A 68,897-nucleotide genomic window follows, 5' to 3' on the forward strand; every position below is an offset into this window, starting at 1 on the left:
TAGGCGACGGGACGGAGACGGCGGATGGGCCCTTCGTCGCGGCCGAGGCCGAGGCTAGTGCAGACGCCATGTGGCAGGCTTTCGAGAGGTGGTTTTTACGGACCCAGACCTCAAGTACCTCCCAATGGGAAAATGAATGGACGTGTGTCCACACAACTTCCGAAGGGTATGATGACCGTATGGACGGCACGCGCGGTCGCCGTGCGGATCGAGGAAAATACGCCTGGCAGCCGCTGACATCGCGCGATCGACGGGAGATTCGCCTGGCGGTTGCGCCGAACGAGGCGACGCTTTGCCGAGCGAACCGTTTGGGCGGTAGTTTTTGAACTTTCGAGATATAAAAGGGGGATACGATCGGTCCATCCCCCTCTTTACGCTTTCTTGCTCTTGCGCTCTTGCCTTCTGTGTGCTCCGAAGCCCTTAGGAAATTCTCAGGCGACCGGAGCACTCTTCCTTCTCTCTCTTTCCACCGCCAAAACACCTTTCATTCTTGTCGAGATGACGAGGGTTGGAGGAGGACGCCGGGACAAGGCTTCGGACAGCATCTTGCCGGAGTCTCGTCTGAGGAACGAGGAGGCGGCGGACAAGATCAGGAAACTGCTGGTGCCGGAGGGGCAAGAAGGTGCTGTGGTGGTGACGCCGGCGACGACCGTCCCAGGGCAGATCGTCCTCTTCACCTCCTTTGTGGCGGCGGGGTTGGTGCCGCCGTTCTCTACCTTCTTCCTGCAAGTGCTGGAGACATACGGCATTCAACTGGTGCACCTAAGCCCCAACTCCGTGGTGGTGTTGGCGGTCTTCGCGCATCTCTGCGAAATGTTCGTGGGGGTGGCGCCGTCGGCGTCGCTGCTTCGCCATTTCTTCGTCCTTCGGTCGGTGGGGAAGAAGAGGGGGCACTCCACGGCGGACGTCGCGGGGTGCTGCAACCTTCAGCTCCGGGACGGCCTGGGGGATCATTACATTCCCCAGGTGCTGCGCAGCAAGTGGGAGGAGTGGCGACGGGACTGGTTCTTCGTCGACGTCGACCCCCACGAGCGCCTCGAGCTGCCAGAGGCGGCGGTGGAACCTCGGCGATCAACGTGGGAGGCGCCGCCGCCAGAAGACGCGAGGCTGAAGCCGGTGTTGGAGCGCATCCTGGAGCTGCGCGAGTCCCGGCTGACCTCCGTCATGGTGGTTGTGGACTTCCTGCGCCGTCGGCTGGCGCCTCTGCGAGAGCGGGCCCGGCCGAGCTGGTTCTATACCGGGCCGGAGGACATCACCAGGACCCAGATCGGCGCGAGCTGGGATCTGGGGCCGGCGGAACTGCGGGGGATGACAAGGGTGATTACCGGAACGGAGGACATGGGCCGGACGGAGCTCCCGTGGCCGGAGATGGCGGAAGAGCGGGCCCGGCCGAGCCCCCAGCGGAAGAGGCGGCGGGAGGAGTCCGGACCGACGGCGCCGGACCCGGACATCAGACTCCCAGTGGCCAAATGGCAGTATCAGTGAGTCTCCTCTCTTGCTTTTTCCTGGGCATTGCTGGCCCGAACTAAGCTTTGACATTTTTCATCTGTCTCCCGTAGGCCGGTCGCAGGCGCCACTGCGACGGAGAAGGCGCGGGCACCGCGGCCAGAGCCGAGCCCGCCGGCTACGCCGACGGAGGCGGGCACAAGAACGGCGGAGGCGCCAATTGTCGTGGCGACCACTGGGAGAGAGGCGGAGGCGGCGGCCGAGAGGAGGACGGAGCAATCGTCCGGATCCTTGGCGCCGGCGGAACCTACCCCGGGCGCGGAGAGCCCGGGGCGGATGACGGTGGAGGTGGATGCTTTGCCGGGGCCGGCGGACAGGGCGGCCGATGCGGGAATGCGGCCGCCGTCCGAGTCTTCGGTGCCGGCGGAGCCTACCCCGGGCAGGCAGAGCCCGGGGCGGATGGCGGTGCAGGGCCCTGCAGAGAGCTCGGACCCCCTGGAGGCACTCTGCGGAGAGGCCTAGGCCCCACCGGCGCCCGGCCAGCATGCTGACCCCTTCCTGGTCGCCATTGAAGGCGTCCAGGTAGCGGTCGGGCGGCTGGGCGCAGCGGTGAACGCCAAGGAGGGGGAGCTCGAGGCCGAGCGCGCCCGCCTGGCATTGGAGAAGGCGCAGTTGGCGGGCGCCCAGGAGGAGGCCTGTGCGGCGGCCGCGCGGGAGCAGAAGCTCTTAGAAGACATCCGCGCGGAAACCGCGCGGGAACAAGAAATTTTGAAGACCTTGCGGGCAGAAGCCGCGCGGGAACGAGAAGACGCCGCCCGCCTGGCTGAGGCGTCGAAGCAGCAAGCTGCCGAGGCCCTTGCCAGCATGGGGCAGGCGCAGGAGAGGGAGGTAGCAGTCGCAGCTCGGGAGCAGGCGGCGGAGGAGCGACAAGCCGAGCTGACCCGCCGGGAGGGCGCGGCCGAGAAGACGCGCGCCGACCTCCAGCGCTGGGAAGACGACCTCCGGAAGATTAGGGAAGAGATCCACCGCTGGGAGGAGGACGTCTCCCTTCGGGAGGTGGACAATGAATTATCGGCGTCGGAGCTCGGTGTTCGGGAGGATTCGGTGGCCCAGCAGGAGGATGTGCTGGCCCGGCGGGAGGGCGAGCTGAGTCGCCGAGAAGACGAGGCTGCTGCGGTGGCAGCGGCCACGGCTACCAGGGCGGAGAAGAACGCGAAGCACGAGGCGGAACTGACCGCCCGTGAATGCGCCTTATCCGAGATGATGGCCAAGACGAAGCAGGCCGGGGACCAGGGACTCGAGGCGCAGCTACGGGCTGCCAAGGAGAAGCTCGAGATCGCTTTTGTCTCGCGGGTCAACCTGCAGCATATGCTGAAAGACATACTCCGGCGGATGCGGCGGGCCGTAGAGAAGGGTGGTCTTGGGCGGCTCGTTGAAGATCAGAAGAGCGACAGCCCCGCACGACAAGTGTTAGGGCTTCAGCAGGTCTGCGAGCGCCTTGAGGCCCTGCCTTGGGCGGTTCAGGAACTTGCCGCCCGGGAGGGACGTGGCTTGGCACATGCAGTGGCCGAGCACGTCCTGGCCTGCTACCGAAGCAGGGACCCGAACTTCCCGCTGGAGCCGGCGCGGGAGGGAGTGGTCGAGGCTGAGGGAGAGGCCGCCCAGGTAGCGGTCCGGAGTACCGCCGCCGTGGTGGCGGCCGGCTTCAGGCGAGAGGTGCCGCCGCCACCAGCCCCGGGGATGACTCAGAGGATTCAGCCGACGCCTCCGCCGCCGACTAGATCTTTTGTAGCTTTTTTCTTTCTTTTGTCGTCTTGATGAATGTAAATATAGGAGTGAACCCTTGAAAAAATGCCTTCTATATGTCTTGTGAATATAGCGGCAGCTTTTTCTTGGGCTCGCAACTCCAATGTCTTTGAGTGTTTGATGCTTCTTCTGATGTTTTGCCTGGAAGTCCCGGGGAGTACTCAGTCGGGCCGTTCCCGACCTTCCCGTCCCCGAGAACGAAGTTGTCCTGATCGTTGTTGCCAGCGTAGTCGGCCTTCGAGCTCTCGCGAGTCCGCATTGCCTAAGTTAAGAAACAAAGACACAGACTTCCTTGCCCGGGAGATAGATCGATCCCGCTCGGAACACGCCGTGCCTAGTGAACACTTTTTCACTTTGCGACCACTCAGTTAGTAGAAGGGAGACGCGTGCGGGCGAGAATGTGACCAAGATTCCTCGTGGTCCGGTGGTGCCCGGGCTTAAAACGGGCCGGACCGAGCACTGATAGCCCGCCCCCGAGGCCTGAGCTCCGGACTACTCGAGCAGCTCGAGCGATAGGATTACCCAGGGCACCCGAGGACTCGGTAGTGCTCGGGGTCCTTAAAAGCGGACCGAACACCACGACCACCACGAAGGGCTTCGGTCAGACATTACCGCACGCGCGGTACTCCTTTCTACAAACCGCTCTGTCGTTCTGGGAAAAAGTAGACACGCGGCAAGGTTTTTGCGTGCGAGGAAACCACCTCGCCGAACAGATTAAAGCGCGAGAGCCCCCGAGAATGACTCGGGAACATAAATTTACTGAAAGCAGACTTTGTCTGAATATAACCACTCACCGGACAGCTGTCGGCCTTCCGGCCAACCGATCCAGGAGGGGTGTGCTTCCGAGCTCGGGTGCCCGGGGACTTGATTCTTTCAACGGAGCGCCCGAGTGCCCAGAGGCATACGAGGCTCCTGGGGTCGGGTGATCTCGACCACCCAGGCCTAAGTGGTAGGACCACCCGAGGACCCTTGGGGCCGACCAGAGACCGGGGCATTGAAGCCCTCGCGGCCGAACTACTCGTGATTGCCAGCCTGTGACTTAAGAGAGAATATAGAATTTCTTTGTCTGGTGCGCTCTGTTAGTGCGGTACTTGCTATAGACTGCTATCATTTTCGACCCGAGACCTCTCGAATACCCGAACCGGCGGACAAGAGCGGACAGAGGCATAACCCAGAGGTCCTATGGTTCGGTGGCGCCCGGGTATGACAGACCAGACCGAGCACCGACAGCCCGCTCCGGGGGCCCGAGCTCCGGACTACTCGAGCAGCTCGAGCGATAGGATTACCCAGAGCACCCCAAAACTTGGTAGTGCCCGGGAGCCTGTCACGACACCGAACACCACAGCCTACCATGCTGGACGTAAGTCAGCGGCGACTGCTCGCATGCATACCGATTGGGATTCTTTTATCAGCGGGGAAAAAGAGAGAGCGAACTTTTTCTCGCACAACCGAGCACCTCACCAGACAGATTAAACACACGGAATCCAGAAAAAATATTTCGACATAGCGATTGCTTATTGAAATACTGAATGTACAACATTTACAAGGTGGGGTGACAGTGACTTACCCAAGGGGCAGAGCCCTCGGACTGCTTGGGCGGGGAGAAGCCCCCGGCCTTGCTGACCTGAGCCGCGAGCACGACCATCTACGGGTAGAAGCGTCGGAGATGCTCGATGTTCCACGGATTCGGGAGTGGCTGTCCTTCCTCCGTCGCCAACCTGAAAGAACCTGCCCACGGGACCGCGATCACGGTGAAGGGACCTTCCCACACAGGGGACAGCTTATTCATTCCTTCGCGCGACTGGACGCGTCGGAGAACTAGGTCCCCCACCTCGAGAGACCGGGCCCGGACATGGCGCAGATGATAACGCCGCAGACTCTGCTGGTATCGAGCCGCCCGGACGGCGGCACGTCGCCGGCGCTCTTCCAGGTAGTCCACGTCGTCGCGCCTTTGTTGCTCCTGCTCACCCTCAGAATACGCATGCACTCGAGGGGAGCCCAGAGTGAGCTCGGAGGGGAGGACTGCCTCGGCGCCATAGACGAGGAAGAACGGAGTCTCCCCGGTGGCGCGGCTTGGCGTAGTCCGATTAGCCCACAGCACGGCTGGCAGCTCGTCTACCCATCCCTTCCCGTGCCTAGCGAGCACGTTATAGGTCCCGGTTTTGAGGCCCTTCAGTATCTCCGCGTTGGCGCGCTCGACCTGCCCGTTACTCCGAGGATGAGCGACGGAAGCGAAGCAAAGCTTGATGCCGAGGTCTTCGCAATAGTCCCTGAATAAGGCACTTGTGAACTGGGTGCCGTTGTCGGTGATGATCCGGTTCGGGACGCCAAAGCGGCTGGTGATGCCGCGGATAAACTGGAGCACCGTGTTTTTGGTCACCTTGATGACTGGGACCGCCTCCGGCCACTTGGTAAACTTGTCGATGGCGACATATAGGTATGCATAGCCCCCGGTTGCTCGGGGGAATGGACCCAGAATGTCCAAACCCCAGACCGCGAAAGGCCATGACAGGGGAATGGTATGAAGAACCTGAGCTGGCTGGTGAATCTGCTTTGCATGGAACTGGCACGCCCTGCAGCGCCGAACCAGCTCGGAAGCATCCTGGAGAGCTGTAGGCCAGTAGAAACCTTGCCGGAAGGCCTTCCCGACCAGCGTGCGGAACGATGAATGGCCACCGCACTCGACCTCGTGGACCTCAGCGAGAAGACCGCCGCCTTCCGCCCGCGAGATGCATTTCAGGAGTACACCTCCTGCGCTACGCCGGTAGAGATCCCCATCTACTATGGCATAGCGTCTGGACTGCCGAGCAACTCTTTCGGCAGATGCCTCATCCCCGGGTAGGAACTTTTCTTTCAAGTACCCTCGGATGTCAGACATCCACGAGGCATCTTGAGAACATTCGGCGAGCACAGCGTACTCGCCGGACGGCGGTGCCCTGACGGGGCTTCCCACTGAGGGCACCGCCGGGGTCCCCTGAATTGAGTTCGAGGTTTCCCCTTCATCCTGTTCGGCAAGTAGGACGGAAGGCCGTGCGAGTCTTTCTTCAAAGGCTCCGGCAGGGACGCGCGCACGTGAGGAGGCCAGGCGGGAGAGCTCGTCGGCCAGAGTGTTGTCGCGGTGAGGAATGTGCCGCAACTCCAGGCCATCGAAGCGCCTCTTGAGCTTCCTGACCGCAGCCACGTACGCCGCCATTTGAGGATCCGTGCACTGGTACTCCTTAGACACCTGGTTGACGACCAGTTGGGAGTCATCTTTGACCAGGAGGCGACGAATCCTGAGCCCCACCGCAGCCCGGAGACCGGCGATGAGATCTTCATACTCCGCCATGTTGTTGGATGCGCGGAACTGCAACTGCACGACGTACCAGAGCTCTTCACTTGTTGGGGAGGTGAGAACCACTCCGGCCCCTGCGCCTTTCAGCGAGAGGGAGCCGTCGAAGTGCATGACCCAGTACCCGGGCGCGTCGTGCCCGGGATAGGCAGAGATCTCTTCTGGGACGATGCAGGGGACGGGCGTCCACTCTGCCAAGAAGTCGGAGAGCGCCTGGCTTTTGATTGCCTGGCGACTGACGAAGTATAGGTCGAACTCTGCCAGCTCTACTGCCCATTTAACAACGCGCCCGGTGCCCTCCCGGTTCCGGAGAATGGGCCCCCAGTGGATAAGTGGTAACCACCGAGACCTTGTGCGCCTGGAAGTAGTGGCGCAGCTTCCGGGAAGCGACGAGCACGGCATAGAGTAGCTTCTGCGCCTGGGGATATCTTGTCTTGGCTTCCCGGAGGACTTCGCTGACGAAGTACACCGGTCGCTGCACCCGGCGAGCCTGGACGGCGGCTCCACCCGGGGGGCTGCCGCAGCCCCCAGGCTTAGCGGCACGGTCGGGGCTGGCCGGGCACTCGGGCTCGACTCCCTGGTTGGGAGGAGTCGCGAGGATAGGTGAGTGATCGGGGGCCTCTGGGAGCTGGGATCCAGCATCCGGCCCTGAACACTCGTCGCGCTCCACCACCAGCACTACGCTCACGACCTGAGGTGTGGCCGAAACGTAGAGCAGTAGGGGCTCACCTTGAGAGGGAGCCACCAGCACGGGTGGTGAAGTGAGGTACTTCTTTAGATCGCGGAAGGCCTGCTCGGCCTCCGGCATCCAGTCGAAACGACCGGATTTCTTCAGAAGCTTGAAGAGGGGGAGCCCTCGCTCCCCGAGCTTGGAGATAAAGCGCCCGAGGGCTGCCATGCAGCCGGCGAGACGCTGGACCTCCTTGAGTCGAGCCGGGGGTCGCATCTGCTCGATGGCCCGGATCTTCTCTGGATTGACCTCGATTCCTCGGCCAGAAACCAAGAAACCAAGGAGCTTGCCCGCCGGCACCCCGAAGACACACTTCTCCGGGTTGAGCTTGAGGCGGGTAGAGCGGAGACTGTTAAAAGTCTCGGCAAGGTCCTCGAGCAGGGTGGCGCGGTCTCGGGTTTTGACCACGAGATCGTCGATGTAAGCTTCGACGTTGCGGCCAACCTGCGAGTCAAGAGTAATACGAATAGCGCGCTGGAAGGAGGATCCAGCGTTACGCAGGCCGAAAGGCATTGACATGTAGCAATAAGTCCCCACCGGAGTGGTAAAAGTAGTTTTTTCCTCGTCCCCTACGGCCATGCGAATCTGGTGATACCCAGAGTTTGCATCTAAAAAGCATAAAAGATCGCATCCCGCAGTTGAATCTATAATTTGATCAATGTGAGGTAAGGGGAAGGGATCTTTAGGGCAAGCCTTATTTAGGTCGTTGTAGTCCACGCACATGCGGAGCTTGCCGTTGGCCTTCGGGATGATGACTGGGTTTGCTAGCCAGTCGGGGTGGAGGACTTCTCGGATAAATCCGGCGTCGAGGAGCTTGCTGACCTGCTCGCGGATAAACTCCTGGCGCTCAGGCGCCTGCCGCCGGACCTTCTGCTTCACCGGGCGGGCGTCCGGACGCACCGCCAAGTGATGCTCAATCACCTCCCTAGGGATCCCGGGCATGTCGGACGGTTGTCAGGCAAACACGTCCTATTTGCTGCCCAGGTCACCGCCGATCCGGACGACCTGGGTAGCGCCTTCGCCCACCACGACCTCCTTCGTCGGAACAGAGGCGTCGGCGGCGAGTCGGGGTTTGGATGAAGAGGGTCCCGGGCCCCCTGGAGAGCCATCGACCTCGGCCTGCGCTGAGACCAGAGCCATGTATGACTGCTCAGCGTAGGAGACGGCGCCGCCGGAGTCAGCAATCACGGAGATGGGGCCCGCGGGGCCCGGCATCTTCACCGTGAGGTATGCGTAGTGCACGGCCATCATAAACTTGGCGAGCGCCGGACGCCCAAGGATGGCGTTGTAGGGGAGAGGGAGCTCCGCGACGTCGAAGAGGACACACTCCGTGCGGAAGTTGTCCCGGCTCCCGAATTTTACAGGCAACTCGACCTGCCCGAGGGGCAGGGAGTGCCCGGGGGTCACTCCACAGAAGGGGAGCGACGGCTTTAGGCGCCTGGAGGACACCTGCAGCTTCTCAAAAGCCTCCTTGGAGAGGAGGTTGAGGCCGGCACCACCGTCGATCAGCACTCTGCCGACCTTAACATTGCAGACAGTGGGGGACACTACTAGAGGTAGTCGCCCCACGGCTGCAGTACTGGCGGGGTGATCGGTCACGTTGAACGTGATCGGAGCATCCGACCACCTCAGGGGCCTCGCGGCCTCCTCACTCGGGGTTGCCGAGCACACCTCGCGTCGCATGACCTTGATGCCACGGCGCGAGGAAGGCGTGTACGCGCCTCCGTCGATGAAGGCGACGGTGTGCTCGGGCTCCTGGAAACCGAGCTCGGCGTTGTCGGGGGCGACCTCAGCATCGCCTCCTCCGCGGGACTCGTCGCGCTCCCTTTGGCGCTGCTCCACGAGTCCTTTGACCGTACGACACTCTGTGAGGTCGTGCCATCTAGTCTGGTGTATGGGACACCATTTACCTGGCTCGGGCCCCGCGGGAGCGGGGGCCCTTACTGGAGCGGGAGCTCGGCCAGGGGCCGGGGCTCTTGCGGGAGCCGGTGCCCTAGCTGGTACCGGGGTCCTTGTGGGCACGGAGGCCCGAGGAGGAGCCCTATCAGGGGTCCTTGCGGGGCGTCGGTCGACGCCCGGCCGGCGCTCTTGCCGGCGGTCGGACGCTTGTGGCGCCATATGGGTGGAGCCTTGGGTCGGCTCGATGGGAGCGGCCTCGCGCTTCCTTCTTCTCTTCTTTTCCCGCTTGTCGGAGCGGGAAGAACTTGGCTGGTCGGAGGCGGGGCGAGGAGCATGCCACGCCCTGGCCTCCGCAGCCTTAGCGCACTTATCGGCCAATGCGAAGAGCTCCGCAGTGGTCTCGATCTCGTGCGTACCTAGCTTTTCGAGCATCCGCTCGTCGCGGACGCCCTGCCGGAAAGCGACAATAACAGCATGGGGGGCCACTCGCGGAATAGTGTTGCGGACCTGGCTGAAGCGCTGTATAAAGCGCCGTAGCGTCTCCCCTTCCTGCTGTTGGATGGCGTGGAGGTCGCACTCCAAACCGGGGCGCGTAAACGTGCCCTGAAAGTTGGCCTCAAACTGGTGGCACATGTCATCCCAGGAGCTAATAGACCCTGGGGGTAAGTTCATAAGCCAAGAGCGGGCGGAGCCCCTCAAGGCAACATGAAAATAGTTTGCCATCACCTTTTCGCTGCCTCCGGCCGCTTGGACGGCCGTCGTGTAGATCTGGAGGAACTCTACGGGGTCGATGGACCCGTCGTACTTCTCCGGCAGCTCGGGGCGGAACTTGGAAGGCCACCTGACCCGGCGGAGCTCGGCGGTGAAGGCACGGCAGCCGGTGCCGTACCCCGTAGCGCGAGCGGGGGTCCTCGGTGGCGAGTGGCGGCGAGCCGGGGATTCCCGGTGGCCTTGGGCCGGGAGAGAGGAAGCCTGGTCCTCTGCCCCGACCCCCTGCCGGGTCTCCCGCTGGCGCTCGAGAGTAACTCGGGCGTCCTCGTGGCCCCTCCGCTCGTCAAGGCGCAAGCGGAGGTCCTGGGCTTCGGACACGGCCAGGGGGACGACACTCCGCCTGGAGGCCCCTCGGCCCGTGCGGGCGTTGCCCGTTGAGGAGCCGGCTCTGGTGGCACCACGCTGAGAGGTGGTGCGAGGACTCCCAGCCTGCACCTGGCGACGGGCAGTGCCAACCAAAGCGACGACATCTTGGATCCACCGGCCTTCCGGAGTGTTCGGCGTGGCCTGAACGGGCGGGTGCCTGAGAAGAGCATGTGCTGCAAGCAGCGCGCTCCCCGGGCCGGCCTCGCTGAACGCGAGCCTGCGCCGGGATGGCACCCGACGTGGTCCAGAGGCGGACCTGGCGACTGGGGTCCCGACCTCTCGCTGGGGGTCGGAAAGTGCATCAGCAGTGGCGGCGGCGGCCCTGCTGGGCCCAGCGCCTTGATCCCCTTGAGCGGGAAAAACCGCGCACGTGGATAGCGGCTGCTGATGGAACGCAGCAGCGACTGGGCTCTCCCGAGCGTCGGGCAGCACTCCGTCACTGGAAGTGGAGCCGGAACGCTGGAGACGGTGCCCACCAGCCATCTTTTCCTGTGGAAAAAAGCGAAACAAACAAATCCAGGGATATTCCCCCCTACCTGGCGCGCCAGCTGTCGGAGGATGAACTCCTGTCGCAGGGATCCCGAGAGACCCCTTTTTAGAGATTCGGCCGGGGGGATGATCCTGAACGAGCTTGTCGGGGAAATAAATGGGAACGGAAATAAATGCAGTGGCTGGTGGTGGGAGATGATCGATCTAGTGCAAGAAAGATGGGTGCACCGGAGTTTAGACAGGTTCGGGCCGCACGGGGGCGTAACACCCTACTCCTGTGTGAGTGTTATATCTCTTCTTGAAGGGAATTCTTCAAGGATGTATCTGGTTACAGGGGTGAGCTGCCTACAAAGAGCTTGAGGCTCTCGTGTTCTAGCTTGGCTTGAGCTTGTTTGTGATGTTCTTCGCCTTTTGATCTGGGCTTCCTTGCCTTGTTCACCTTGTTTTCCCGTCTGTCTACCGAGAGCTTCTCTATCCTTTTCTTTTATAGGCGCGCCGACCTCGACTTATCCAGAATGGGAAAGAGGGGGCGCAAATACCAAGGCGCCACGGAGAAAGGCGTCATCATTCCGTCTTGGCGAAGTGACAGGGGCGGTGGAAAATTGCGGCGTGCATCCGACCACCCGCCACTGCGGAGGTCCTCCGGCGCCATTAAGAGGGCCCACCGGGCAGCCGCAGAGGTGCCCGGTGCGCCCACCCTGTCTTGTCCTTCTGCCGGGGCAGGGTGGCAGGCGGAGCGCTTCGATTCTGGCAATGTTATCCCGAGGCACCCGGGTGAAACCGGACGGGACCCGTGCATTTAATGGACCCACGCCCCCCTGCCAGAGCATGGCAGGGTCTGACACTAGGGCGTGGGCAGCTGAGATTGTCAAGATGTCAGGCCGCGCGTGCCTATTAAATGCGGCATTGGGCCTTTGACTGGCTGACACCCCGACGACGGGACCCTTCGGGTCGTCGGACGATCTTGCGCGAACCTTCGGGGAACTGAGTCCTCGGGGGCTGCCACGTGCAGCCCCGAGCACTCTCTCCCGAGCACTGGGGGAAACCTTCGGGGAACCGAGTCCTCGGGGGCTGCCACGTGCAGCCCCGAGCACTCTCTCCCGAGCACTGGGGGAAACCTTCGGGGAACCGAGTCCTCGGGGGCTGCCACGTGCAGCCCCGAGCACTCTCTCCCGAGCACTGGGGGAAACCTTCGGGGAACCGAGTCCTCGGGGGCTGCCACGTGCAGCCCCGAGCACTCTCTACCGAGCACTTCCTTCCCGGTACTTGGACTCCGCGGATCATCGGGGAACTGGGGTGCTCGGGAACCAAAGGCGGCGGCCCCGAGCACCTTCTCCCGGGACTTAGCTTCTTTTTATCTCGCAGGGCGGACCTCGCAGGATGGTGACGCGTGACGGATGGCCGGCCCGGTCTCGGGACTCAGGGACCCCTGGTTCCTGATACACCGACAGCCGCCCTTCTAATCATTAGATTTTGAAAGAATTTTGATTTCTTTTCTAATTCTAAAAAGAAAAAAAATGTTTTACTTAAAACATTTTTCTTTAGTGAGATTGAATATTTCTATGCAAGAAGTGCTTTAAAAAACACCTCTTTTCTTGCATTTCCAAATTATTACAAATATCAATTAATTGAGCGTTTGGATTCTTGGAGTTATCGTGTCATTAGTCTAGGGACTCTTTGTAACACACAGGCAATTAACTAGTTATAATAAAAGACAAATATGGTCTAAGGGGTCCGGTGAGTGCAACTGTGCCACGTGGCGGAATGAGAAATCAGATATATCTGCTGTGCCGGTCGATCTTATGGTTAACCAACAAAAATGGCAATGTGCCTATAGTGTGATTAACCCCTCCATGTGAGAGACATCGAGATGATTAGCTAAAGATTAGGATGTAATTAAACTAGTGATTAAGCAATAACAAATTAAGTGGCAGTGTGTCCTCTTGTGCTTAGGAAACTGCCATGGCCATCTCTTTCCATGTTCTCTATATCCTTTGGAGCAAAACTAGCTAGGGTGACAGCCACTTCCATGACAAATAGACAATGATTATAAAAAATATATAATAAGTGACAGTTTGATGATAATTAAGCAAGAGACGGTACAAATAGGTGTAGAAATCTCTGGTCGGCGCATGGTACCGTACCTGCCGCTCGGCGAAGAACTCCATGCCAGTGACAACGGCTAAAGACATGTACTGGATCACGACGGTTGATAATGTCTATTCATCCAGTTTGAGAAAAACGGTGACGAGCATAAGAGACCAATTACAACATTCTCATTGGGCTAAGTCATTGCTAAATCTCATCTGAGTGTTTTGGTGCACAGATTTTGTCAAAAATTGTGTTTTAGGGATAGTGAGTATATGAGGTAAGAAAAAATCATGTGTCTTAAGGCCTCCTAACATCTAAATTTTTATTTATACCTCAGTTACAGTTAGTTTATATTAGAATTATAGTTACTTTATATAGGGGTTACGATTATTTTTTGTGTAATTTTTAAGTAATGTTGATGTAATAAAATTTTGGATGTTAGAACTCCCAATAACACCCAATCTGAGCTGCAGATCTTAAAAATTGATGGCTGAAAAACCAGGTGCTGGGAGCCCTAAAACACCCAAGTGTTGTATAGACGCTTTCTTTTTTTTAAAAAGGCAGATGACTTGTATAGAAAAACTACAAAAGTTGGGTAAAACTCTCACCAACTTACATAAGAACGCCACACGGCCGTACTTTGAGACAGGTCAAGATATGCCACTGAGGGTCTTAGGTCACTCCTAATACTAGTTTTTTAATATTAATTAGGTATTCATTTAAATAAAAAATGATGTGTCAAGTAATTTAAAGATTTAAAAAAATGATATTGTTTCTTAGAGAAAAAACAAATTTTTTGAGCAATTCTAGGTGGTTGTGAGACAATAAATAATTTTTGAGACTTTAAAAAACTAGCAAGACGCATACATCCATTAAAAATTTATTTTTTAACATTAACTTCTTACTCTCTTCTCTTAAACATCGCTAAAAAACAAAGCACTTACTTACATTTGGCCCTTGGGACCCACATGTGCCACCTAATTGGATGGCAGAATATAAACTAGCCAGCGAGGGACGATGGGTAGCCTAGGAGGATCATAGAGCAGGAAGAGTAACAAGATCCCAAAGATCTTATTCAGATCGAGGGCTTGTTTAGATGCATGAGGCTTAGGCTCACTCATTTTTATGCAGCGGAAAACAAACCAATTTACTTGCAAATTCGAGGAGATCAGGTCGGAATATCTGTTTTCAATTTATACCTTTGATAATTATTCTTATTAGAAGATATTATCAAAATCCAATTAATTCATAATATTATCAAAATATGTTTCGAGATAAATTTAATCTATGCATAGGATTTTTAATGTTTCTAAACTAAATATTTTAAATGTTACCGATAGTCAAATTTTTCAAAAGTTTGACTCGAACATCTTCGATAAACGATAACGTCCGCTTTGATCTAAACTGTATCGCCAGGCTTCGATGCCATTATTTTAACCATTCTTACAGTTGCAGTGATCAGTGCCTGTAAGTTCATGTACAATTGTGTTGCACTATCTGCATTAGCAGCCGGTTGCTTATTTTAGCGTTGTCTGCACACTTCACGCAAACAACGCATGTGTGATTTATCGTCAACCAAGTCTCGAGATCTCTATGTCCTAGTCAAGTATATACGTTGGAGTAAACAATTCTATTTTCTACGCATTGTTTCTTGACCAGCTGACAGCGGCGGATCTTCAGATGTAGGAGGGGCTCAAGCCCCCTCTATAACCCTCCCCTAAGCCTCCTTTTATTTTTTTACAAGAGAAGAACAAGATGGAGAAGAATGAGAAAGAAGATCTCTCTTTCATAATTTTGTTAGGGTCGCTACTATAGCTTTTTTTACTGTGCCTTTCCTACACTGCACGGTCTTCGGAAGACCAAGAGGTGCCGGACAGGGTCTCGAGCCCCTGCCGGCTTGACTCCTTGGTGCACATCTGCGGCCGCCACTACAGTTGGCACATACTACCTCCGTTTTTTACTTATCATCAGTTTTTAACTGTAGCAATTTTGACTTTATATTTTTTTTATGAAAGATTTATGAATAACTAAAACTTTTATATCATTAGATTCGTCGTAAAATGTACTTTATTAGTATCAGATACTTTTAAGTATTCGTAAATTTTTCATAAGAAAAAACGTAAAATCACAGGTGCTACAGTAAAAAAATTGATGACAAATAAAAACAGAGGTAGTATATAAACTTATTGCTTAATTATATAGTAGTATATGTATAGTCGAGTCAGAGACAACCATACAGCAAGCGTTTGCATTTCTTTTCTTCAAACGACGCCAACTCCTTGTTTGATGATGTGCACGGTACCAATTTCGTAAACAGACGTGCATTTCTTCAAGCGCATGAAATCCTCTGTAATTCACCTTTCAACTCGAATCAAACAACTCCTAACTCATATTAAAAACTTCCAATTAGAAATTTCAACTTTTCAAATCAAATTGAAAAACTTTTGACACAAAACTCCAGCGTTTTACTCAAAATTACGAAAACTCTCAGTTCTTCTTTGTTGCTTTTCTCCCTCTCTCTAGCTTAACGGGCTGGAAGAGCTCCTGCCTTTGTTTTCGAAAAAGAAAAATTACAAACTCTCAACTAGAACGCTTCAAAAAATTCAGCTCGAATTTGGAACTTTAATCCCAAAACATAAGTTTAAGATTACTGACAATGGTGTCCGTAATGGGACGACTACGATGACAACGGCAAGGTAAAGTAAAGTTTGGGAGTAGCGGGTGCAGAAATTGACAACCAGATTTCACGTATACTATTGTACACATACTAATAGTATGAAACACTGTAAAAGATACCCGTAGTCAAGATGGATCTAGAACTTAAATGATAGTAGTGTCAAATACATATTCAAAATAATATTGTCGTTAAAGCTCAATTTATCTTGGTGCACTTGTGATCAAAATAAGACAATTACTATTACAATTTTGATTTACCCTACCAGCTTCACCCCTCACTATCCTAGAACAAGCATTTACAGATAGATTTTAAACACTATTACAGGCGGTTATATGTTATATCTTTATAAAACTATCTATGATATCGAACTTGTTACAAGCTATTTTAGAACTGTCTGTAATACAATTACACTAGACAAATTTTCTATATAATCGTCTGTATGGAGTAAGAGTTGTAAATAATGTTTGTTTAAAAACATCTGTAGGTATTAAGAGTTACAAATGGGTTCAAACAAGTGTTAATTGTCATAGACTATTTTTTAAAAACTATATGTCTCCAATTCCCCAAATTTGCTTATAGGGGGAAAGAGTCACATAGATACATACTTTATGATTCTCAATAAACATATTAACATATTGTTCAAAACATTGATCACATGATATTCATAACATCGATCACACATTGTTTAGAATACAAAACACAACGTTTAGAATACAAAACACAACTATTTACATATCACAAAGGTTAAAAACATCATACAGATGCAAATAACACATTATTCAGAACACATAAACATAGCTAGTTATACATTATTGGTCGATCGACACCGTATTCCAAAAGGATGAAATGATTGACATCATGGCGACACTGTCTTCCAAAAAGATGAAAAATTATCGATAAACTTAGGTCGATCGATGCCATATTTTAAAAAGATGAAATGATAGATATAATCTCAATCTCTTGTGTTTTAGCGCAATGTCAACCCAAACAACATCTTCAATTAGCAGCTCGCAGTCATCCAGATTTGGTTGCACCGTAACTATCTCACGCGTAACTAGAACCAGACCGTGTTGCTACCAAATCGTCAGCTATGGTTCAACAAGAAATGTGTATTTAAATATATCTTGCAGTTGATGAAAATATCTTTATTCTGACGAATAACAATAGAGAAATTTTCATCCGGTAGAACAGAATAGAGAATGCGATCGACGTCGTACACATGGTTGACGAAGGGGGACTTCATAGCAGGGAAGAAGATGAAGTCCACCAGACCAAGTCGAAGTCAAGCATTCGCGCCGTCGAAGTCGCCATAGGGACAACCTATCCTACCACCTCCTGATTGTGTGTGGGAAGCTAAAAAAGTCAGAGGAGATGAGCAGTCAAATTTGAAAACGTTTATAAATATTTAAATACAGATGAGTATTTATAAAATACGTATATATTCACCGAATAGATACGGATGGATTTTACAAGAAACTGTATGTGACGATATCACAAACAAATTTTTTTAAAAGCCATCTATGTCTATATTATAAAAATAGATGGATTTATAAAAAATATCTATAAGTTCATTCACACATATGCATCTGTCTTGTTACAGTCATACCTATCTTAATACTCGTCTAAAAATATTTTATCTATGACGGATCTTAAAAAACTGTATATGACATACTGTCATGTTTTCAATGACTGTCCGTAGTTAAATACCCGAGACAATAATATATCGAAGGAGCACCTTGCTAATGGATCACACAAAATGGATTTACGGCACACTCATCTCAAGCTCTAAGATTCAACCAAGAGCACTCCGGCTATTTTGGTCCCGGATAAGCATCCAGCGCGCGTGCTTGACTTCACTGAGGATGGTGCACGTCAATAGCAAAAGAGATCTCGTTTTTAAAAAACGTGCGTGTCAATGCCAAAAGAGATTTCCCTGATCGACCAAACCCTCTAAAAAGTTGACCAAAGTGCTGGAAAGTGAAAAGCCATATATGCATGCATATTTTGATCTCTCTTGAGTGCAAGTCATATGTTTATGTTTCTTTGAAGAGAAGAAGTCATATGTTTATTCTAACAAGTTGTGAACATCGTAGGCAGCTTAGAATGTACGCACATATCTACTCAGATCTTTATCTACATGACCACTTTTTGGTTGGATATATAGTTGGGAAATGCGCATTCCTGGGATATTATTTATTTTTCAAACTTTGTCCTGCCAGAAAATACGATGCATGACACTATCTAGGAGAAAAATTAGAGAGAGATCCGGTGCTTAACGGACACTGACAGGCCGGTCCCAATGCACTAGTTTCTCAAGGGAAAAAACACAGGAAAATTACCTTAACCCCAACTCTCAAAGTGAACATGTGTTTGATGCCTTTGTCCCATCTATTTGTCCTCATCCAATCACACAGATTCTGATCAATTCGAGCGGCGAGAGACCAAAAATCTAAGTTTTGGAGCCTAGCGGTTGGTTTTCATGGCGCACGGAGAAGTTGGGTCAGAACCCATCTTCTCTCCCATGATTATTTTCCCTATTATTTCCTGCGAGGAGCAAAGACATATATATCTCAATCTTTCTTCTTGTTTTTTTGCAGCAGTATTAGAAACAAATTTCTTATTTTTTTGCAGCATTTTCTTTATGATAGAGAGGAGTGTATTGGCAGCTAGCCAAGCTCTACACAACTATATGTTGGAGGAAAAGTGTAGCCGAGATGGCCGTGCAGAAGAGAAGAGCGAGAGATCCGAAAAGCAATTGCCACCAAAAATATATACATCTAGAATTCGGCGTATCTAAAGGCTGTTCAATTTGTTCTTTTTTAGGCATGAGATGGACAGACATGCATATCCGTTTCACTAAAACGTGGAGCCAATTCACTGTAACTTTCGGCTATCCACATTTTCCTCTTGGCAGCATCATGGAGTAGCTTTTCTTCCTCTTCTTTTGTTTGGTGTATAGCACATGCAACACATGCTATGGTTTTTCTTCAGTTCTTCTACTCATACATTACCATTTCTTATATTATTAATTTTTACAATTTGATGATACCATGGCTTGTGAGTTACGAGCAAGTAAAACACATGTAATAGTGGTAGCTAAATTAGATTTCTACAAGGCCCTGTCACTGCTATAGTTTCAGGAAATGAGCCGGATTGCGCTTCCTGTGTTCTTTGATAAAGTGAATTTGTGACGATAATAATTATAAAGAGGAGCCACAATTTTCAGGATGAAGTAGGAAGGTTTCTATAGCCAGCTGCCTCGCATTTGAGCTGAAAATTTTCAGAGCACGAATAAGGAGGCATGCCAAACAGCACAGGATGAAGATGGGCTTCCCCAAGCGTGAGAACAGAAAGATGCATCAAACGTGAGAACAGCAAGAACACGAGGGGACGAAAGAAAAGAAGATCCCTCCTCCATTTGTGCGTGAAAAGTACTGAAACCTTCCCACTGAAATCGCCCTTTTTACCTTCCACTCCAAATCCTGTATGATCATGACCACATTCTAGGAGAACAGCGACGCCTAATTGCAGACCTAAAAGATCAGATGAGATCAGGCACATCGGCTGAAGTGAAGCACCCTCTGACAGAATAGATGGATCAAGGATCTCTCTTCGTCCATTTGTCCACGCAACAAGGGAAGACGAAGACGAGTGTTTCAGTAGCCGAAAATGCTGTGGCCGCAGTAGGATCTCATGTCGAAAACATAGCCGATAATTGGGATCCAAGAAGTGGGAATCAGAGGTGAGAAGGATGGAGCCCAGAAGTCTGGGCTCACTGGTTGAACAATCTAAAAAGTTCCTTCTGGGATTCCCTTTTAGAAGGGAATTTATAAAATTCAAATTGATCGATGGAAAGCAAATATGCTGCACAGCAGCACAAACTTGTTCCGTTTTCACGTTGCAGTGCGTCAGATCTCAGAAAAGGCAGCAGTAACAATCTGCATGGCTTCCAAGCACGCACGCTCCTCCTCGGCCCTGTCCACACACAGCCAAGGACTTGAGATAGGCGACGACCTGATAGGTCTAACCAATTACCAGAATCGCAGTACCTGTCAGAGCAGGTCTCTGTCTCGGAAGACTCGTTCGAACAACCGGTGAGCAGCAACTGGGCTCGCTTGCTGTGACCTTCCAGAAAACGTTCACACTTCTTACAGTACCAGATGATGACCTCAAGGTGATGAGCCGACAACGTCAGGATGTCAGTTGTCCCCACACACACAGAAAACAAAACAAAACAAAATTCAGGCCGGACAATGTGCTCCACAGAAACAACAAACGAGTCTCACATCACATTCTTGTTGATCTCTTCACGGTGGAAGCTGGAAGCAGAGGGTAATGTGTTTTTTCTTTTTCACTTATTGAGAGTTCACCATGAATAAGGCAAGATGCGAATCAGTTCAGGTACAAAACTCCGTAGCGATGCAATGTAACAGTTCAGGGTTGGAGCAACCTTCAGAAACGAGTAGTGATGGGCAGTGTAGAGCCATACTGAAGTTATAGCTAGCATGGACTCACCATCAGAAATTGGAGGTGTATTTCATGGCTTCACAGGTTGATTCTTGCGTGCTTGAAGAACGCGAAGAAGAGGACAGCCGACGCCACGAAGAGGCTTAAGAGTACTAGCCAGATCTGCCACACTGCAGGGGGGGAGAAAGCAGAAGCGTCTTGGTGAATCGTTAGACGGAGCAAGAGACCCATTTACAGAGACGTGTACAGTACCTTTCCAGTCAGCAGGAACGTCAAGCTTCGTTATCTCTGCTCCCCATTGATGTGAGGTGGAGATTACAGCCCTGCAATATCAGAAGACGATATCAGTTCATCTCCGATACTCTAAAAATTCATCCCCTATAACACTATTACAGCATCCCCTAACACTATTACAGTATCCCCTATTTTTTTCATCTCCAACAGCTACCTATTTTCTACCTTCTATTACTCTCCTCCTTCCTTCGGATCTACATACATACTCTGTGAACAGTGATGAGAACTCCCTCTTCCGGCTGCAAAAATACCGACGCACACTTCCATTTGCCTCCCGTCCGCATCACTATTGCCCTGGAAACCGAAGCTGCTGGAGCTCTGGCCGATCGGCATTTCCATATTGTAGCGCTGGATTCTGTCGGCACAGTAAAAAAACGATGCGGATATGGCAACGGCTAGAGATGGCCTCACTATGCATCTCAATGACCTGCACTTGCCACCAGAGCAAGGCGGAGCATGTGAAAGTGAGACAAGTAGCATGTTGGATGTATCTGGAGGAAACATTTTGCATGTCCCATTGAAAACCTTGACCTATTTATCGTAGTCATGCATGGGCAAATTAGTCCTAAATCGTGAGTTCACTTCCAGTTATCTACTTTTCGTCCTTTTAGAGTGCACCTTTTCCGAAACATGTTTGAAAAAACATTTGGATAACGGAACACTCGAGGGGCTCTAAATTTACAATGCAGAAATACCGAATTAGCTACTGCTTCAAGTTCCCAGTGCTATATAAAGAATATTCATTTTCGGGAAGTTTCGTTCCGGATATAGCCAGTGATCATAACTTAGTGATTGGGGTGCTTAGTAATCCCACCTATCACCTACTGATGTTGAGTTTGCACATCTTGCAACAAAGATGAACGATTACCTTTTAGTAGGGCAAAATTCAATGGAAGAAATTGGGGAACCAAGATGAACCTTCTTGCTCCAGTGAGAAACTTCCATCTTCTTTACATCCACAACACAAAGGTCACCATCACGGTTTCCTCTAATAAAGGGGGAAAGTATATCCATATTAATAACACCTCACAGCCAAAGGAAAATCGTGCATTGGTGACCAAATATTGACAGATTATAATATATGAATTCAATTTCAAATATGTGTAATTGCGACAGCAAGTAGATATGCCCTTTAAAAAAAAAGAAAAACAAACTAAGCAGATATCTGATTTTCAATATAATTAATTGGTTGAAAGCCTGATAATAGCACAACCATTATGCGATGACCAGCTAATATGTTCTTCAGTCAATTGGACACACTTCATTTTATGCTGCCACAAGGCAGCATTTTTTTTTAACAAATTTCCAGACATACACTACTAAAACAGATACTTTCCATATAATTAATTGGTTGAGAGCCTGATGATAGCATAACCATTACGCTTTGACGCTACACCAGCTAATATGTTCTTCAGTCAATTGGACACACTTCAGGACCTCAGGTTATGCTGCTACTATTTATTTGCAAAAGATGCATTTTCGCAAATTTCCAGAAATAAGAACTAAAACAGATACTTTCAGCCACAGTTTATTATAATATATACACATTTTAAATAACAAAAATACTGGTGTCAGCTCAGCAAAGTATTACAACAAGATGGATAGCCGACGAGAAATGCAAATAAAGATCAAGATATTGCTTAAATTCTTGGAAAGGATTTATGAGTAGTTTCAAAGTTTAGCAATACAGGTGTTCCTAAAAATGCTAGACAGAAATGTGTTGCCGGAGTCAATTCAATAGTCAGCATCTCAGCCACTTACAGTGCAAGATACTTCCCATCCAAGCTAACTGAGAGTGTGGAAATGGGCTTTGCCGAGAGTCTTTTGTATCCGATTCTCTTCCAATTACTTATGTCCAAAACCATAGTCAAAACATCACGACCTATATCAGAGACAAAGATTTAATTATAGTTGGCTGCTGGTCCACTCTTTAACTTCGTTTAAAGGATTACCTTTTACAAGTGTGCAAAACAAAAAGGGTTTAGTTCCATCCCTAGAAAAGCGGCAACACTCAATCTTCTCATCCTGTAAACAAACATGAAGAAGATCAGATAAACATTTCAGTTTTCAAATATCATGAAGGGTGAATATAGCAAGTTATCATACAATACCGGAGATCTTGTCAAATTGACCAGTGGAGCCCCATCATTAATCTTCCATATTCTTGCAGAGCCATCAGTGGATGTCGAAACTAAGAACTCCGAGTCTAAGCTACATGAGATGGGAAGAAGCCCTTATATCAGGATCCAAGGCTACCGAGTTTGGCGCTTAGCTTATTAAGTAATGAATGTGTAGTAATTTCCTCACTCCCATGCAAGTAACTCTAAGCCAACGGCTATAATATAACTACCAAGATAGCAGGTTTGTTGTGCGCACTGCACCAGAATGAATCCTATTAATCTGAATATGTAGCTAATAGATAATGTGATGTAATAATCCATGCGTCCATTTATGTAACATATTTTTTGTCAAATAAAAGCATGCTTCCCCATATCTACACCTGATGTCCATGTCACGGAAGGATTTATGAGCTTTAGGTTCGTCCAAAATCATATTGAGACTTGGCCAGTGAAATATTCGGAGATGTCCATCCTGTCATAATGGAAAACAATAGGAAACTTTAGATGATAAATCAAAAAAATTATTGCAGAATCTAACGACAATCTATAGTTCAGCAAAGAAAAATATGTATCGAAGTTCTATAACTTTTGAACAAGAGAGGATTAACAAAATTTTATAGTTCAGCAGATGATAGATCAATACTTGAAGAAAGCAAAATGGAACCCATGTCATGTATACAGTGTACACACACACACACACACACACACACACACACACAGAGAGATAGAGAGTCAAAAATTAAAATAACAAGATGGAATTAGCCGATACCTCACCACCAATAGCAAACTTAGCACCATCAGTGCTGAATGCCACACATTTCTGAGGCCCAGCAGATTGGAGAGGTGAAGTATCTCTTGAAATAAGGTGAATACCGAATTCTTTATACACCAGGTTGAATAGCCTAGAAGAGTGACAGAGTTCAACAGTCTAATCCAGATGATTATTTTACAGTATGACAAAAAGTAAAAACGATGAATTAAGCGAACTAGTATAGAAACATAAAGAGTTTCATTTGATGTTACAAGCCTGAAGAATGTGTATGCTTGCCTACTAGTAGTTGCTTCATCAGTAATTCGGTATAGTGAAGCACAAGTTCAAAGTTCAAACCAATTAACAGTGAAGTGCATGCAGGAGATATGCAAGAGATGGGAATTCAATCCTTTGTGGATACAAACAAAATTGATTTGGCATGTGTAATGTCGATAAAATTTTCAAGTAATTTGTTAGCTCAAAATATAAGCTTTTATCAGCAAGTCCCAGCGACCCAAACTAAGCACTTGTAGCATCCACAAGGAAAATTTCTTACAATTCAAGCTGCTCATCGCGCAAATGTATTTCCAGGAACTCACCTGCACCCTTTGGCAGTGGCACACGCGAGCTCCCGGCCGCCGGGGTGCACGGCGATCGCGCGCGGCGGGTCAGCTCGCTCCCCGCCCATCACGACCCTCGCCTGCAAAACCACAAGCGCGCGCGCACCAGCCCAGCTTGCGATCAGACATGCTCTGGAGTCTAAAGCAGCAGACACCAACACCCCAAGGGGTTCAGAGCGCGCAGAGAAGCGCTCGCCAGGGGCTCAGCGGCAAGCTCGGAGGCCCTGGCGTCGAACGCGAGGAGGTCGAGGAGCGGCGGGGACGAGGCCGTGGCGCCATGGCCGCACGCCACGAGGAGGCGGCTTACCCCGGCCGGCCCCCCGTCGTCCGGCCGCCGTATCCACGCCGCGCAGGTTACCTTCCCGACCGCACCCTCGCCGCCGTCCCCCGCCATGGGAACCTGCTGCTGCAGGCTGCAGCGGTGATGGCCTGAACGTGGTTCTGCTCTGCTCGTGTTGGCGCTTGGGTTTTTTTAGGGAGGCGACGAGACGACACGAGGCGGCCGGCCGTCGCGGCGCGACGCGTTGGACGGAGGAGCCGGAGCGGGCGGAGAGCGCCACGGAATCATGGCGCGGACGGCTGGATATGCTCGTGCCGGCCGCGCGCGGGCGCCAAGGCGCACGCTGACGGTGCGTTCACTGTACTATTCCGGCGGGTGCGCACGCGTCCCTGTCACGGAGTCGCGTCGCATCCCCGCGCAACCGCCCGTGCCGTGCCGGGCCTCGCGTCTCGGCACATCCAAGCGCACCGCTCCGCGGCAGAACGGAGAGCGCGGGGCTCGTTTATGCGACCACGCGTAAGCCTCGTCGCCGCCGGAGATCGCTGGATCGTGGCCGGAGGAGACGGCAGGGCGGCTCGCGCGGGGCAGCAGGGGTGTTCGGCGTTTCGAACATCGACCAGGAGTTGCTCCGCCACAACTGCTACGCGTGCGCGCGAATCCGACGCCCTGACGTCTGCGGTGCAGAGGGCCGGGTTGGGCCGCCGCCGAACACTTGCCTACGAAGCGCTGCCGCCGGAGGGTCTTCTCGTCGAAGCTACACACTGCCGCCTACGGGAACCGGGTGATGATGTGGCTACGGATCTCATGAACACCCTATGCAAGAGCATCTCCAGCTCCAATCCCGTGGTAGCCGCGCGGGGGCTCGCCGGAGCTCCGCCACCGTGGTGAGGTGAGGGCCATCTTTTACACTGATCGAAAACACATGCAGGTTACAAATCTGAGCGCAGGAAAAGGAAGAATCAACGGCGCATGCAGCAAAGATGCATCTGTGCAGTGCAGATTGGAGATGGTAAACTCTCATGCCATTGTGGCTATGGCATCTTGTTATGGAGAGACCGAGAATAAATTCTTGTATCAGTTTCATATAAAAATGAGAGTTAATATAGGTTTTTTTTCAAAAAAGAGATTGGATATGCTAACTGATCACCGATACGTCCATTAACAATCACTACATCTCACACTAGCCTTCTATTCACATAGGTTGTATTGTCATCTACAAACGGTTGTAGTGGAGATGGAGCATCACCACGATATCGCAGAAATTCTATCTGAAAAACCCGCGTTCCAAACGGGGCCTTCAAAACCGACACCCTCCATGGCAGACTCCAACATTGGCGGCTTCATCCTTCAGGAATTGCCAGGGCTGGTACAACAAACCATGGACCTTTCTGCCGTCAGAAATTCTTCAGCATCCAGTTCACTAACTTTCTGCTACAGGACTGTGGTATTAACACGACTTCCTGTTCACGGTTCTGGCAATTTGTGATCAAAGCATTTTCTCAGGGCTGCTCTGATCTCCTTCAGCATCTCGTCGATCCCAATATGCCTTCTGCAGAACAAAGGCAATGAGGTCAAACGGAATGAAATGATGTTGAGTTCAAGGCAGAGCTTTATTTTAAGAAAACATCAAGCTAGAACAGTATGAATTGTTCAAACAAACACATTACAAACATGCATTTAGTTTGGTAAGGTGATGAAACATACAATACGCTTGCAGCCACAACAGCCTGAGGTCTTGGATAGTCCCCAAGCTCCTTTTCATCGCCTTCAATTTCTGCCTCCGATGATCCCTGATGTTCGCTTATGTTTCCATTTAGGTTATTTTTGCTGGCATTTCTGTCATGGCACTCTTCACAGCCAATTGAAGATATTTCAAATGCCAGTGAAGATAGCCTATCATGGGCCTACAAGGGGAAGAAAGCAATGCACAAATAGTTAAAACACCACAACAAACATGCAAAGTGGTCAGACTTTCAGAAGATTAGTTTAAAGTTTAAACGGCAAATTAGATCCTGAAGACCAAAATTTGACTCAAAATAAGTACCTTGGGAAGATCAATCTTGTTCAGAACAACAACATAAGGTCGCTCCAGATATTGGGGGTTATACATCCTTAATTCCTGTAAATAGATGCTTGTCAGATCACTGTTCAATACTGCACCATGTCTTGAGAAACAAAATATATGAAGACAAATGATTCAACTTTCTCTTTCACAAACCACAAGCCTTATATCCTCATTTGAAATTTACAATTCCTTAATAAAGCAAGTTCTATTCTAAGATCCTATATTTCTCCAAACTGGCTAGAATCCCCATGCCCGACGCTTAAGTAAACCCTTCTTTCTTTAATGTAACAGCCAAAACACTTCTTAGGCACACATTAGTTACACTCAGTACACTTTATTTCCTTAAATTCTATAAATTAAACTTCCCATATGCAAATTAGCAATAAGATTCTGCCCCTGGCAACATATAGAAAGGCTCATCGAACTACCTCACCACTGATGCTAGTTTAACAGCTTCTAGGATAGGGACTATGGACCGGATAGATAGTGAATATGATAGTACTAAAAACAAAATAGCAACTCAGGAATGATGAAAGCAATTAGGAATTACTTCTCTGACAATCTTATAATCGTTCACAGGGTCATCCGCAGCAGCATCAATAACGTGGACAATTACTCTTGTTCTCCTCAAGTGTCTCAAGAAATTGCGACCGAGACCCTGAAGTTTAATTAAACCATATGATTAATCTACAAAAAAAATGAGGGGGAGCAACATGACACTTCCAAGGAAATATTGTGTAGGAACCAAGCAAAGACCATAGAAGGAAAAACGGTACCTTGCCCAGATGAGCGCCCTCAATTAGACCTGGCAAGTCTGCCAATGTTGCTTCTGAGGAAAACTGCAACGCGCCTAAAGCAGGATCTCCACCAAGCCGGCCAAGATTTGGCATTAACGTAGTGAATGGATAATCAGCAATGTCTGGTCTTGCAAGCGTTATAACGGATAGAAGTGTTGACTTTCCAGCATTGGGAAGTCCCTGAAGACGCAAGTAAGACAATCATACCAACATGTTGACATGCCAAAGAAATAGCTCCAAAGCAAACTTCAAACATGTGTTATGAGCTTGGACTTGGCTCGTGGCCCAACTACCCCAGCCGGCCCAGGGTACTGTAGCACCGATTGGGCCTGCAGGATTACTTGCCCGTTAAGTAGATTAGGAGTTTTCAGATTGTAATAGATTACTTAGGGGTCAAGTTAACCTTGCCTCTATCAATAAAGGGCAAGCAAGTTAAGAGATATTCCTCTTTGTCTCTGTCTCTGTCTCTCCCTCTCCCTAACGCACGCTGCCGCCTTTTCTTGCACATGCCACCGCCATGGTCGCCTATGTCCTAGGGCTAGCCGACGCATCCTCCTCTCTATGCCCATAACACATACATGATCAAAGATCTGCAGCCTAAAAATTAAACAGTCTAGACTCTTGTACATGATGTATAAGCTAATTAACTAAATGAGAACCGAGCGATAGTTCAGTTGGTAGAGCCTCCAGTTGAGAGGTATCCCACCCGGGCTCGAACCTAGGTGCTTATAGGTCGTGTGAGTACCTCACTAAAGGGTTCGGTACTCCCCTCTCTTAAGACAAAGCCAAGGGGACGTCTTCTCCCCGTGATCGAGTTTTTTTTTAAATGAAGTAAATATTTTCTCGTTCCCAAAAACTCTAGATGCATGGATTGTAGAAATGTCTTACCACAAGACCAACATCTGCAACTACCCTTAGGATTAGCTCCAAGCTTACTTCCTCACCAGGCTGACCATGAATTAATACCTAAAGACAATAGAGGTAACAAAATCACAAACATGTGATAAAAATTGAGAAGAATAGCTAGAAAAATCAATTGCATGTGGTCCATCGAAATGTTTGGACATCAAAATCCATCACACCAACAATAATTAATACCAGCAATTAGCTGCAAGTGGGTCTTCACGGTGAAGCAAAATCTGGAAGGAAAAGTAGAAAGGTACAAGGCAAGACTTGTTGCAAGGAGATATAGTCAAACATATGGGATTGACTATGATGAGACATTTGCACCTATGGTGAAGATGAGCACGGTGAGGACTTTGATAGCTTGTGCAGTAAATTTTTGGTTGGCCCTTGCATCAAAGATGTCAAGAATGCCTTCTTGCACTACGATCTTCAGAAAGAGGTATACATGGAGATTCCAACTAGTTTATCGTTTCACAAAGCAGCTGGGAATGTGTGCAGATTGAAGAAGTTCTTGTACGGTCTCAAGCAGTCTCCATGAGCATGGTTCGATAGATTCAGGCGAGCACTGTGTGACTTGGGCTATAAACAGTGCAATGGAGATCATATTGTGTTCTACCGACACTCAGGACGTCGGATAACAATTTTAGCTGTATATGTGGATGCTATCATCATTACGGGTGATGATGAAGTAGAAATCAAATGCTTGAAAGAGAGTTTGAACAAGGATCTTGAGGTCAAGGACCTTGGCCAGTTCGGATACTTTCTTGGTATTGAGATTACTTGATCACCAAAAGGTATAGTTCTCTTGCAGAGGAAGTATGTCCTAGACCTACTCAGTGAGACTGGTATGCTTGGGTGTCAGCCTACATCATCACCTATTGATCCGAATAACAAGTTATGTGTTGAATTAGGTGATCCGGTGAACAAGGAGAGCTACCAAAAGCTTGTTGGGCGACTCATCTATTTATGTCATACAACGTCTGACATTTCTTATGTGGTGAGTGTTGTGAGCATGTATATGCATGATCCTAGGAGTGGACATTTGGATGTGGTATGTATAATCTTACGCTATTTGTAGGGTAGTCCTGGAAAAGGACTTTGATTCAGGAGCCATGGTCATTTGAATGTGGATGGTTATTGTGACGTTGATTGGGCTTGTTGCCTTGATGATAGGAGATTAACTTTAGACTATTGCGTCTTTGTTGTAGCAAATTTGGTGTCTTGGAGGAGTAAGGAGCAATCAGTTGTATCCCGATTAACTGCTGAAGCAGAGTATAGAGCTATGTCTCTTGTGGTGAGCGAGATATTGTGGGTAAGAAATCTTCTATCAGAATTGAATGTGCTAAGAAAAGGACCATCGAGAGTCTAGTGTGATAATAAGTTAGCTATCAATATTGCTAATAATCCAGTCAACACGACAAAACGAAGCACGTGGAGATAAATCGTTTCTTCATCAAGGAGAAGTTCGATGATGGTACTATAGAGTTGAGATATGTAAACTCGAGTGGTCAAATAGCGGATTATCTGACTAAGGGTTTAGGTGTAAATGATTGTGATTTAGCGTGTGACAAGATGGGAATGATAGATAGATATCACCCATCTTGAGGGAGAGTGTTGGGATGTGAATGTAATAGGCCCAAGAGCCCATGAATGAGTGTAAATGTATTCCATAGCATACCAAAGAGGAACAATCTAGAGAGAGAGATTTCCAGACTGACCACAGGTACAATCTCAAAGCTACCATCAAATGAAATTCCAATGTGACACAACTTACCTTGTCACTAGCATCACGCATGATGTTTGGGGATAAAGCCATGGCTTTCCTCCTCCTGTACTCAGGCACATCTATCAAGCTGATCTGCAAAAATAAGGTACAACTGTAAAGCCATAATAATATTATCCGGCATGTGTATCATATAAAATAGAAAGGGTAATCAATTAATCATAGAGAACAATACAAAAAGTTCACCGTATGGAGATGCATCAAAGGAGCAATTTAAAAAGCTAAGCAGCTATATGGGCTTTAGATCCTTTACACTACTCAGTATGCAAAGAAATCAGCATGGTTGCCATTGCTTCAGTTAGCTGCACTAACAGAAATCAAACACACCTAAAGTCGTATGCAAGTCTGTCACCCATTTATAGCACAAATTTACCAGGCAAAAGTCAAGTTATGGATCTATGCTAGAGCACTCAGCTAGCATTTTGTCTATCACACTAGGCTGCACTTGCATACACTTTCAATGAGTTGAAATTGTACAACTGCATCTCAAAGTTGAAATGGAATGGTACAATTTTTATCACGCACTTTACACATCTGACATTTGTGCTCAAAGTAACATTGGAAAATCTGGACATTGTGGTGAAATGCTAGTTACGCTTCATAGCATTTGGGCCGTTGAAAAGAAATAAACTTTAGTATGTTTCATCAAATTTGGTCTCCATATGCATTTGGGGCTAGCAATTCTAACTTCCTCTTGCACCAGCGTGACACAGAAGTCGATAAGTAGAAGTAACAACTCACCCCGCCCTGCCCCCCTCTAGCAACGAGCACTTCATCACCGGGATGAGCCAAATCAGCAAGAACAGTCCCCTTCTTGCGTTTCACAACAGTTCCTGCAATTCGATGCGCAGGCATTGATTAAAGACCTCTCCTCACATAGCAAAAATGCTCGATATTGGCATCATCGAATCCACAAACCTACAGGCACGGGTATCCTGAGCGTCTCCCCGACGAACCCGCTGTGCATCCGCGAGCTCAGTGTGCCGCCGGCGGCGCCCACGTTGCCTCCTCTCTTGGCGCAGTACCTTGCCTTCTCGTGGAACCGCAGCAGCGTCTCCTCCGCCTCGTCAGCGTACACCACGATGTCGCCGCCGTGCCCACCCATCGGCAGCGCCACCGACCCGTCGTAGTTCCGCTTGTACGACACCTTCTTGCTCTTCTTCTTGTCCTTGTTGAATCTGCCGCGGGGCTTGGCGGCGTCAGCGGAGGGCGCGGGCGGCATGGCGAGGACGGCGCCGTGCCCGCCGTCGCCCGCGCGGACGGTGACCACGGCGTGGTCGAAGTACTTGTGGGCCTCCTTCTTCAGCGACTGCGGCGGTGGCGGGGCGCCAGCGGTCGGGCCGGGCTCCTTCACCCTGGCCACCCGGCACGTGACCGCGAAGGGCGTGTGCTTCCTTACAAGGCCGAGGAGGGGAAGGAGGCAAGAGCCATCTGAGAAGGCATGGCGGCGGTGGGTGGTCGAGCGGAGAGGGTGCGCGGGGAGGCGGGGATGGAGGAGAAGCGCCATGGTGATGCCGCGGCGTGGCTGCAGTGGCGGGGGGTGGAGATAACCGATAAGCCAAGCTGCGGCGCAGCGCCGCCGCTGGATTGCTGGGAGGAACCCATCGTGGCCGTCCATTGATTACAGTGGGCGAGTGAGAGTGTGAGACCCTGTGGATGGTCTGATCTGAAAGGTGAGATTTTTCCTAATTTCTGTGGCATTGGAACTTTCGTAAATCTCGTGTTCCAAACCAGAACTGGAACCGTTTGAATTTGTCGCTTTGAATTTATATAAATCTTGTGTTCCAAACAAGAACCAGAACCAAGCTGTGTGAACCCTTTGAATCTGTCGCATTATCCAAGGACGCTGCATGGTTCAACGGTTCCGGTACATCTGAATACCGTCAAGAACATGAGAATTGAGAATTAAGCTACAAATTCAAAGGGTTCACACAGCTTCCCGCAAAAATCATGCAGGATCCTACATTCCGAGTTGGATGTACAACTCAAAACATGATAAGATGCTGGGAATTTCATTCTTTGGTCCTACTTACCAGACCGTACTGGTCGTGTGAACTTTCATCTTCTAGCAATATGTATGATCTGTACATGTGAGATCCAACCATGCTTGGTGCTGAAAAATCATCTCCTAACTCATCGAAGTAACTCACGTTGTAGGGCGACGATGAGACACCCAATGGAGTATATGATAAGTGAGGTTCTCCGTAACTAATGCAAAGAACAATATTAGTTACAGGTTACCAAGTAAATGCAGTAAATGCAGTTTGATACGTGCCAACTGAAGCTCTGTATGGAACAGCAGATGGTTTTTTTCTTGATTCAAATTATGCGTTCCAAACATGGCCCAAATATGGACTAGAGTATGGACTTATGGCTGCGGCATTTTCATTCAACAGCACAATGGAAGCGTACAAACAACCAGTCTTCCATTCTGAGCATATACACCTAAATGTAACTGATAACTGGTTCATCAAGCCACACAATTCATCCGGCTCCATAGATGCATCCGGTCAAGAATCAATCGCACAGGAAAGTACCAACAATTAAAAGTGCGCACTATTGGACACCAAACACAAGTCTTGTCTACTCTATAATCACAACTCTATGAGGCTTTTGATGCAGTAGGTGCCCACAAGGAACCAGCCAGTCATCGCCGCGGCGAAAGCAAGCAGCCCGATCAGGAAGGTCGTGCCGCCAAGGAGTGTACCGATGGAGAGCACAACTGCGAACGGCAGGAAAGTCTTCACCACAGATGCCGTGCTCACCCAGCGGCCTCGTAAAAACATTACAGCAGCTAGGCTGACCACATTCCATTTGTCATGGCCGGAGTAAAACAGCCGGTTCAGATTGTTGGCGACGAAGGAGTGACAGTTGCAGGTGAACAGGTTGTAGTTCCTGTCCTGAAACTCCCGCGTGCCTTTCTTCAGCGCATCATCCCAAGTGGCCTCCCCATCAGGTTCAAGAAGCTTATAGCACTGCAGGTTACAAAGATCAGTGTTTGGTGGTTTATACTACTACACTAGCATGATTTTGAATATTCGTCATTTCAATGTTACATGCAGAGGAGTAACTGTGACAAGTCATAAAAAGTAAAATATAGTACGAACCTCATCACCATTTACTTGAATATAGCGTGCAACAGCTCCAAAGGCAAAATTGTCAACTGATACAAAATTCGGACCAGCGAAGTCCAAAATCACACCATCTTCTCTGCAGATACCAATGTGGCCGATAAAGGGCACCAACCATGAGATGAAGGGTATTGGAGTCCATACTATACAACAAGGAAAGCGGGCTCTTCTTGGGTCGATTTGACCAAGCTGGCTTCTGTCAGTTTCCATCAGATCACTATTAGTTTGAGCTGTTGGTCGAGAAGCGTAGGCAATTTCTGCAAAGGAAAGGTGATGAAAAAGAAAAATGAACATTCGAAAGAACAAGTGGGCATGCATGTGGTCAGGTAACACAAGCAAAATGCACACAAATGCATGATGGAACTTCACTAGTTAATGGTAGCTCATTACCAGAACACATGACACTGAAATATGTAACGCTTAGACATACAGATTTCAAAGGTAGGCTCAGAACAACTTAAATCCACTAGCAGATTGTAGGCTCAAAACAAAACAGACCAGGCGCATATTCTACTCTTCAGGAACAAGATCTTACCTCAAACGAACCATTGAACAGATAGCATCTTTATAGGCAGTGGATACCAATCGATAATTTAGAAATTGAAGGTGAATAATTCATATGTTGAAACAATAACATACATCGTCAACGCAGCAAGTCAGAATAATTGCAGTAAATCTAATGGACACCGAGGTCACAGCAGGGTTAACAAAATAGTTTCACTTTATAGAACTTTGTAAAAAAATCATGGAGAAATTAATAAAACTCTAAATAAAGTGAAACTAATTTTCAAGATCATTTTAAGATACGCGCTACATAAAAAAATATATGTTTGCATGTTAAGCTTTTTTTTAACATGATGGGTCAAATCATCGTATTCATACAATCCATTTCAGTATTTTTCTTTTTTTCAAACTATGATGCAAACAACATTATTTTTGAAAAAAAAATCACATAAGATCTTAAAATTGTCTATGGTATTTTTAGAAATTAAAAAATATATTTTCTTTTCTTGAATTCCAATTCAAAAATCGTTTTATTTCTAAATTCTGTGCGGACTGAATTAGTCGATATTTGCGAATGGTTTTCAACGATTTTTCAGACCCTGGTCACAGGCACAACTTGAACAAAAGATCAAAGGGGGCGGCGCTGCCGCGCCACGGAGGCCGACCAGGTGAAGCAGAGCAGGAATTCGCACCTCGTCGACCGACCGTCGCCGGCGCTGAGGAGGTAATCTTCGGACGAGAGGAAACGACCGGATCTGGAGGCCGTCGGCGTCTTACTTTGACCTCGCCCGGACCGTCCGTCGCCCGCGGCACCTCACCGTCCCTCGTCGGCTTGTCGCCCCTCGCTCGCCGGCGGCTCTCGGTGGCCTCGGAGTCGCGATGGGGATTGGGACCCACCAGACCGGGGAGTTGGGGCTCGGGCTCGAGTGGGGGAATGGGGTGATGGACTCAGATTTTCCGATTGAGCCGGGCCTTGAGCTGTTACTCTGTAGTCCGTAGATGGGCCAAGTTTGAGGACTGGGCTCTGAGTCGCGGATGTGCAAGGTCCTGAATAAATCGGTCCAGAGTAACACAGTACGATTACCCTAGGAATTTCCCTTTGCAAATTGGCCCTTCCCACCCCGGTGAAGTGAGAGGTAAACAGTATTATATGAGACGGCAGCAATACAATAGTGAAGGAGGTACTGTAGTAAATTACTGTTTACTAAATCACTGTAGTATAAAATTATATCCATCCATCTCAGATCCAACGGCTCACGGTCTGACTTCACCCTAAGTCAAAGGATGTATTTCCTTCCCAAGTATACCAGATTCCTTACCAGCAAAGAAAGGAAACCTGCACACGTCATGTGACGTCCAGGCGCGCACCCCCGATTGACTCACCATTGTTAGACTCACCCGCCTGCCGCGCCGACCTCTCCTCTCCTCGACACTAGAAGATAATGGCAGACGGTCGATCAACAGATGTGCCGAGGTTTCTATAATGTGAGCTCGCCGCGATGGGAGGCGCGTCGTCTGCAATGGGAGATGGAGAGTTAGGGAGGGTGACGACCACGAGAGAAGGGGATCATGGGGGAGAGGGAGCATCGACAATTCACTCGTGTTTGGCCTGGGCTTTTGGATTTAGGCTTCCGTGACCTCTTCCCTTTATAAGTGACTGATATGCTCCTAAGTGTAATTAGATGGAACTACTAACGGAGCTTTGGGATACGTGCATCTCTGTTTTCGGTAAGTATAGAAGCACTTCTCGGCGCATAAACTTGTGTCCATAATGGCCAACAGCCCGTGGGTCAAGATTGACACCAACCGGCCTTTTTGAATCAATGCCCAACAGGCCTGTTGTGATGTCAAATGCATGCCTTCTGTGCCTTTTTTTTTTTCCTTCTTCTGGCGAGACCAATTAGGCCTGACAAGTGGCAAATTTATTGGGCCGGGCAAAATACTCCCCCCTCAAATTGACTGGAGACGACTACTCCCTCCGTTTCGTAATGCTTATCTATGACCTTGAGAGTATTTATCTCAAATTGTTTGTCTATTACGGTAACCAATGATGCTTTATGGTCCATTTTCCTGCTATGTCCTTAAGTGTATGCATGTATTTATTTCAACGCTACTTGCACTCATCCTTGCATTGATTAGAGCTAGCATGGTCATCTCACTGTATTTTTTCACTCGATTTCAGTATTTCTTGGTTTGTACGTAATGGTGGGCGTGGACAAACATTGCGAAACGGAGGGAGTATAAAAAAGAATTGTATCCTGTCCAAAAAATAAAAAAAATTGTATTTTGTCCAAAAAATAAAAAAGAATTGTACAGTCTACTAAATCCAGGACATGGAAGAAATAAAAAACTAGTTGATACAGCAAAGTTAAACCCGGCACCAGCAAAATCAGCAGCCCAAAAGCCATGAGCAACCAGAAAGAATTCAGCAGCTCGTGATATTCACATGGAACGCAGATGAGATATGTACGGATAATCTCCTTTGATACATGGAAATTTCACACGAAACAATTCCTTTCGTACGTAATTCAAAAAATTGCGAACGCGAAATTCCCAGTCCCGGAAATGCACGGTGCCTGTTAGTGACCTACTGACCTACACTCGGAGGGCACTGGCCGCCGACGTTGTTCCCGTAGGTGCAGTTGGACGGCTGAGCCGAAGATTCCGTGCCGGCGAACTCCGCCGCGACGACGTGATCCAGCGCCACGTCAGAGCCTCCCACGCTCACCAGCGTTCGCGCCGCCGCGCCGCTGCCGCCGGAGGCAAGGAAGACGAGCACAAGAACCGCCGCTGCGAACGCCGGAGATCTCATGGCCGACAATGCCGATCGGTTCCTCGCGAAAAATCGGCGGCAACGACCGCAGCTCACCGTATGGCTCGACAAAACTGCCTAGCAATGCTGCGTTCAGTGTTCTTGCATGCTCTCCTCGACGAACTACGCATTCTTGTGAGCTGTGTTGTGTGTAGGTGTATAAATACACACAGACGGCTAAGTGAGGGAGACGTCTTGCACTGTGATTTGACCCTGGAGTGCTTGTCTTCCCCGAGGAGAAAAACTGGCATTGGATTTGGAATGTAGGTTTCGTTCCACCGTATGTGACTGACTGCCCTCAGGTTCATACTTTCAGTCTGCGTGCAGCGGCCACTTTCTTCAGCCAGGGAAGCAACAAGGATGGGAGATGCATTCTAACTCCTTTATGTACGTGTCAATCTGAGAAACTCTCTCTCTCTCTCTCTCTCTCTCTCACACACACACACACACACACCTCACTCATTCTCTCTCATCGTTGTGCACATGCTTGACTCTTGGAAGCTGGAAGCAGCTGCTGGATAGAGATTTTTCAGAGAGTACGGCGAGCACTTTGGAAGGCAGGGAGCACTTGCAGAGCTGGGCGAACCTGGCCACCTGAGCTCAGGGACGTGGCTGCTCGCCTTGTCAGGTATAGATGGATCGTGGAACGGGCCTAACACAATAGCCCTTTCGGCTCTAGCCTAGTCCGTGCGCGCGCGCGTGTTGGATTCAGAGCACCGCCTGAAGCCAACGTCGGCGCCGGAACACGCGCGCGCGCCGGCGCCGCGTGCTGATGGGTATGCGCAGTCGGGAGGCAATGGGGCGGCTGTGAGGCTTGAGAAGACGAAATGTTCGCGTTTCATTCGAACATTTTATTTTGGTTGTAAATCTGCTCTGAATGACTGGATCTGAGAAGACCCGTTTGGAACGTGGGACTTTTGCCGATGCATATGAGAATTAAACTGATGGCAAAAAATATAATATGGGAATTAAACTGTTTCCTGAGAAATTCTGCCGTCCCAAACATGCCCTAAAATTGCTCGTGGAACCTGGCATTCTTGCATTAAAATATGGGTCAATCGCATCAGACATGTTTGGTTGCCCAGGGCACAGCGCAACGCTAACAATCTCCCTGAAAAAAACACAAGAATATAGATATATATGTGCAGTTGCTAGTAAGAGGAAAAAAATGCACTTCTAGAGAAGAAAATAAAGCACCATACTGTACCATCTCCTGAAAAATGAAAGCGCTGGAAAGTGTATATGTACAATACCCTGGTCAACTCGCAGGCACTAAAAATCCGCAATGCAATGTAGTACAGCAATTCACGCGAAAAGCTCGGCGCACTTACATACCCACAACCACAACCAGATGACAGCAACCGTATGCACATGCTCCACTACAATCAGCTCATCATTATTTACAGCCTGCCAAATGGACAATCGTCAGTTAGATCACAAGGATCACGAGGATTGTAACTAGAAAAGAGTTGTCATTGGATCAGAGATTCAGTATAATTCAGAAGTTTCAGTTTATATATGAGCAGCTCGATTTTCTTTTCAGTCAGTGGGAGCTTCAGATGATTGAAGCTTAACATTACCTCTGCTAAAACAGTCACCACCACTGAAGCAGGGAAGCTTCAGCTAATCGTATTCCTTCCAAGTGATCCCCATCTTCCGGAGCTCCCTGAGGCTGCTAGCAACGTCGCGGATCAGCTCCTCCCCTTCCTTGCCGTTTCTCAGCGAGTTCACGCTGTGCTCCAGGAAGCTCCGGTCAGCTTCCAGCGCCTTCAGCCTTCCACTGACTTCAGAAATCTCATCCTCAAAACAGGCCAGGTCCTTCTCACTGTCACTGACCATGGCATGGTACTGGCCCTTCGGATCATCTTTACCGAGTCTCGAGTCCTTGAGGCTGTCGCCATTTCTTCCTAGATGCTTGTCGAATACCAGATCGTCGGCATCTTCGTACGCATCATCGCTGTTCGTGTCATCTACTGAATTTTCTTTGTAATCACTAGGCTTTGGCAATGAAATGTGATTGCTGTTGTTTGAGAACTGGTGAAGTTTCTGCCTCAGTTTCCTCAAGCGTTTTGAGATGTACGCCTTCTCGTCCTCAAAGCCGGAAAGTGATTTAGTCGTTCTGGATATGCTAGACTCATGTTCTCTTGGGCATGAAAGGCGCATGTGGTCGCGTATTTCGTCGACGAGCAACTGATCTCTGAGTTTCGTCTTGTAGCTCTCGGTCTCAGCTTGAAGCGTCTGCACCGTTTCAGACATCTTCTGAAGGTCCTCGCGGTCGTACTCGCTTTGCTCTTCCATCATCCTTTTGTACTGCAGGGCTTCCATCTGCATTGCTGCCTTCTCTTCCTGCAGTCTAGTGATCATGGCCATCGTTTGGTTCGCTGCAACAGCTGAGGCATTTCTTTCTTCCTCCAGCTCCTTCCAAAGGCGGCTTATCGACTGACGGTCCAATTCAATTTGCCGCTTGAGTTGATCAATTGTACACTCCACTTCAACTTCATTCACCATGCTCTCAGAAATACCTGTGTAGTTCCTCTCAAGTGAGAGCGCTCTAGTGATGTTGTGCAGTATGGCTTTTTCACGTTGGTCTTGTACAGTAGGACTATCAGTGTCAGGTGCATGGGAAGAAGTGGAAAGCTGTGATAACAGTAACTTCAAATCTTCATGAACTTTAAAAGAATTCTTCCTTGTTGTTCTATGAGTAAACTCAGCTTTATTTTCATCTGCTATGGTGTCTGTTTCAGCAGATTTAGCAGCTACTGATAACTTCTCGGTAGAACTAAGAGCGTTGTGCCAAACATCATCTTCCGATTTATCTACTGAAAGAGAGATAGCATTGTCAGAAAATGCAGAAGAAAGAATTGGGGGGGGGGGGGGGGGGTAATTGGACATATGGGAATGATAAATGGATAATGCAAACCTCTTCTGTCAAAATCTTCAGTAATTTTCTGACAATCTTCGACGGGGAGATCAGTTGAATGAAGCTTTGCTTTGCCATCAGCTTGGATGTTGCACAACTCTCCTGAATTTTCAGAAAGCATATTGTCAGAATCACCATTCTGGACCAATATCGACTCAGACTGCTCATGAATTTTCTCCTGTGAGTTGTCATATGGAGGAATATCATCTGCATTCTTTGTTAGTGGATGGTCCAACCCAAAACCTTCCTTCAAATTATCGGCATCGTCCTTTAGCAAACTTCCAACATTACCACCAACCTGCCAGGGCTCTGATTCAGAGTCAGAGGTCTTCAGCTCACTGTACGCGACATAATTGATCTCATCGATACACTGATCTCTTGAAACATCCCTGCAAATCTCTTCAATACCAATGCCACTAGCTTTGCTCTGAAGAACCAGAAAAGAATATGACTTCACTTTCAACGGCCTCGAGCAACATGAGCATAGAGTATCCTCCGTCAAGAAGGGTGCTTCAGTTGCATTATTCCTACCGTAGTTGTTGTTGCAACACACATTGCCGATCCCAAGACCAAGTTTCCCCACCAAGGACCGGTATGTCTGAAGATTCGACTTCTTGTCAGTAGCAAATGAAAGAAGGCAGGCCTCACACATACTGTGGACATCGACAAGCTTTTGGTGAATGTGGCAAAATGCCCATGACGATGCTTCTGCCTTGTGAGAATTGCACATCAGGTCACGGTAGAAGCCCGGCTGCTCCTTGCCCAAAACATGATCCAGTCTTGTACACATTGGACATGGAGGTTGCAGCTTGCAAAGGCGCGCAAATGCCGTCACCAGATAGGAGATTAGCCCCTCAAGCAGCAGCAGAAGCATCAAAACCCATTCAAGGAATGCTGAAGATAGTAGAGCAGAGAACTGCTGGGTTCTCCAAGGTTTACCAGCACTTGTTCTTGGAGCCATTGGTTTGAACTCTGTCACCATATAAATAATATGTGTCTTTCCCAGGACGACAGGATCTTGCGAAAGATCTGCAAATTATGGTATTATCAGATTACAGGCAAAAGGGATAGACTAAACTCTGAAACTTAGATGAAGTAAATGGCTGCAGCCTACTAAAAGTCTACTAATTAGATTCAATACAAACATACCCTACTCAAATTTCCATTTTTGGGAGAGAATTAGGGTGGAGGGTTTTAGGGATGAAATCTGTGACTCCATCATACCGAAGGAGTTCCCAAAGTAGAATTTTCACCCCAATCAACAATCTTATGTATAAGATCACCCCAGATTAACTCCAACTAAGAAACTTTCCACAGCCTGCAGCTTTGAAATGCGGAAAAAAAGGGGCGAACTATGACCAACTGCCTACCAAAACTACCCAAGAACGCGGGCAATTTACCTTCCACAAGATCAGCTCGAAAATTAACAGCAAGCACTCAAATGAAGAAACCAATTCTGACAGCTCAAGCTTCCAATCGTACTGCTCTAGTATACTATCCGATCAAGCAAACCAAAACATCAAGAACTACCAATTTGCGTAGATGACTAAAGAAAAACGAGAGATGGGCCGACCTATCTATCAGCATACCTTCATCACTCTGAGGGGATCATGGATTTCAGGAGAGAAGGATGAGGAAAGAAACAAGTTGCTCAGACGTCCCCATTTCCTTGTCCCTGGAGCACTACTCGCCAACTGCCACGAAACCAAAAAATAAATAAAACATAAAAGAAACATTTGCTTGCATCAATAATACATTGGAAAGGACAGGCAAGAAGATGTCAAATGGAGAAACTGGAGATGGCTACCTCTCTGAATTTGTCATTACAGGTTGTGATTGTATGAAGATTAGACGAAGACTAAAGAAATGAAGAGCAAGTGAACGCTGATCTTTTCTTTTATTTTCAAATTAAGCGCCGCATAGGTGGCTTTCTTGATTTTCAATTCAAATATGCCATCATGCCCTGACGGGGGTTTTTTTTTATGGAATTGGGGCTGTGGGGCACAAACTGAAAAGTTAGTCTAACAACAAGCAATTGATACTTTATGTTGATAATAATCCATTCCCCTATCAACCTTGACTTGCTGATGCGTGGACCATGTCATTTAAGTTCTGTTTGTTTCCTCTAGATTCTAGATTGTAGAAGTTCACCTTAAGTAGATTATATCATAATTTAGATATATATTTGCAGAATATACTTTCAAAATCTGATCGTTTGTTTGCAGAATCAACAATCCACAATCTAGAGGCAAACAAACAAGACTTAGTCACTACAGCTTCGAGTATATGATCTTGGCTGGAGCTTTCGGAAAGATCAGCCTGAAGTTCCTTCAGCTGTCCCTCCCATCTCAAGGTGAAACTGGCCATCATTCAATACAACGAACGACTAGGAGTATTGGAGAACTGTTGGTTGAAGCATGAAACTTCAGGATCTGCTGACACTACCATTGCGGCCCACAGGATTTGCAAACCTGGGCATACATCAAGCAGAACAATGCCATTCCAACAGCATTTCAGCTCACAGATTAGTTCAAGGGCTTGAAAGGACCGAGTGACCGACTCCTTACGTAGACCCTCGAATAATTTACAACATGGAACAGCACATGGTCCCAGCAACAGAGTTCTTACAAGGTGAAGGCAAAAGGAAGAAAAAAAGAGAAAATATATGATAGGAAAGGTCCAGCAGCAAGCACACCGTCCTCGGCACAAAGGCCTTCTTCTGGTGACGGGAGGTATAAATTAAATGCAAAATGCCACGGAAAATGGAAATGTCAGAGTTAGGTAATTAGGTTTGTACAGCGACCATCGCAGCGCTTGGCTGCTCCATGTTCCTCAAAGGGCCTTCAGCTCAGGCTTGACAGCTCTGGTTTTGCTGGGTACACCATTCTTTGGCGAGCATTGTACTCTGTTAGCATCTTTAGAACTCCCAATGCTGTGACGATGTGACCGGTTAGATGCTGCACTGGCGTTTTTCCCCTCTGGTGTCTGTGGTGTATCATCACTGCAACTCTTTCTCCTTGAACTTGTAAACTTTGGAGATTTGGCTCGAGTAGGAGGCACCTTGACAGAACAGAAGGTAAAAATGAAATGCATAGCTGAGCATAGCCAAGTTCACCACCAGAACCATCAAATAATGGAAAACTAGCCAAGTTCACTAATGTTTCACACAATTACCTAATATTCATGCTACAAGAAATAATCATACATCTATATTTTGCCACATAAAAAACCTTCTGAGATATTACTTGCTTAAGCTAATTATACATATGTTATTATTGAACAACTAGCTTGGTATTAGGGGCACCATTTGTTGTTCAATAAAAAAGGGCACAAAGTAAGGCCAGTATACACATTTCCCTCTTGGGAATATTACTATACCTAAACAGTAACAATGGTTTACGGCATGAATATATATCTACCACAGTACGGGTTTTCCCTACTGTATGCCCTTTCAAAAAATGACAGTCACAGACTCACAGATACAATTTTTTTATTGAGAATTGGAAATATGAATTATCGATTATCGGAATTACCTTCTTAAGTTCGGCCTTTGGTGGGGGGCCTTCTTGGTAGAAGCTTGGCATGGGTTTTGCTTTAATGACCAAGGACTTCCTTAGTTGTTTCAAAGCAGTTTCTTGCTCTTCCTACCCAAAAAAAATAAACGTAAGATTAGCATGTTAGTACAAAGGAAAACTGAAAAGGAACAAGGAAAAAGAATAAATAATACTAGCATGTTAGTAAAACAGAAAGCAAGACTACATGTGGTTAGTGAGAATCTTTCATGAATTTTGCTATAAAGAAAAGATCACATAAAGCTCCCTTGAGTGTCCTGAAATGTAACTATAACCTTTCAGTACTCAGATACAGCTGTTTGAATACCACCCTTATAGCTGCTCTTTTCAAAACAACATTACCAAACTAATCATAACAATAATCAATACAAAACTCAAGTGATCTGACATACAATTAGTTTCTACCAAGAGACAAATCAGAAGTTCTTACCTTTTTCCTGGCCTCAGCCTCATCCTTCTCTGCTTCCAAAGCCTTATGCTTCTCTTCTAATTTTGTGTAGAACTGGATAATTAACAACACTGTTACTACCGGATCCTTTTTAGAGTAGCAGTGCTTGCTAGTTGTGAATAATCAGTATAGATTAAGCAATAATCTGGAAATAATGCAAGCAAATTACAGACCTCCCTCCTCTTGTCAGCACGGTTCGCACACACAAATGAAGGGAGCACAGGAACAGTTGTCTTAGTTCTGCCAGCTCTCGTTGAAGTTGTAGTTCTTTACACAGCTCAGGAAAAGGGCCACATGCCACTCAGAGTGCTTGTAAAATTCATTTGTTCCAAAATTTAAACAATTAAATATGAGACAAATACATCATTTTGACAATGTTTGCAGCGTGCATAACAAAATACTGTGATTTAGAGGATACAGAAAAGCATCATCAGGACAATGCTTTCAATTTCACAGATTCAATGTATAACTAATCATCCTCATGCAGCTCAATGTGAAATACTGAAGAATTCAGTGTTTATTTCAGAACAATCCAGTATATAATTTTGTGGTTATCTTTAACCATGAAGATTCAAATTTACTATCCCATCTGTATGTAACAAGGTGTGAAACGTCAGAAGGTTATCTTCAAAAAGTTAAAATACTATGTGCATAGCGACGGAACAGCATCAACAAAAAGAAAAGGATACTATGTGCATAGCGACGGAACAGCATCAACAAAAAGAAAAGGAGACACTCAACAAATTTTAGTAGACAAAAAAGGATACGAGGAAGTCACAGAACACGAGTCCTCTTCTTGAGGGCGAAATGTCTGCTCAGGCTGCAAGATCTTCCTGGGTGCCATTGGTGTACTCTGAAATAAATAGCCAGAGTAATTTTGTCAGTGCAATCTCTCCTATTTCTTGAAAGTTTACTGAAGAATATTTTCAGACAAAGAGAAGAAATGAGACAAGTCCCCAATTAATTAGACATGAAATGGATTCAGGTTTGTTCAACAAATTTAAGATATTTCCGTGTGGAAGATAACTTCAACATGAAAAAGGGCAGTTATCATTGGTTAGGATCCAGCCCACGGCCCAATAAGACCGGCCGCCCAAAAGCCCACTCGCGGGTACTGTTCACCGACTTGAACGGTACCACGAAACTGTAGCGCGGCAAGGTCTGTGCCGTCTCTTGACTGATAAGTAGATTAAGGATTTACATTACTTTCCAAATTGCAATAGATTACTTAGGAGCCAAGTTAAAGCCTGTTTGTTTCAGCTAGAAATTGTGAAAAGCAGTTTATAGAAGCCGGATTGTAAAATCTGTATTGTAAAAGCTGGATTGTGAATTGTTACAATCTGGTGGAAGGCAGATTGCTGAATTGTTACAATTTTTGGGCGCTGGATTGTAACAATCCAGCTTTTCCAACCAACTGTTTGTTTCAGCTTTTGGATTGTGATCACAATCCAACTTTTATAATCCAGCTTTTTGTTTCAGCTTTTGGATTTTGATCACAGTTCAGCTTCTACAATCCGAAACAAACAGGGCCTTAGACTCTCTATATAAAGAGAGGCAAACCATAAATAAAGAGATAGGCAAGAATTAAAAGAGAAACCCTTCTTTTTGTCGTCCAGGCACCTGACGCCTGGCCGACCCTCGCCTTCTCCCTCTCACGCCACCGCCTCCTTGCGCCCAAACCCTAGCCGTCGCCCACCATAGCCGTTGCCATCCCTCTCCTCTCCTCCCTCCAATAAACAATTATATTTGGTATCGGATACCACTCTGACGTCATGGATTTCGTAACATGGGTCGATCCTGTAGTAAACTCAAGATCTACATGTGCAGATGCGATCGCGAAGGACTGCATCGACCTTGACATCGCAGGTCTGTTCACGTGAACAGCACCTGCGGTACTATCCATCATGTGAAACTCGCGTTACTGTTCCGTCCGTGAATAGTACTCATAGCGCTCCAATTTCCTCCAATCTTAATGCTCCACTCGTCTCCGATCCTGCACCATCATGGGTTGATCTGTGTCAGCAACTTGAGGAATACTATCAAGAATGCTAACAATTGTTTGCTAATTTATTCGTCATCCTCAACGACCCTTGGGATCCAAAGGAGACGCCTAAGCTTTCTTCCCCTTAGCGTGCCAACTGCCAGCCTTAGATGCATGTAACAACAAGGATGATTTGGAACATGGTAACTATACTACCTCTATGGATGCTTTCTTCATCCCATCACATTGTCTATCATTGATGCATCTTCAGCTGCTTCACCGCTGACAGCCGTCATCCTGCCAGATGAACACACCCGCAACATCACCTACACGTCGAACATCGGCATTCCCTCTATGCCGGTCTTCCACCCTATCTCGACGCCAGGTGGTGTTGTCCATGTCTCCCTAGGTGTGCCCGATGACGACTCCTTCGCCGCCAAAATCGATGATGTCCTCCACAACTTCGCCAAGCCTATCACCACGTCGCCTTCTGGGATGCTTCTTCCAATCTCTTCTTCCACCTCGACGCAAGGCGGGCAGCCACACGTGGATTCTACTATACACGTCGAGAATAGTAATCGCAATAATGTTCATGACATGAATAGTACATGTAGCACTGTTCATCATGAGTTGTCCGGTTACCTTGACCTCAGTGCACCGTCCACCAACAAAATTTTCTTCATCATGCATGGCGCCGTCTCATCTGCTTCCACAGTATCTACGAAGGATGTGACCGACGGCATCTCTCCCACAACCCACAGTGTTCAGGAGGAACACTCAGCTGTTGCTCAGGATTTTACGGTGTTCGCGAAGTCCTTCACAGGGGCTAATGGCACTTTAGCAGCCGCAGACTCCCGTTCGCCACCTGCGACCGACTTGGGGATCACACCTGGAGAAGGAGGCCCTAGGGCATCTCCAAATGCCAACCCCACAAGACTGTTGCCGATCAAGCGCATCACTAGAAAGGAGATTATGGAGACGTGGTGTCTCAAACTTTTCCCTCAGTACGACGAGAAGTTTAGCGACAATCATGATTGCAAACACCTATTCTTCATCATGGTTGGTCACGACTTCATCAATTTTGATCCACACTGCATGCCACCACCAGCAGGCCGTGACGTTGTTGTAGGCAAGGTGAATGACACCCTGCTCCATGGCATGGTGTTCCAAGGTCCAACCGCAACAGTCCACAATGTTATGACGATGGGAGCTACCAGTTCCTTCAGCAACCATGACTTCATCAACACCAAGCCGGGCATCGCTACTCCAACATCCGCTCTAAATTGCGAGGATTACTTTGTTGTCACTTGCCGCATTCTTGCATACACCGGCAGCCATTGCACGACCGATTGATCATGGTGAAACAAATGATGTGGTTGTCACCAACACCTCCATCTCTACCACGACCTATCAGGAGACCACAGTTGCTAGCCCTTTATTGCATCAAGCAACCATCAATATTCAGGAGGAACACCTAGCTGGTTTTCACGGGAAGGACAACGTGGTCATCGCCACCAATGACAATGCTCAGGAGGAGCATGTAGCGTATCTTCAAGGGGCAAATCCGAGTGGTGTCGCCAATGCCTCGATATTTATGACAAGATTGTTTGCCACATCTACAATCGACAAGTTGGTTGGTGTCCCCATTGGCAACCATGATGCAGCAGTAGACCAGAATTGCACGGGCTTTACCTTCGTCAACAGAAACTCCAACAACAACGACCCCGCATTGTGTGACCTGTCAGATGACCACAAGGATCACCTTCACAGGGGGTGCAACATACAATTCCAGACCACCATCGTCTAGATGGTCAGCACCGCACCATTCTTCATCTTCAGGACCTTCACCGCTCTTGGGATGGTCCTCATCGCCTACCTCCTCGCCTCGTTCCCATGGGAACCAGGAGGATCATGTGTTGCGTGCATGATCAGCAATTCCCTTGCCCAACATTTGATGGACTACCAATGCATGAAAAGTATCAACATCCAAAAGGTACACCTTAACTCTGTCATGCGGGAATGCAACAACGGGCACAACAACGATGTACATAGATTTCAACGGCATCTCCCACACCAAAAACAACGTCGTCATCTTGCTCTACGTCTTCATCATGCTCATCGCCGAGTCTACCTCCCTCACCTATATCAATGGCGATGCAATCATCTACGTGCTCATTCGACTCAAGGCCACCAACGTCAACATCAAAGCAAGGTGAATGGAGTTCATCAACCATCTACGGTGCTGACTCGTCACGCCAGGGAGCCGCATGGGAGCAGAACTCGTTCTTTAACATGGGGCTTCCTCAAACTTCAACTATGACCTCACCTTGCAGCAGAAGGCACTCTCCCCAATTAGCAACTCGAAGACGAGCTGCATGTGAAAGGGGGGAGAGATGTCATGGGTTAGGATCCAGCCCATGGCCCAATAAGACCGGCCGGCCCAAAAGCCCACTCACAGGTGACGTGAATAGTGTCGTGTATACTGTAGTGGCGGCCGGGTGTATGCCGTTTCTTGGCCGCTAAGTAGATTAGGGTTTTCCATTACTTTTCAAAATGTAATATATTACTTAGGGGCCAAGTTAGCCTCCCTTTATAAAGAGAGACAAAACATCAATAAAAAGATAAGCAAGAATTAGAAGGGAAACCCTTCTTCTTACCGTCCAGGCGTCTGGCGCCTGAACGAACCTTGCCTTCTCTCTCTCGCTCACGCCGCTGCCTCCTTGCGTCCAAACCCTAGCCGCCGGCGACCTCCATGGTCGCCATCCCTCTCCTCTCCTCCCTCCAATAAACAACCACAATTGCAGCACTTGCCTCACATCAGATAGCTTCAGCCTTCAACGCATAAGATATATTCTATATGATCTAGCCAGTAAGCATTAGTCAATGCCAGAATGTGTAAAAATTGCACGACATATACTAGGGCCAAAACAAAAACTTGCTGAGTAATAACAGACTCAAAACAAGCTGTAAATGATGTAGGCAGTGTCACCATTTAATGAGAAATGTATAGATGGCAATGGTCACACCTTTGGCATGCTCACCGGAGAGATGTTACTTTTATCACCAGATTTTTCCTTATTGGTGGATGGATTAGTCACGCCACTATTTCCTCCAGAAGACCTTCTTTGAGTACAAAGGGTGAATGGTTGGGTAACAGCACGTTTAGACCTTTCCGATCCAGAACTAGCAGACTTTGTTGGCGACTTGGGAGGAGCAGGCTTCTCTTGATCAATCAATTTCAGTGAATCTTGATTTACACACTTGTCTTCCTGTGTGCCACCTTCCACATCCGGGTCCTTTATGCAACTAGTTACTAAGACTTCTGTGCAATCATCATCATGATTGCCACTAATAGCTTCTTTGACGCATCCATCAGTGTTACCATTTGGATGGCATATAACAACGCCATCTGATTCTTCATCTGTAGACATTTCCACAGCCTCTTTCATCATTGGACTGCAGCACATAAATTAACAAAGAATAAATACACATACTGCTCTGCAGCTGGAGCCAGCTAGGAATTCAAACAAAGAGAAAAATAACTCTACACATTATGTCATAGAATTGATGTAGCTGACTTGAACCACCATTATGAACAAAAAGAACAAATTAAAAACTAGTCACCACAAATAACATGCCACCTGCATTACAGTTAGAAATATTGCAATCATGTTAAAAGAATAACTGAAGGGTCTGGTGCTTTTAGATCATTCTGGCAGAACCTACACACATATACACAAGTACTCAGCAATAAACATAACGGCAGATATCCAAATTTGGTGGTCTTTTATGTATGTGACTACACAGGTACACCCGGTAACACATCTATTAGTTCTCCAAATTGAAAACATTTGAACTGCATAGCCCTAGGAAAAGTAATCAATATTTAATTCGCTTCATGCTTTTTTCTTAGTGAAAATCACCTCATGCTTGTTTACCTATGTTCCCAAGGTACTAACAACCAGGAGCTGTATCCGAATAATGCACGAAATTCCTAATGAAGAGAGATGTCAATTCCGTATGAAGAGAGCATAGATTATCAAAAAAGGGAGACGAATAAGTCAACTCAGACAATCCTAACTGAAAGCCACATATAGAATACCTCAACATCAAGTGCCTAAAAAAACCTCAAATCCGTGTTAAAAAAAATGGCTAAGAATTGTGAGATGAAACATTCAAAGTTAACCCTGAAGCTTAAAAAACACCTCTATAGAAAGCACCCTAGAATGATCCAGCATGTTCAACAAGATAAGACAAAGAAAGTTCAAAATTGTCTCTCAAGAAAGAAGCTCAAATCTAAATTTCCTTCTTGATAAGGCATGCTACAGAGGTACGATGCCACTAAAAGGTTTCCCATGCTATATAGCTACGAAGCCACTGAAAGTTTTCCCATTTGATCCCTCAGCAGCGCATTGCTTTGGGGAAATCCCTGCCCAAAATCATCTTGTAACAGCAGCAGTTGCGACGGATGCACAGCAACGAGACTAAGAAAGTAAGGCATAGAGATTTATTCAGAAATGCAGCAAAAACTAATGCTTGAGCTTTTGTTTTCCCGCAACAACTGCACATTTGCAAGGTCAAGCTATCTACTAGAACAACCAAACCCTAACTCGCCCGCCTAGACCAGGTAAAAATTACCCAAAAAAACACCAAAAATCGTGCAAATCACGGAGACCTCCACCAGATCTACCAATCAGCTAAACGATGAGCACCAACACCAGCATTGCTCTAGAAACACACCCACACACAACCCTCCGAAATAAACGGAAACGAACATAATGCTGCTAATAGCAGTGGCATTACGTGCTCTCGGCCCCTTTATTCGTGAGATCCCACCGCCGCCTCGCTGCCGCCGCCGGGTCCGCGCCGTTCTCGCCGCTGGCCGCCATCGCCGCACGAGGAACAGGAACAGGGCAAGCTCGCCGCGCTCCGCTACGCTGGCTCCCGCCTCCCGACCTAGATCTCGGCCCCCTGCACCGCCAACTCCCCTCCGTCAAGAGGCCGGCGGCGCCGTCGCCTCCACCTTCCTCGCCGTGCGCCCGCGTGTGTGGAAGCTCAAGCGCGTGTGAAATGTTATTTTTTTCTGTGTGTTTGTGTGGCTCCCCCGTGCACGACGAGTCGGGTGCTTCCAGTACTACCAGTACTTCAGTGTGGAGTGAAAGTGAACCTTGTTGGCTGTTTGGGGCCCACGTGTAGGTGCAAGATAAGGGGGCCCGTTTGGATTTCGGGAATGGATAGGTGGGAGAGGGAAATGAGGTCTCAAAATTCAATCCTAAGGGCAACTCTAACATACGCCTAAAACCAATCTTAATAATTAAATTTTAGATATATGAGCTAAAAATCTTCTTCAATAGAAATTTAAAACCGTTCTAAAAAACAGAAATGTCAAAAAAAAAAACGTGTCCCAACTCATAAGATCCAGTGAACCCCAATCTCGCGCTTCGCGCGTCTCCTTCACGCGTCGCTCGCTGGTTCCCGCGCCGTCTGCACGGAACGCTCGCCGGTGGGGCGGCTACTTTGCACACCCCCTAGCCCAGCGAGCAGCGGTGCATCACGAGGGAGTTATTCGGCGACCGACAGCAACCAGCTACGACGCTTGTCAGGCAAGAGTGACGGCCAGCTGGTCGGTGGAGGCCCGTTGCCCTGCAACGGGCAGACGAGGGCGGGATCGGAGCACCAGTGGGGGCCTCGGCGGTGTGGCAAATCCAATGGCTAGTGGCAGCTCTGTGGAGACGGGCATTCGGCAGTGCTGCGCATGGTGGAAGCGAGGAGCTGGGAGCTCTGTGGAGGAAGAAGGCTACGGTGGGAGCCTTTTCTTCTTCTTTTTCTGTTTTTATTGTTACAAATAGACTGTGATGACAATGGTTATTGCAAAGTGAATTTTAGGGCCTATTTTTTACCAATTCTGTGCATGTTATGCAGTATCAACTGCTTTACTCTTTTGCAGTTTTCTTTTAAGATATTCATCAATGTTTGAGACAGTTAGTTGGAAAACTAGTGATCAGATATTGAAGCAGCTACTTGGATGATCATTTTCATTTAAAAATAACCATTGATAATTTATATGTTTAAAAATAGTTGTTAAAAATATCGCGATTTGAATTATAGCCGTTGGGATATTGGGAGTTAGATATTAGAAATCTGTTGAAGAGTACAACGATATTTATTAGGAATGCTCTCTATATGAGATTTTTAGGAGTGAATTTTTTTAAGTCTGTTGAAGTTGCTCTAATCACCTATCTCTCTTCTACTTTATATCCTAATCCTCCATTCATTTCTCTTTCAGTATCTCCACCATAGTACTTGGAACCGACGATGCTCCAACAATAAATCCAACGGCCTAAACTATGTATGTGTTTGTTTGGTGACCCGAATCTCTCTAAATATGGCCCAATAGATACGTATAATCTCGAAGATAAGTGGTTAGTATCTATTGTTTCAGTCTGATTTGACAGATACAGATATACATCATCATCTCGGTCCACTTGTTATATAGGTGAATCCACTTGTAATGTTACAAAATCATATTCAAACGAGTAATCAATTACAATCTCAACTCTTACATTCATTTATGTGGTCTCAGATTCAGTCAACCAAACAAAAACTCAGTTAAATCTGTTCAAACAGATTCAAACAAACAAACACTCTTTTATTTAATAAATATGACTTTATTCAACCTGCTTATATAATATAGCTCTACAAATCCTAATCCAAAGAACCAAACATATCCAATTTATTTTCACTGTACAGCTGATTGATTCCATCTCGTAAGTTCAACTGGTACATTTGCTCAATTTTTTTTTTCCTCCTTTGCGATTATATATTTGCTCATTCTTACATTGTAAGAAATTACATAAGCATTATCTCCAATAGAGAAGTTGAGTTGAGTCTATTTTTTATTTACAATTGAGTCTGTTTCATTCCTAGTTAGCTCTCGTGCCTCTGTGGTTCCTCATACACTACTTAGCTGGAGCTTAGAGCAGCCCTACTACTAAAATGGTAAGATCATTCTCAACTATATTCCCTTTATTTCATTTTTTTTCGATTCTCTTCCTCGTTCTATTCTTTTTATTTTCTGTCATCTCCAACAGCTTTTCTTCGAGGGAAATCGTGAAGGTAAAAGAGAGAAAATCATGTCCTGAAGGGAACGACCCTGTGAATCCCATCATAAAAGAAACCGTGAAGGGAAACCGTTAAAACGCTGAAAGGAACGAAAATTTCTTCACGACAGAATTTTAGTCAAAAAAAAAAAAGCCGTTGAAACTAGCCTAAGAAGCAACACAAAATGCAAACCGCTTGCCGCAGAAGATCCGGACCCTCAGAGCTGTGGGGGAGATGGGTGAGGACGGCGACCGGTCGGTCACAACTCACACGGACATGCCGGGTCCCATTTTCTACTAGGATGCTTCTACTTTTTTTTCTCGGGATAAAATTATCGTATAACTTGTAAACACACGTATATATTTTATTTAACAATTATGGATCAGCAGTAATCCTCATCACATCGCGTAAATTGCTAGGTCTCGGACGTGCTCCAAGTATTTAAATGCCCATCTCTGGCTTGGCCTAGGACATGTTCGGTAGACGATCAACCAGTCCTAGAAATTACTGTATTCCAAACTGGACGTGTAAGTCATCTACAGTAGTTACCTTAAATTTTTATCCTCACAAATATTATTAGAGCATCCTTTAATACTATTATAGCATCTTATTTTTTTCCATCTCTAACAGCTACCCTATTTTCTAACATCTATTACTCTTCTTCTTCCCTCAGACCACACTCATACACCATGAAAAGTGATAGGAGGTACTACATCCGTCCGTAACTTTGCCAATCGTTTCCTCCGTCCGTACCACTGTGCCACTAGAAACGGCCTCTGCTGGAGAGCTCTCCGGAGTGTTTGTTTCGGTAAAAGTACAAGCAGCAGGCGGCACAGTAATTTATGGAAGCGGATGCCGCTTCGGCTGGAGATGGCCTCACTCCCAGTATATTATATCTGTAGCTATTTCTCTGAGGAAAGAAGACAATAAGAAATACATGAAAAGAAACAACTCTCTTGGTGCAGAATGTTTATAGCTTATATATAGAAAGCTTTGTATCACCAATAGGTAAATGCAAGAACATATACTGAGAACACTATCTTTTCTAATACATATTTTGTTGTTTGTTATCTTTTGGATTTCGAAACTAGGTTGTTTTTTCTATAATACACTAGCTCCTCTTTCATTATTTAATTACTTGTCAAGTCAAATTTCATCTTACGTAGAAGTACATTTAATATCTAAGATATAAGTCAGAGGTGAAAATATTGAGAGAGGCCTAAGTAAGTGTCCAGCCACCAACATCTATGTTTGAACCAGTTAAACATGCAAAAAAATACTATAATCCTTATCGTCTCTCGCAATTCAATGTTAGTCAGAAACCAGGTGATCAATGTTTTAATTTATGTACCACACCAGTCTAATCTAACATCTGACCTTTTTGCATAGCAGAATAAAAGGTATCCCAGTGTCTGCAAATTTCATTGTAGCGCCTTTGGAAACGTCGTTGTACCGTAAAGACGTTACTTGTATCTCTTTTAGGCTTTGTTTTCCTCTGCAGGTCGAGATGGCTACAAGGAATCCATACTTTGTGACTGAATTAATGCAGGTGAAGAGTGCCAATTAACCTTTGATGATGGCTTATCTGCTTGGATTAGCACGAAAGGCAAACCATTTGCACCAAAAAGGAAAGATAATGCTTCCATCAATGCTATCTTATCTTACAATCCATTCCTAACTTTAGCTTCCTGAAAGCAAATCCGTTCTGGCAATTGGCACAGAGAGCTTGCTGCTGAAGCTTTGACCTACCAAACGAGGCACTTTTTGCGCAGAAATTTATCCGAGATTGTGCGGGAGTTGAACCGTTTCCTGTAAAATTAGAGCCAGATTTCCAAGGAAAGATTGGTACTCAACTGAGAACGATTAACAAAGCGACTAGCACGAAACCGGCACCTTTTACGCTAACTTGCTGGCACTAAAGCGAGACGATTAACAAAGCGAACACGCATTGACAGCTCGCAATTTCATCAAGAAGATGAGCAGCAACAGATCTAATAAGTCGTGCCCCCTGGAATTTAGGGGCGGATCCAGAATGGGGCAGAGGGCTCAAGCCCCTGTCCCAGATGCAGCTAGGAGCCCCATGCCCCCTTCAGTTTTTAGCCATGAAAGAGGAAAGAAACATAGAAAAAAGAGAACCTCTTGCGTTGCTCGATGTCCTGAAATCTGCCATTACTCATATTGCACGTGAGACAATAGGCATTTCAGGCGTTCAGGACATGGTGTCAGCAATGCAAGAATCTTTATTATTGAAACCCATTTTGAGAGGGGGATGCGGACGGGCTGTTAGTGAAGTGGTAAAACTCTATGGATGAAGGGAGCCGATGGAAATTTGATTCCCGCTTCGTACCTTAAAAGGTCTTTAAAGTGACCGCGCAGTGAGAAGACGTATGTAAAAAAAAACAGAGAGAGGATACCCAACGAGTGTAGGTTACGTCTTAGTCTCAAACCTAACCCAAATCGGAGCTCCCCGCGAAGTGATTTTTACTTCCGACCCCACTCCCACTAGTCTGAACCGTGGGACACGACCTGGCTCCATCCAAAGGAAAGGAGCTACTTGAGATTCCCCTCGTAGTGAGCCGGCGAAAGTTTAACTCCCGCTTCATATACTGAAAGGTCTTCAAAGTGAATCACGCAGTGAGAAGAAGTTTGTAAAAAAAACAGAGAGAGGGGGAATCTCACATTACTCACTATACACTATTCATTACCAATATAATCGGGCCGGGCCGAGATGACTGGTAAGCAATGCAATTTTTGTGGGCTGAGCTTGCGAACGTTGGCTCTCATCGAACCGGCGGCCGATGACGGTTGCTGATTGCTGCTACGGCGACCGTTCCGGAATCCGCAACACTCCGCGACTGATGAGCTAGCAGCACCGAGTCCATATGGACAGCAGATACGTTGGGCCTTGTGTGTGACTCTGGCAATCTTGAAACGGTACCAGGGCCCAGCTTTGTTTCTGAATGCTGGCTTCTTCACAAAGACTGGCAGCTGTGTCAGCCAGGCTTGGCTTGCTCATTCGACATTCGAGCCGATAGCATTCTAAGGCGAAAATGGAAACAGATACTGCTGGAGTAGTACAATTTTTTTATAAAAAAAAACTCTCTTAGCTATTGCTCGAGTTCGTTTTCCTTCTCTAACCATAAAATTAAATATTATTCCTCCCTTAACTATTTAAACCGGATTTTTTTTCCTCCCGTATGATTTTAAACCCGATTTTATCCTAAGTGACACAAATGTGGCATCCAAAAGAATTTTAATTTCGCTAACATGACGTCTACATAGACAACACACTTATAACCTTCCATGTTCCCCTTTTACTTGCTCCAGCGGCGAGACTAGAAAAGTTTAGGGTGTCGACAAGTGCACAGATACTTCTCGTCGAGCTCCATTCCGCACAGAGCTTCCCTTGGCATCGAGCTTCCCATATGTGAAATCATGTTCACTGTGAGCTCACCCTCCATGCCAAGATTGAGCCTTTATGGTCGTGTTGGCAAACTTGGAAAGGCCCTGGTACCAGGGGCGGTCCTCGTCGGTGGCCTCAAGGTAGAAGCGCGATGGGATGAGCTGCACGAGAGTGTCGAAGAAGAGGGTATGGCCTCGGACATCGCCACAGTTGGCCGTGGCTAGGAGCTCGGCAGGCATGATGGCCGCAAGGGACTTGTGACCGTCCGACGCAGGCCTAAATCTTTTTTCAATTTAGTGATTGAAATGTTTGCGTGTACAATAATTCATACTACATGTCATCTAACATGTATGCGACGATCGTCACTTGTAAGCCACGTAGGATAAAATCAAGTTTAAAACCATGCGGAAAGAAAAAAATCTAATTTAGGTAGTTAAGAAAACAATAATATCTGATTTTATAATTAAGAGAAAAACAAACTCCAACAATAATTGAAGGAAAAAATGTACGTTTTCCTACAACTTACAAGAAGAGAGAGGACGGCGAAAGACAGGCATACCCAGCACTCAGAGTACTGGGCTAGCAAACAAGCATAATGATTCAACGTCCTTAAAAAAAGAAGCATAACGATTCAACAAAAAAGGAAAACGTACAAGGGGTCAAAAGGTAAAAGATTCAAAAGCAAAGGAAGCACCTGCTTCAGTATACCTAGAAAAGGGTTGACTGCAAGTCCGATTCAAAACCCATACAATTCGTCTCAAGCCCGGTCTCCGTCCACGCAACGAAACACCATAGCTACATAATAGTATCACCTATCACCTAATTTTATCAGAATTTAATTTATCAGAATTATTCACAACTGTTATAATAATACTTTAAAATTTAAAAGTATTAAACGTAATATTTTTTAGTTTAAACATATCATCCTTCTACCATGCGACAGATTATAGAACGATAAAATCTAGATTTATAATTTCTTAAATAGGACAAATATATTAGAAATTTTTTAAAACATATAAAAATTAAAAACTTTGGATAGTGTGACAGAACGCGTTGGAAAACCCGGCCCACAAGATCGAGCCCAAGACCCACAGAATCTCTGCTCTAACCCTGAACAATCTTGTACAAGTCATGGCAGGCCAGAGCCCATTTAAGGTATTGTCTCCAGAAATGCAATACCCTGATTTTGAATTTGAAAAAAAAAATCCACGATGATGAAATAATCAACGACCATTTACAGCTCATAAAGCCACGTACCACAAGCAAACGTAGAGCGAAAGCAACATGCAAAACAGAAATGCACGCCAAATCATTCTATTTCAGATCACACAATGCCTAATCACAAACGCACGGTAATTTCGACAGATAATTTACCACGATGAGAACTCGCATCAGCTACAGAAATGAAGTCATCTAACAAACTTCTCGTCACCGTCGTCGCCTCTGCCTTTTCACCATGGGTTACGGAATGGCAGGAGTGCCCCCGCCCCGATATCAAATTTACAAGCTAGTACCCCTGACACCCCCTCGATTAAGGAAAAACGAAGATAAGAGAAACAGCTAGAGCAGAACGAGAACGAAACCCTAGATTCCTCGACGACACCGAGCGCTCTACTTCTTCGCCTTCCGGGCAGGCACCTTCCTCGCCGGGGCCGGGGCCTTCTTGGCCGGCGCGGGCTTCTTCGCGGGAGACTTCTTCGCCGCCGCGGCCTTCTTGGCCGCCGGAGCCTGCTTCTTCCCAGGCGAGGCCTTGGCCGAAGTCTTGGCCGCCTTGGCCGGGCGCGACCGGGTCGGTGCCGAGGTTGCCTTCGTCTTGGTCGCGGCCTTCGGCTTAGCAGCAGCAGGCTTCGGCTTCACGGCAGGCTTGGCCTTGGGCTTGGGAGTCGCCTTGGGCTTGGCAGCAGGCTTGGCGGGCGCCTTGGGCTTCTTCGCAACTGCGGCTTTCGGCTTGGCCGCGGGCTTGGCAACCGTCTTGGGCTTCTTCGCAGCGGGCTTCGCCTTGGCGGGGGCCTTGGGCTTGGGCTTGGGCTTTGCGGCCCCCTTGGCCTTCGCGGCGGCCTTCGGTTTGGGCTTGGGCTTGGCGGCCGTCTTTGCCTTGGGCTTGGGCTTGTCGGCGACCGGGGAGCGCGCCGGCGGCAGCTTGAAGGAGTTCTTGAGCTTGGTGAGCTTGCCGGCAGCGACGAGCTTCTTGAGCTGCACGAGCAGCAGCTTGCGGAAGTTGGGCGGCAGCTTGTCTTTGTGCTTGTCCTCCACGAACTTGGCGATCGCGTACTGGCTAGACCCCGTCCGCTCCTTGAGGGAAGCGATGGCATCCGAGATCATCTGCGCACCAACCACAGCACACGTCCCCATCAGATCCAGACGCAACGCAAAAGAAACTACGACAAGGACGCCAAAACACCAAGGACGGGAAGGAATCAAGGGAGGCTCAGGCAGGCAATTACCTCGGCGTACGGCGGGTGGGTGGGGTTGCCGCGCTTCCGCGGAGCGGCGGCCTTCTTGGCCTTGGCCGGCTTCACGTCGCCGGCGACAGCCGGCGGGGACTCCGTGGTGGCGTCGGGGGCCGCCTCCGCCAAAGGCACCGGAGCATCAGCAGCCACGTCAGTCGCCATCAATGCACCACTTGCACCTCGACGAGGAAGAAGAGCTAGCGCGCGTGTGCCGAGGAGAGAGAGAGAGCTATGTGATGGTGGGTGAGGAGGTTCGGGCGGAGGAAGCGGTGCTTAAATAGTGGAGACGACGCGAGGACGGGGATAGCCCAACGACGCGCGCTGATTGGTCCAGAGGGCCTCGCCTCGGATCGCCCTCCCACGCGCCCCACATTGAACCTGCCCCGTCCGATCCCGACCCATCCAACGGTGACAACCGCGCCTCCTCCGATGCCGCGGATTGCTGCCCCCCCTGCCGGCCGCCAGCCTCACGAACTGACCTCGGGGTGTGCTTCTCGTCCCGATTTGCAACCCAATATCTGTCAGTCTACTCAACCAATTCGACTGGAATTTTTTTCAAAATGTAGACATAGAGCATAGCTTTCAAACGAGTGTAAACTTGCTGAATTTGGTTGAGTATTCTGGGAGATATTGATCCAGAAATCCGGACTGGTCCGGGTGCCGCTTTTGTGTGAGTTTTGACGGGATTTCCGGCCGGCGACACGGGGTGCACCGGCGAACAATCCGGTCTCTTTACATGGCCATGTAGCAGGCTAGCAGAGGAAGCCGGAGAGCTTTGAATCTCGTCAAGCCGTCGTCGTTTCGATAGGTTACGGCCGGACCGAATGCGACACAACTGACACACCTTGGAACACTCTTGGTGGTGGTGTGTGAGTTCCGGCCAGGTTTGTGCCGTGCACCGGCGCGGTGGCCGGCCGCCTCGCCGGAGAGCCGGCGTCCTCCGGCGTGTCAGTTCATGAGGAAGGCGGTCCAGCAGCTGCATTTGCGTCATCTCGTTTGAATTCAGATCTAATCGCTCGAGAGTGATTAAAGCTAGCTGCCGTGGTTGGGGAAAGCATACCGGGCGACACAAGTCGTCTCGTTCTACTTGTGAGGCCAATTTTGTTTTTCAAATCTGGCAGGCGCTCAATGCACAGCACGATTTGCATCGAGCTTGCGATGGGATGATGAACTGGGTTGAGGTTTTGCAAGCTTTTGTTACTGCCGTGACGATGCGATTCGTCCAGGAAGAGGTCAAAGTAGGCTGGGTGTAGTACTCGTGCCTGATAGAACGGACTGGTCAAATTGACATTCCAATACATGGCATGCCTAAAACTCTATAATTATCTACAATCAGATGCGTACAATCTCACCTTCCAATTGGTCAAGGATTACCAAGAAATTTAGAAAATTTAAACCTTATGCAAATCCTGTTTTACCGGACTAAGCATCTAAGCATGATGTGTGTGTGGTCTCGGTTCACCATGAACCTGAGGAGCCTTGGGAACGGACAGGCACCCAAGAACTCACTTCTTGCGCAGCTCAAACATCACGCAGAACGCATCGTAAGCTGCAATCGGCATCAGATCATGAACTGGAACGATGAACGACACCCGATCATGGCAGAAAAGCAAACGGATGGATCCGGTGTTCTTGGCAGGGCTGTACTGCAGGTGCATCGTCGTCGGCTCGTCCGCGCTGCTGCAACTGCAAGCACCATGGAAAGCTGCGTGATCTCGTCCATGGAGTTTAGGGACTCGATTAACCTCGCGTAATTATTTTTACCGTGATGAAATGATAATCATCTTCACTTGCCACGTCAGTTTTGGCCAGACGGGAAGGGAGTTGGCTGCTGGCCAGCACATATTGCACTTGACCTCTGTGGTTGACCGTTCCATGCCACTCTTGGCTACCAAAGAGCATCGCTGCTTCTATCTTTTCCTACTCATTTTAGCATCTCAACTCGAATCGTGAAAGAGAAAAAACTGCTCAAACAACTACTAGTGATCTGTTTTGGTTTGACATATTTGCCCAGAATTTGATGCAGTGTTGCTGTTGGATCACCCAGCAAGCAACTCGATCTCCATCCATCGCATGCTCATGATGGCACAGGTGATGAAATGAGCCGGGCGCTAGGTAGCTCATTGTAACCTGCGATTTTCGAACTTGCGAGCAGAGAAAATCTCGTGTTATTCACTACCATCCAGTGTTGTGGTGGAACTGCAGCAACAGAGTAGAATTGGAGGAGATCGATGGGGGTGCATGAGTGGTTGGGGGCAAAAGCAGTACCCCTTCCATGCGTTGTGGCCTTTCGACCGACGCCTCTCAATTCTCATCGCAGACATCACATACAGAACGCGGATATATATCTCTCAGTTTTGTGCTGCAGCATGCTTCCACTATCCTTACTCATCTCCAATCTCTATCCAAGAACAGGCCTTGCTCGTTCTTTCGGTGGTGACAGGGACGTCGCAGGGGAGGGAATGTTGCGAGCTCGATCGGTTTCTAGTGTTCGAGGAGCTCTCTAGGCACAAGTTGCGCATCATCACAAGCTCTCATCATGTTACGGCTACGCACATACAAGACGGCCGGGCTGGGGTACGAGAGAGCGACACCGATAGACCCATCCATCGTGGCCGAGGCTGGAGTGCTCTGTGCTCAACTCGCCGTCACAGACGCTACCACACCAGGTGCACTCATCCACCACGGACAGATTTACCGATGAACCGAGCGACTGGCCGGGAGTTCCACCGCCGCACGGTCGCCGTTGCTTCTCGTGCGTGAGAGACCCGTGCCATCTCGAGGCATGTTTGCGTTGCGAGATCGACCGCGGCACACGCACGACGGCACGATCGATTCGGCGTTCGCAGTCGCGGGCCAGATTGATCAAGTCGAGCAGCAGCGCGCGCTCGGACGTCTAATCGCACTTGAGCTACGCGCGGACCGAGCAACTGGGTGCCGCGGGCTCGCACGCCGCCGGCGACGACGTCACTCGAACACGCGACGTGATTGAGCCGCGGGCGTGCTTGGCCACAAGCTGGCTCGGTTCAGCTCGGTGGTGGTTTGTTTGATTCGGCTGGCGTACGTGTTGATCTCGATTCATCAAATCAAATGATCATGCGGTGGTACACCAAACCATCTATGTCCAAGTGCCACGCGTGCAGTGGCACGTACGTGCTAGCTATTCGTGAACCTGGTCGAAGTTTCAGTGCAGTGGCCTGGTCGAACCGGCTGCTCGCGCATATAGCACTTAACATCTACATGTGGGTGTCCGCTTCATTCCGTACCACTCTGGGCTCTAAAAGTCATCTCTATGGATGATAATTTTAATTAAAGATTTACTAAAAATATAGTATATCTTGAGGACGGACAGATCATCATCGGTACGCACGTCCTTCATTTGATACGGTAAGTTTTGTTTACTTATGTAAATAAAGTATATGCTAATATTTTAGACAATTTATTATATTTAAAAAACTATATATGCATTAGGAAGGAGTCTTCCAAACATTTGTAATTAATAGAGTACGGAAAAATTACACTTAGAGACTCTGATTACGTTACGCGGCCTGACTATATAATGAGAGAAAGATGTATGTCCAAGTGAGGATCGGAGAAATTGTGTACGGGAGTCGATATTTGTAAGGTAAATAAAGGGATATATGTGTAGTTGAAGAATCGAGATGGCGGTTTAGAGGGGTTGAATAGGTTTTTTTCTTTCTAAAAATATCCTAAACAAACTGAAATTTCATCTTAATGAAATTAAATAGGAAATTTAAATCTACTTTAAAGCAAGTAACAAGGTGTAATCCTATATGAGATATAAAAGCTAGGATTATCACAAAGCAATTTATGAACATATAATAAAGTAAAGGAATAAGTCTATTTTACTCCATCGAACTATCACATTTGTCCAGATAACCACTGAACTTTTAAATCGTCCATTTTACTCCACCGAACTATCAATACCGTTCATTTCACCCCGGAGTAGTTTTTCTCGGTGGTTTTGATAACGTGGTGGTGATTTCGTCACGTGACAGTCCTAGTCAGCGTGCTGACATTAGTGTTGCACAGTAATTTGAATTTTATTTAGAAAAATAATTCATGAAAATAGATTATTTCGAAAAATAGGTTTTATGTTTAGAAAAAAATCTAAAAAATATAAAATGATTTAGATAAATGTTTTAATATGTTTTTAGCTCTGTTTTTATTTCTGTAAATATTATTTGATATTTTTCTAGTGTAAAAATTATTGTTTTAATTTGAAAATCTAGTCCACACACTCACTCATCAAGACACACGTACCTAGAGTCTATTCGAGCCATTCGAATAGGTTTACACTCTGTATAGTTTGTACAGCTTTACCCATGCGATATGCTCAGCCTCCAATAATTACAAGCGGAGGTGTGAATCATACCAAGACACTCCATTCACCTTTCCTGTTGAGCTTTTCTACGAGATTTACCTCAAGCACTAGTGGTCTTATACTGAACGTCAGGTTCCCTTTTTAAGCATTTGTCGGTCTTTGCACGTTCAAATAAAGGGACACATAGGCACTTGACTGCTCGTTGTTTCCAACCTCCTAGTACGATACCTAACCTAATCCAGAGAAGAAAAGTCAAGTCTTACCCATTTAGGAAACATAGTTAAGCATAATGGCGTGACTCGATCCTTAAGCGGCCAGGGTAGGTATCTTCTGATCATGAACTCCACAGAGGTGACTCAAGCCCCCAGGAGTATCCTCATCTAGAGTACTACTCCACTTGCCCCGTTAAACAGTTTTCACCCATTTTTACACACCTCCCACCATATCTCACGTGACATCCAGGATTTCACAACCATCACGAAATTCGTATGCATCAAGGATCCATGGTATATGAGTTTAACATTGACAACATTAATTCTTATCTCCAAGGAGAGGTGTTTTAAAAGTGACGTCTTCGAGGAACCGTTTTCAATCCTAAGCATGCTAGATATTAATATATATAACAACATGTAATTCTAGAGGGACATATATTTTAGATGATAACATTTATGGCATGACAAGTATTGATAGGAGTAACTACTATAAGCAGTTTGTAAAAGCTCAATACACAACACATGCGATATAAGTACAGTTTTAAATTGATCATGTAGATTATTTGAAAACATAGATTCAATATGATCAAAGAGATATGTAACACCCTAGTTTTTCAACTTTTTAGAAATAGTAATAAATATCTTTTTCCTTAGAATAGGGTGTTTTTCTTTGTCTTAAGATTTTTGGAGAAAGAAATTATTTTCTAAAAGTTAAAATATTGAACCTAGGCTATATTATAATTTGTTGCATTCATGCTGAGTTTAGCTGTATTAGAGTTTTTATTGTGTGGAAAATAAACTTTTGAAAACCCCGAGCGCGTCGTTCGAATTTAAAAAGAAAAAAGAAGAAGAAGAAAAAAGGGTTTGAAAAAGGTTTTATTAAAGGAAAATCCTTTTTCTCTCTTTAGGCTGAAACTTCTTCTTTTCGACCTTTTCTTTCTTCCTACCCGGGCCGGTCTGTTCCCTCCTTCCCTCACATCCCGCCTCCTCGCCTGTGCCGGCCGAAGGCCACGGCCCAGCGGCGTTGAGCGGCTCCTCCCAGTGGCGCCCGGCCGAAAACCGTTTTCCCTCCGCAGACACCGCCAGGTGGGCCCCGCGCCTTCTTCTTTCTCCCGTCCGAGCTGGACTCCGCCCGTGTCCGAGTCGAAGTCGACGCCGTTTGCCGCTCTCCCGCGCCCGTATCCCAACTGAAGCAAGCCGAACCCAAACTGCATGACCTTATCCCTTCCCCCGCCTATATAAAGCCCGACCCCCCTCGGTTTTTCCCATCTAAAAATTGCGCCAGCTCAAGCCATTCCGCCGCCGCCATAGCCGAGCCACCCCAAGCTTCGCTGCCGCCGTTCCGACGCCCGTTTGCCGTAGCTGAGCCGCGCTTGAGAATCTCCACCATCTACCGCGCTCGCTACTGCCTTCCCCGACGAGTTTTGGCCACCGGAGCTCCCTCCCCGATGCCACCCAAGTCTCACCGACGTCTACCCCACCGCCGCACGTCACCCAAGCCGCGCCGTCATTGGTATGTGCCTAAAACGGATTCCCCGTGCTCTATTTTCTCTCCGCCGCCGCTCGTCGTTGAACCCCGTTCCCGGCGACGAGGATCACCATCTCTCTGGCGATAGCGCCACCGCGCCGAGCTGTCCGTCGCCGCTTTCACCTCTAGCGCCGGTCAACTAAAGCCCCCCCTCCCCGCCAACAGCCGTTAGATCTGTTTTGGATGGTCATGATTAAAAGCTTCACATACCCCTTCGGTGTCCAATCGTCTGCTGCCACGTGGCCACATAATCCTAGTCAGCAAATCAAGCTATGTCATCGCTTGCATAAGCCGGCCACCTCATCAATTTAGCCGACGTGGCAGTGACACGTCAGCACACCTTTTCCAGTCATATTTTCATATTTGATTTAATTCGGGAGTAATGGTAGTTTTGCAAATAAGCCCCTGGACTTTCCTATATTTAAATAAAAGTCCTTGTAATTATGCAGAATAGCCCCTGAACTTTTTCTTAATTACAAATAGGTCCCTCAATTTTTGCAAAAAGGCCCCTAACCTCTCTGTTTTATTTAAACTAAGCCCTTTTTATTTTCAGATGTAACCCTAATCTTATTTATAGCATAACTTTCTCATTTTAGCTTCGATTTAGATGATTTTCGCGCTCACGTGTTCGTAGCGTCGTGTACTATCTTGTAGTACCTTTTTCATAGATGTTAGATATTGTGTGGTGTACTATTCTTAGTTGGTCTTGTTGTATGTTTTTCCGGTGCATATCGAAAGTAGATGAAGAGCAGTTTCGAGAACCTTGATCAAGTTTTTGTAGAGTCTGAACAGCAAATTGGGAGAGGCAAGTGTCCTTGAATATTTTGATCCCGGTTTGTTTAAAATGCGTTCTTTTCAAACATGCATGCTGTTCGTCTGGGGGTTATCAGCGGCGGGCTAGAGCCAAAGCGGTGTCAGACGGCGGCCGGAGGCGGTCTACGCGGCGGCACATAAATTGGGCAGCATCTCCCCTTGCCTACGTGTGATTTCCCCACAAGAAAAGGAGCCTAAGGCTCCTTGGACTAGACGACACGATGGCCGGACCACAGGCAGAAGGAAGCACAGGGCAACGACATGCTAGCGAGGGGGTTGTGCAAGGGGGAGGGAAGCTCACTGAGCTCGAAAATGGCGAGAAGCTGGACGGTGGCTGGTGATGCGACGGATCGGTGACGGCAGAGGCGGCTCGGCTATTGATGTGGGTGGGCTCCCGTCGGGCTTCTGGTGAATGGACAGCAGCATAGGGACGACGACGTCCTCCTCGAGCTCCTATGCTGCAAATTGTCGGCTGATCGAGGATGGCGAGCTACGGTGGCATGCAATGGCGGCGACTGCGGTGAAATGTGAAAAAGGGCAAGGAGCGAGGGTCGGGGTTGTGCTATTTATAGAGGGGGAAAAGAGCAGCGAGGCGGTGTGGTCACTCACGTCACGCGATCGTCGGTGAGCTGAGCGGTACTGATGTGGCGAGGCGACGCCCACCTTTATTCCCGTGGTATGGCCGGACTACGCCGGCCACGCGTGTGCGTGGGCATAGAAGTCGCACGGCATCAGGCACTCGGGCGGTGTGTTGTGAGGGAAGAGAGAGAGGAGAGAGAATGAGAGTGCGGAGAGATGACGCGGGGGGTGAGAAAGTCGCCGGCACATTCATTGCACCGGCCGTCGCAGTGGCGCAGCGTCGCGCTGGAGGAGAGGGAGAAGGCATTGGCGGACGGGGGCAGGATGGGTGACATGTGGACGGTCATGCTCGTGCAGGTGCGACGAGCGGCAGGCTGGGAGCGCGCACGAGGGAGCGGGCCGACGATTTAGAAGTTGGGTCGCGTGGGGCTGTGGCGGCCTACGCGAGCGAGGAAGGGGAAAGGAGGCCGGCACGAGGGAGAAAAGAGGGGGAGGAAGGCCGGGTCAACCGGGCTGAGAAAAAAAGAAGGGAAGGAGAGATTGAGCCCGGGGAAGAATAGTTGAAAAGGAAAAACGGATAAGAAATAGAAAAAAAGATGTAGGGTTTTGGAATAAATTCTTAAAAGAGTTTTTGAACTTGGATTTGAGTTTGGTCTTGACATAAATTTAATTGGGGACATTTGAATTGTGATGTGGATTTAGATCTTGAGATCTTGAAGATGATTTGAATCAAAAGATTTGAATTTAAATTGGAATTGAGCTGAATAGAATCTACGAACTAATTTGAAATTGAGAAACATACAATTTTAATTATCCACAAAAAGAACCATAAAAAACATAAACCAATTCACATGAACCAATTTAATGCCGGGATTATTTTGGAAGTAATTTTAGTGCATTTTGGAAGACCTGGTGAACTTAATACATTTAATATATGAATATATACATACCGGTATATATACATTCATATACATACCTCCTTGATTTTAGTAAGCCTAGTTAATCACAAAAGTTTTCATTTAGAGCAAAATTTGTAATTAATTAATATGTTAAACTCACGATGTTACAACCTCCTTGATTGTCCGGCATCAAGCATCCGTTTAGCCCTAATTATCCCACTATCGACCGTCAAATTGTACCCATCGCGTGCATATGACAAGACAAGTAAAAATATTTCTCCAACTCTATTTCCAGTTTGTCCAAATCAAAATTCATATATTAAAGTACATCCTAGAAAAATCGTGAAACTTGGATGATCTGGTGTTAACTACAGTACAAACACCGGACCATCTGGTGTGTACGACCTACCGAACTTAGCCTTGAAGCTCTGCTCAACCTCATTGTGAACATCGGATGTTCCAGTGTAACCTTGATCTTCATCACCGGACCATCCAGTGTGTACAAAGCTTCTCTCCACCGATCCAAAGGGAATATGGGAATCTCCTGTAAAATACTCTCGTGAAGCCTTCGAAGTACACGCCGGAACACCCTGCATGTACAAAAGCTCTTTCTCTAAAAAATGTCTTCTCTGGAAAAAATAGTCCAGTGTGTACCCATCGCTGGATTATCTTGTATAGTGTTGGATTTTCTTTTCCGAGTCAATATACTCTGGTGTGAAATCTTCTGAAGATCGAACCATCCAGTGTGTATAAAATCTCCAACGTCGGATCATTTGATGAGTGCAAATTTCCTAACTCAGAGACAAAAACTCTAATTTCATTTTTCTCTCTAACTTTAGTTAGTTCTGATCATAATTGCATAATATAGACATACTCATACAATACTAAAAACCATCAAACCAAAAATAGCAACCTTGTCAATCACTCATCACATATAAACCAAGCCATATTTCAATTTGATTTCTTAGAGTGTCTCTGCTGGAGCCACTTGGATTTGGATTCCTAGTCCTCCCAGCTAGCCTCTTTCCCCCTGATTGCTTGTTTATCGACTTGAGGACTGGGATCTATCCTTTGCATTGTCCTCCTCTCATAGTGTTGCATTATTGCTTCATCATCTGAGCTTTCAAGGGGATGATCATACCAACATCCATATGTATGCAAATAACGATGGACATCACCACCACCTCCAGACATGTTGACAAATCCTGGATAGAAGGATAGATATATATGCTGAGATAGATCGATAAGAAAGGAAACAAATTTGTGCAAAAAGTGGGGTTTTATGGCTAAGTTCTGTGAACATCGGATGTTCCAAATGGTTCAATCGGATGTTCTGATCACATCGGATGTTCCGACTGGCCCGATCAGATGTTCCGATTTTTGCAGTTTAGCCCTAAAACTCACTTTTCTCACTGATCGATCGACAAACTAGCAAAAATACCTAGGAAAATATATCTACGATGAAGAACAACACTATTGACCGAAGGGATTTGAGATACATCTGCGAAATGAAGGGGACAAGCTGGGGCTTGAGGATACATTGATTCAAGAGAAGACGCGACTCGAGGAAGATCGGAGGATCCGATGCGATGCTAGCCCAACCTTTGATGGAGATTGGAGGTTCCGAGCCCTCGAAAGATTCGGTCGTCGAAGAGGGGGCGAGACCACGAGAGAGAGAGAGAGAGAGAGAGAGAGAGAGAGAGAGAGAGAGAGAGAGAGATCGGGTGGAGTAAAAGAGTGAATAAGTAAGATGGAAACCGTCCACGGGGTTAAAAACTCATGTTAAAAACTCACCGTCTATCCAGCCCATTGCCGACCTCACCATCTATCGAGCCTGTCGTTGACCTTGCCATCTACCGAGCCTGGCTCCCCATCTCCCCGTCTTCCCAACTAAACGAGTGGCAAGTTGAGTGTTCAAGCTAGATTGTGGCGATAGGCATGTCTATATGAGTGAAGATAATATATTTGCTTCTAGATGATTGTATTTTCACCATTCATTTATATGCACCATTGTAACTCGGATAGCGCTAGATGTAAAACGGATGGTGCAAGATGGTTGTACCAAGAGCTCTGTGATGTATGGTGAAATACTATAAGCTTAGATCCCAAGTCAAATAGCTCCTGGTATAGTAGCTTTGTAACATTCATTCCTATTTGTCATTGCGGTTTCAACAAGATTGTAGTTTTAAATTAGAATCAAGCTTGAGCGGGAATATTTTGCCATTCATGTAGATATAAAATACTCTAACACAAACGTTTCGGTATGTGGCATCTATCTAAGTTTGAGGCAGATTCTCATGCTTGAGCCGGCATTGATACTTATTATCCATGATTATCACTGTCGCTAATTTGCTACCGGTTCCAAAACCGGTAGTAATACCAGTTTTGGACTAGCAGTGATAGTCTGTTCTGTAGTAGTGTAGACGACCCCGTCTTTGCTCTTGAAGTGAATGTCTACAGGGTGGTGTGACTTTATAAACGGAAAGTCCCCGGGGGTTATCCTATAAGCC

General features: G+C 47.5%; 6 protein-coding genes across 14 annotated transcripts; all 6 read right to left on the reverse strand.

Annotated features, from left to right (window-relative positions):
* Nucleotides 1-19,276: 19,276 nt before the first annotated feature.
* Nucleotides 19,277-25,101, reverse strand: LOC133915241 (SEC12-like protein 1). Of its 5 annotated transcripts, none has more exons than XR_009909312.1 (11): nucleotides 24,055-25,101; nucleotides 23,838-23,938; nucleotides 23,257-23,389; nucleotides 22,868-22,959; nucleotides 22,479-22,578; nucleotides 22,320-22,392; nucleotides 22,129-22,249; nucleotides 21,236-21,355; nucleotides 20,326-20,396; nucleotides 19,656-20,243; nucleotides 19,277-19,581 (listed from the first exon to the last, which is right to left on the reverse strand). XR_009909312.1 is itself a non-coding variant. In XM_062358321.1 (10 exons), the coding sequence occupies exons 1-10, from the start codon at nucleotides 24,250-24,252 to the stop codon at nucleotides 20,152-20,154; spliced, it is 1,101 nt and encodes a 366-aa protein (XP_062214305.1). In that variant the 5' UTR covers nucleotides 24,253-25,101; the 3' UTR covers nucleotides 19,277-20,151. The 5 variants fall into 5 exon arrangements, 1 of the variants encoding a protein (XP_062214305.1); XR_009909310.1 differs by lacking the exon at nucleotides 19,277-19,581 and adding an exon at nucleotides 20,574-20,794 and having other exon boundaries at nucleotides 20,165-20,243; XR_009909311.1 differs by lacking the exon at nucleotides 19,277-19,581 and adding an exon at nucleotides 20,533-20,722 and having other exon boundaries at nucleotides 20,184-20,243.
* A 99-nt stretch (nucleotides 25,102-25,200) lies between these two features.
* On the reverse strand, nucleotides 25,201-31,322 carry LOC133915240 (probable GTP-binding protein OBGC2). Of its 2 annotated transcripts, XM_062358319.1 has the most exons (9): nucleotides 30,608-31,322; nucleotides 30,431-30,522; nucleotides 29,681-29,764; nucleotides 27,889-27,966; nucleotides 26,980-27,180; nucleotides 26,754-26,861; nucleotides 26,183-26,257; nucleotides 25,843-26,042; nucleotides 25,201-25,687 (listed from the first exon to the last, which is right to left on the reverse strand). In XM_062358319.1, the coding sequence occupies exons 1-9, from the start codon at nucleotides 31,305-31,307 to the stop codon at nucleotides 25,603-25,605; spliced, it is 1,623 nt and encodes a 540-aa protein (XP_062214303.1). In that variant the 5' UTR covers nucleotides 31,308-31,322; the 3' UTR covers nucleotides 25,201-25,602. The 2 variants fall into 2 exon arrangements, with proteins under 2 accessions (XP_062214303.1, XP_062214304.1); XM_062358320.1 differs by lacking the exon at nucleotides 27,889-27,966.
* A 774-nt stretch (nucleotides 31,323-32,096) lies between these two features.
* Nucleotides 32,097-34,273, reverse strand: LOC133915243 (protein RTE1-HOMOLOG-like). Its single transcript, XM_062358322.1, has 3 exons — nucleotides 34,017-34,273; nucleotides 32,797-33,077; nucleotides 32,097-32,664 (listed from the first exon to the last, which is right to left on the reverse strand). The coding sequence occupies exons 2-3, from the start codon at nucleotides 33,028-33,030 to the stop codon at nucleotides 32,284-32,286; spliced, it is 615 nt and encodes a 204-aa protein (XP_062214306.1). The 5' UTR covers nucleotides 33,031-33,077; nucleotides 34,017-34,273; the 3' UTR covers nucleotides 32,097-32,283.
* A 2,999-nt stretch (nucleotides 34,274-37,272) lies between these two features.
* Nucleotides 37,273-40,985, reverse strand: LOC133915244 (probable myosin-binding protein 5). 3 transcript variants are annotated; one of them, XM_062358326.1, is made up of 5 exons: nucleotides 40,864-40,985; nucleotides 40,646-40,750; nucleotides 39,057-40,085; nucleotides 37,717-38,952; nucleotides 37,273-37,543 (listed from the first exon to the last, which is right to left on the reverse strand). In XM_062358326.1, the coding sequence occupies exons 3-4, from the start codon at nucleotides 40,036-40,038 to the stop codon at nucleotides 37,760-37,762; spliced, it is 2,175 nt and encodes a 724-aa protein (XP_062214310.1). In that variant the 5' UTR covers nucleotides 40,039-40,085; nucleotides 40,646-40,750; nucleotides 40,864-40,985; the 3' UTR covers nucleotides 37,273-37,543; nucleotides 37,717-37,759. The 3 variants fall into 3 exon arrangements, with proteins under 3 accessions (XP_062214310.1, XP_062214309.1, XP_062214307.1); XM_062358323.1 differs by having other exon boundaries at nucleotides 37,300-37,543; nucleotides 37,717-38,955; XM_062358325.1 differs by lacking the exons at nucleotides 40,646-40,750; nucleotides 40,864-40,985 and adding an exon at nucleotides 40,457-40,639 and having other exon boundaries at nucleotides 37,275-37,543; nucleotides 37,717-38,955.
* Nucleotides 40,986-41,594: 609 nt separating this feature from the next.
* LOC133915245 (protein WVD2-like 1) lies at nucleotides 41,595-50,204 on the reverse strand. 2 transcript variants are annotated; one of them, XM_062358328.1, is made up of 7 exons: nucleotides 49,861-50,204; nucleotides 48,099-48,513; nucleotides 43,844-43,929; nucleotides 43,250-43,343; nucleotides 43,059-43,130; nucleotides 42,590-42,700; nucleotides 41,595-42,116 (listed from the first exon to the last, which is right to left on the reverse strand). In XM_062358328.1, exons 1-7 carry the CDS (start codon nucleotides 49,944-49,946, stop codon nucleotides 41,889-41,891), a joined length of 1,092 nt encoding a protein of 363 aa, XP_062214312.1. In that variant the 5' UTR covers nucleotides 49,947-50,204; the 3' UTR covers nucleotides 41,595-41,888. The 2 variants fall into 2 exon arrangements, with proteins under 2 accessions (XP_062214312.1, XP_062214311.1); XM_062358327.1 differs by having other exon boundaries at nucleotides 48,084-48,513; nucleotides 49,861-50,202.
* Nucleotides 50,205-56,850: 6,646 nt separating this feature from the next.
* On the reverse strand, nucleotides 56,851-58,257 carry LOC133915246 (histone H1-like). The gene is made up of 2 exons (XM_062358329.1): nucleotides 58,006-58,257; nucleotides 56,851-57,883 (listed from the first exon to the last, which is right to left on the reverse strand). Exons 1-2 carry the CDS (start codon nucleotides 58,171-58,173, stop codon nucleotides 57,173-57,175), a joined length of 879 nt encoding a protein of 292 aa, XP_062214313.1. The 5' UTR covers nucleotides 58,174-58,257; the 3' UTR covers nucleotides 56,851-57,172.
* Between the last annotated feature and the right edge of the window lie 10,640 nt (nucleotides 58,258-68,897).

Source organism: Phragmites australis, chromosome 4 (genome assembly GCF_958298935.1).
Source record: "Phragmites australis chromosome 4, lpPhrAust1.1, whole genome shotgun sequence".
Classification (NCBI taxonomy): Eukaryota; Viridiplantae; Streptophyta; class Magnoliopsida; order Poales; family Poaceae; genus Phragmites; species Phragmites australis.

Excerpts from the sequence above, each read along its gene's own strand:
- LOC133915245 (XM_062358327.1), bottom strand. The coding sequence starts at position 49,946 with ATGGCGGCCAGCGGCGAGAACGGCGCGGACCCGGCGGCGGCAGCGAGG. Across the intron at positions 43,344-43,843 it reads TCGTGTTCTGTGACTTCCTC|AACTACAACTTCAACGAGAG; the intron begins GTATCCTTTTTT and ends AGCTGTGTAAAG. Across the intron at positions 42,701-43,058 it reads AGGCTGAGGCCAGGAAAAAG|GAAGAGCAAGAAACTGCTTT; the intron begins GTAAGAACTTCT and ends TTTTTTGGGTAG.
- LOC133915243 (XM_062358322.1), bottom strand. The coding sequence starts at position 33,030 with ATGGAAACTGACAGAAGCCAGCTTGGTCAAATCGACCCAAGAAGAGCC. Across the intron at positions 32,665-32,796 it reads TTCAAGTAAATGGTGATGAG|TGCTATAAGCTTCTTGAACC; the intron begins GTTCGTACTATA and ends TGTAACCTGCAG.
- LOC133915240 (XM_062358319.1), bottom strand. The coding sequence starts at position 31,307 with ATGGACGGCCACGATGGGTTCCTCCCAGCAATCCAGCGGCGGCGCTGC. Across the intron at positions 30,523-30,607 it reads CAGGATACCCGTGCCTGTAG|GAACTGTTGTGAAACGCAAG; the intron begins GTTTGTGGATTC and ends ATCGAATTGCAG. Across the intron at positions 29,765-30,430 it reads CTAGAGGGGGGCAGGGCGGG|ATCAGCTTGATAGATGTGCC; the intron begins GTGAGTTGTTAC and ends TTATTTTTGCAG.
- LOC133915241 (XM_062358321.1), bottom strand. The coding sequence starts at position 24,252 with ATGGCGGGGGACGGCGGCGAGGGTGCGGTCGGGAAGGTAACCTGCGCG. Across the intron at positions 22,250-22,319 it reads GTTTTGCACACTTGTAAAAG|GTCGTGATGTTTTGACTATG; the intron begins GTAATCCTTTAA and ends TCTCTGATATAG. Across the intron at positions 21,356-22,128 it reads GATGGGAAGTATCTTGCACT|AGGAAACCGTGATGGTGACC; the intron begins GTAAGTGGCTGA and ends CCCCTTTATTAG.
- LOC133915244 (XM_062358325.1), bottom strand. The coding sequence starts at position 40,038 with ATGGTGACAGAGTTCAAACCAATGGCTCCAAGAACAAGTGCTGGTAAA. Across the intron at positions 38,956-39,056 it reads TGAAGATTTTGACAGAAGAG|TAGATAAATCGGAAGATGAT; the intron begins GTTTGCATTATC and ends TCTCTCTTTCAG.
- LOC133915246 (XM_062358329.1), bottom strand. The coding sequence starts at position 58,173 with ATGGCGACTGACGTGGCTGCTGATGCTCCGGTGCCTTTGGCGGAGGCG. Across the intron at positions 57,884-58,005 it reads CCCACCCGCCGTACGCCGAG|ATGATCTCGGATGCCATCGC; the intron begins GTAATTGCCTGC and ends GTTGGTGCGCAG.